The sequence below is a fragment of the Harpia harpyja genome, chromosome 3 (genome assembly GCF_026419915.1).
Source record: "Harpia harpyja isolate bHarHar1 chromosome 3, bHarHar1 primary haplotype, whole genome shotgun sequence".
Lineage (NCBI taxonomy): Eukaryota > Metazoa > Chordata > Aves > Accipitriformes > Accipitridae > Harpia > Harpia harpyja.
This window is the reverse complement of record NC_068942.1, coordinates 51,646,769-51,718,857: the sequence shown is the minus strand read 5'-3', so window position 1 is coordinate 51,718,857 and position 72,089 is coordinate 51,646,769. Positions and strand designations below refer to the sequence as shown.

The following is a 72,089-nucleotide window of genomic DNA, read 5'->3' as shown; positions in this document are numbered from 1 at the left end:
ACAAGAGTAAAGATACAAAGCTGAAATGCTTTAGAGTCTAATTATGAAACTGTGTAAAATGTGTACAGCCAGGACAATAGGATGATCCTGAATTCTGTGAATGTATTTTCCACAGAAGTTGGAAGTAGATACAACCAAAACAACAACAAAAAACTAGTGAGAATGTTGTGGTTCTGACACTTACTCACAAACTAGAATTATTTCTCCTTCTTGACATGGTTTCTTCATATTGCATTTTGATAAGAATAGGTTTTTTTCCTCATTCATCAAATATTATCGCTTTAATTGACATATCAATACATGATTTAGGGTATAATTCTAAAAGCTTTCTTATGGTTTAGAAACCTGGAATCTGTGGAAGCTGTCCTATGGGGGAAAACCATCAGTGTGGAACACAGTTATAATAAAAATTCACACGATACACAGAGTGTTTTAGAACATGAAGTGTAGTTGGAGTTCAGGTACTGAAAATATACATGTCTGTGGTCCAGTCTTACTCTAAATGGATGCTAGTTCCTGCTCCAGGCTGCAAGTTTTCTGCAGTCAGCTGCAGATGTGATAGACTTGCTTCTACATAATCATTTTTTCCTATCTGTAAGCATCCCTCACTTGGACAACCTGAGACGCTTTAAGGGTGTGTGCAGATGAATAAGTTACCCTCTGAACTTATGTTTCTCATACTCTGCAAGAATTGCCTGCAACACACTTTTACGCTGCATTGTACCACCCAGAAAGAATACAAATATGGAGTAGATGACAAGAACAAAGGTCTTAACACCTTACCCTTCTGATAAGGTGTTTTTCATCTTTCCATAGCTAAGGTTTCCTGCTATCCCCTTCTTAAGACCACTTCCTCTTACTCTGTTGTGGTTTGTTAGTTGCAAAGCAAAAAAGAAACTTTTTTCCTTGCTTATAATGAGGAAAATATTTCACCAAGTTTATCAATGGAACTTCTTTTTTCATGCCTCTACAGTCCTGCAATACAATCTTTGTCAACTAACAAATCCAACGTTATCTATAGGTATATATAGATATAGAGAGAAATTTCTAAAATACTGATTCATTGTTTTTCCTATACTACATTTTTTCCTTCTTTCCTAATCTTCCTTTTTATTGTTTCAGAAATAACATTTTATCTACCTAATCTTCACCTTTACAACTGTACAATTATAAAAAAGTTACCCTTGCGCTGAGCTACCCTTGCCCAGCTAGTCAAGTTAAAATCACCATTCTGTTCGAGGTTACAGAGAAAAAAAAGAGAGCATGTTGGAGAGTATTAAATCATGCTGTTTAGAAGATTGATACACACAATTAAACAATTCCGGTCATAAGTGTTCATGACTATCTTGTTGACAGTAAGCTACCACCCAGAAATTTATGGGAATATTTGCATCATCTCCAACTAACTATAAAAAATTGCTGGGTGATGGCCTTGATTATCTCCTGTCCAGACTACAGCCATGCAATATGCATATGTTCAAAAGAAATGAATTTTATCATTTTTATTAATGTGTTAAGCTTCAGTACATGTCTCTCTCAATACCCTGAGATGGTCAGATTTGTCCTCTGGCCCTGCACTGGTTTCTTAGAAGGTGCTGCAGTCATACACATCAACAACTCCATTCTCTCACTTGTTGCCTAAGTTACTACTACTTTCTCCTTACTGGAGTCACACATTTGCTGGGTTTTTACTGACACAGACTGGAGTGACTCAACTCCTATAACAGAGGTAACTACTCATGTTTGATACTGTGGTGTGTTGACCGTGGCTGGGTGCCAGGTGCCCACCAAAGCTGCTCTTTCACTCCCCTGCCTCAGATGGACAGGGGAGAGAAAATATAATGAAAAGCTCATGGGTTGAGACAAGGACAGGGAGATCACTCACTAGTTACCATCATGGGCAAAACAGACTCGACTTGGGAAGAAAATTAATTTAATTTATTACCAATAAAATCAGAGTAGGATAATGAGAAATAAAACCAAATCTTAAAAACACCTTCCCCTCCCGTCCGCTCCCTTCTTCCTGGGCTTAACTTTACGCCCAATTTTCCCTACCTCTTCCCTGCAAGTGGCACAGAGGGACGGGGAATGGGGGTTGCGGTCAGTTCATCACATGCTGTCTCTGCCGCTCCTTCCTCCTCAGGGGCAGGACTCATCACTCTTCCCCTGCTCCAGTGTGGGGTCCCACCCACGGGAGACAGTCCTCCACAAACTTCTCCAGTGTGAGTCCTTCCCACGGGCTGCAGTTCTTCACAAACTGCTCCAGCATGGGTCCCTTCCACAGGCTGCAGTCCTTCAGGAACAGACTGCTCCAGTGTGGGTCCCTCGCGGGGTCACAAGTCCTGCCAGAAAACCTGCTCCAGCGTGGGCTTCCCACGGGGTCACAGCCTCCTTTGGACACCCACCTGCTCCTGTGTAGGGTCCTCCACGGGCTGCAGGTGGATATCTGCTCCACCGTGGACCTCCCTGGGCTGCAGGGGGACAGCCTGCCTCACCATGGTCTTCCCCATGGGCTACAGGGGAATCTCTGCTCCGGCGCCTGGAGCACCTCCTCCCCCTCCTTCTTCACCATCCTGGGGGGCTGCAGGGTTGTTTCTCTCACATATTCTCAGTCCTCTCTCAGGCTGCAATTGCACGGGGTTTTTTCCCCCTTCTTAAATATGTTGTCCCAGAGGCACTACCACCGTCACTGATTGGCTCAGCCTTGGCCAGCAGCAGGTCTGTCTTGGAGCCGGCTCTATGGTACATGGGGGAAGCTTCTAGCAACTTCTCACAGAAGCCACTCTCGTAACCCCTCAGCTACCAAAACCTTGCCACACAAACCCAATATAGATATCTGTTGTGGTTTAACCCAGCAGGCAGCTAAATCACACAGCCATTTGCTCACTCCCTCCCAGTGGGATTGGGGAGAGAATCGGAAAAAAGGTAAAACTCGTGGGTTGAGATAAAGGCAGTTTAATAGGACAGAAAGGGAAGGGAAAATAATAACGATGATAAAAGAAAATACAAAACAAGTGATGCACAATGCAATTTCTCCCCACCTGCTGACCAATGCCCAGCCAGTCCCTGAGCAGAGGGCCGCCACCACCCCCGGCCAATTCCCCTCAGTTTCATTATTCAGCATGACGTCATATGGTCTGGAATATCCCTTTTGCCAGTTGGGGTCAGCTGCCCTGGCTGTGTCCCCTCCCAGCTTCTTGTGCACCCCCAGCCTCCACGCTGGCAGGGCAGTATGAGAAGCTGAAAAGTCCTTGACTTAGTGTAAGCAAGGCTCAGCAACAACTAAAACATCCCTGCATTATCAGCATTATTCTCATCCAAAATCCAAAATGTGGCACTATAACAGCTACTAGGAAGAAAATTAACTCTATCGCAGCCAAAACCAGGACAATATCCACCCCTTATTCTATACCATCTCTGTCATGCCCAGGTCCCACGCTTTCCAGTACAGCCCAATTAATCACCACCACCTTTCCTGTCTTTTGATATATATACACAGATATCATTCCCTTAGTCTATGGGCCATCCCTCTAAAATGTCCCTTGAGTTCATTTAGTCCATGACTTTGGGCTCCATCTGTCATAACAGTCCTCCTGGGCAAGAGAGATGGTGCATGGTGTTGGATTGTTGCATGCTGAAGCCAGTTTGGGTTCCATCATTTCTGCACTTGTCCAGTTCTATCATTGCTGCACTTTCTTGGTTTCATCAGAATTTATTCTTCATTAATCTGGGTAACTCTTGCTGTAATACCATTGATATAGCGTATAGCAACCATAGTAGTGATGGCATACAGTATTACATAGCAATTAACATCACATAATTCAAATCATTGGCTATTATCACCCAAAATCAAATCCCCTGGAGGTACGCATTGAACTTACCCATCCTTCTGCATTACCCACCAAATGCACCCAGGTCCTTGAGTAAAAGCAATCCCAAGGATGGGTTTGTCTTTGTCCGACGCAGGAATAAACCAGACTGTCTTCCCCAGCATATTTTTTATGTGCACTATAGGGGCTTCATCCCCTTCAACAGTACATAAAAGTTTTGATTTGACAAGGCCAACTCGATTGGCAGATCCCCTAGTGTTAACTAACTAGGTGCCTTTTGCTAAATGTGTATCCCAATGTTTGAAGGTGCCACCCCGCCTTGCTCTCAGTGTAGTCTTTAACAGCCCATTGTATCACTCGATTTTCCCGGAGGCTGGTGCACGATAGGGGATGTGATATACCCACTCAATGCCATGCTCTTTGGCCCAGGTGTCTATGAGGTTGTTTCGGAAATGAGTCCCGTTGTCTGACTCAATTCTTTCTGGGGTGCCATGTCACCATAAGACTTGTTTTTCAAGGTCCAGGATAGTGTTCCAGGTGGTGGTACAGGACACAGGATATGTTTCCAGCCATCCAGTAAGCACATGGCGCTTGCCTTGGCGGGTTTGTGGGAGTGTGATGCAGCCAATCTGCCAGACCTCCCCATATTTATACTTCAGCCACCGTCCTCCATACCACAGAGGTTTTAACTGCTTGGCTTGCTTGATGACAGAGCATGTTTCACATTCACGGATAACCTGTGCAATAGTGTCCACGGTCAGGTCCACCCCTCAGACACGAGCCCATCTGTATGTTGCATCTCTTCCCTGATGGCCTGAGGTTTCATGGGCCCACTGAGCTATAAATAATTCACCCTTATGTTGCCAATCCACATCTACCTGAGCCACTTTAACCTTAACAGCCTGAGCCACCTGCTTGTTGTTTTGACGTTCGTCAGTGGTCTGACTCTTGGGTACATGAGCATCTACATGATGTACTTTTACTACCAGATTCTTTAGCCAGGACACAATATCTTGCCACAATGGGGCAGCCCAGATGGGTTTGCCTCTGCGCTGCCAGTTACTCTGCTTCCATTGCTGTAACCACTCCCACAGGGCATTTGCCACCATCCATGAGTCAGTACAGAGATAAAGTATTGGCCACTTTTCTCCATCAGCAATGTCTAAAGCCAGCTGGACGACCCTCACCTCTGCAAACTGACTTGATTCACCTTCTCCTTCAGCAGTTTCTGCAACTTGTCATATAGGACTCCATACAGCAGCCTGCCACCTCTGATGCTTTCCTACAATGTGACAGGACCCATCAGTGAACAGGGCATATTGCTTCTCATTTTCTGACAGTTTATTATACAGTGGGGCCTCTTCAGCATGTGTTACCTCCTCCTCTGGCAACATTCTGAAATCTTTGCCTTCTGGCCAGTCCGTGATCACTTCTAGAATTCCTGGGCGACTGGGGTTTCCTATTCAAGCCCGTTGTGTGATCAGTGAGACCTGCTTATTCTATGTAGCATCAGTTGCGTGATGTGTAGAAGGGACCTTCCCTTTGAACATCCAGCCCAGCACCAGCAGTCAGGGTGTTAAGAGGAGCTGTGTTTCGGCACCAACCACTTCTGAGGCATCTTGAACTCCTTCATATGCTGCCAATATCTCTTTTTCAGCTGGAGTGTAGCGGGCCTCAGATCCTCTGTATCCCCGACTCCAAACCCGCAGGGGCTGACCTTGGGTCTCCCCCGGTGCTTTCTGCCACAGGCTCCACATAGGGCCGTTCTTCCCTGCTGCAGTATAAAGCACATTTTTTACATCTTGTTTTACATCTGCCCAGACTGGCCCAAGGGTTACTGCATGAACTATCTCCCGCTTAATTTGTTCAAAGGCTTGTTGTTGCTCAGGGCCCCATTTAAAATTGTTCTTCTTCCAAGTCACTTGATAGAGAAGGCTTACAATCAGACTGTAATTTGGAACATGCGTTTTCCAAAAACCCACAACATCTAACAAAGTTTGCGTTTCCTTTTTGCTAGTTGGTGAAGACATAGTTGTTATTTTGCTGATCACATCCATTGGGATCTGATGATGTCCATTGTGCCATTTTATTCCTAAAAACTGGATCTGCTGTGCAGGTCCCTTGACCTTTCTTTATTTTATGGCAAAACCAGCTTTCAGAAGTATTTGGACTATTTTCTTCCCTTTCTCAAAAACTTCTTCTGCTGTGTTGCCCCACACAATGATGTCATTGTTGCAGGTGTTCTGGAGCTTCACTCTTTTCCAGTACAGTCTGGATTAGTCCGTGGCAAATGTTAGGACTGTGCTTCCACCCCTGGGGCAGTCGATTCCAAGTGTACTGGACGCCCCTCCAAGTGAAAGAAAACTGTGGCTGGCACTCTGCTGCCAAAGGGATTGAGAAAAATGCATTAGCGATATCAGTTGTGGCATACCACTTGGCTGCCTTTGACTCCAATTCATATTGGAGTTCTAGCACATCTGACACAGCAGCACTCAATGGCGGCGTGACTTTATTCAGGCCACGATAGTCTACTGTTAGTCTCCACCCTCCATTAGACTTTCACACTGGCCATATGGTGCTGTTAAAAGGTGAGCAAGTCTTGCTGATTACTCCTTGGCTCTCCAGTCAACGAATCAGCTTATGGATGGGAATCAAGGAGTCTCAGTTGGTGCAATATTGCTGCTAGTGCACCGTTGTGGTAGCAATTGACACCCATTGTTCTTCGACCCTCAGCAACCTCACAACAGAAGGGTCCTCAGAGAGACTAGGAAGGGTAGACAGCTGTTTATTTTCCTCCATCTCCATGGCAGCTATACCAAAAGGCCACCAGTACCCTTTTGGGTCCTTGAAATACTGTCCTCTGAGATAACCTATGCCAAGGATGCACAAAGCCTCTGGGCCAGTCACAATGGGGTGTTTCTGCCATTCATTCCCAGTTAGGCTCACTTTGTCCTCTAATATAGTTAGCTGTTGGATCCTCCTGTTACTCCAGAAATACAGATGCCCCTTTATAGCTTGATGGCACTAGGGTACACTGCTCACCAGTGTACACTTAAGCCTTATACTACTCTGGATCTGATGTGCCAGGCCATCGAATCCACACAGTTCAATAAACTCAGTTGTCCCCTTCCTCCACCTGGCTGGAGGTAGGGCCCCTCTATTCCCGGTCATAGTATTCGTTACTCACTTGTAAATACAAATCAGAAGTCCCTTTGTTAAGATCAGAAGTAAGGTCAGCCCTTCTACTCTGTCTGGAGACCTGGCCACTGGAAACCAGAGCAGCAATTTTTCCAGAAGAACCCCCTTTTGTGATTGTTTTTCCTTGCAACTCACGTACCTGTGCCTCTAGGGTCAAGGTAGATTTTACATCCCATTTCCTCATGTCCTCTCCATGGTCATGCAGGTAAAACCATAGGGTGGCTCGTGGTGTGTACCCACTCTATCCTCTCTCTTGAGCAGAGGAACACTTACCCCTAATAGCTGAGATACTGGTCCATACAGGTGGGGAATGGGACATATACTCTTTGAATTGCTGGAACTCCCAGGACAATTTCTCCACAGCCAAGATGCAGGCCCATAGGAAAGAATAGAGACTTTCTTCCTATTGCCAAAGTTGGCCAGCCAATTCATCCACCATTTGTCCCTCTCTATCTTTCCAGGTCATTACTGCCAATGAGTTGGCATACAACAATGGTGTGCTCTGTACAAACTTCTGCCACGTGGGTTGTGTATACTTGACTTCGTCTGGATCTTTGGATAACTGCTCATTGTCTAGGTCATCATAAATCACCTCCAGCATGACTAATTCCCTCAGGTACTGGATACCTTTCTCCATGGTGGTCCACTTGCCTGGGTGACATATAACATCTTCCTTGAAGGGATACCCTTCCTTCACACCTGACAGGAGTCACCCTCAGACGCTGAGGGCTTCTGCCCATTTTCCAATCACTTTATCAATGCCCCCTTCCCTAGAAAGGGATTCCAGCTGCTTGGCTTCCCTACCCTCTAATTCCAGGCTACTGGCCCCATTATCCCAGCATTGGAGCAGCCAGGTGACAATGTGCTCGTCTGGACAATGGCTGAAATCTCTTTGCCTAACTTGCAGCTCACTCAGGGGTAGGAATCTGGTGGTTACAGCCTCGTTTATGAGTTCTGCCTCTTCCTCCTCCTCTTCTCATGATGGCCCTGCTTTGGAGCAGCCTGCCTCATCTACTTCTTCCTCCTTCCCCTTCTAAATAGGAGTTTCTTCCATTACTAAACAAGCTGATTTTCACATCCAACATTTCTTCTTGTGTGTAGGAGTGACTGATACTGGCACAGGTTGGTTCTCTGGTTCAGCTGCAGTGCCTGTCGCGGGAGTTGGAGTAGCCACGGTGCCTCTTGCAGGGGTTGGAGTGGCCACAGTGCCTGTCATTTTGTTGTCAGATCCAGAGACCTTCTGTTCCCCTTGAGTGTACTGCATAGTGTTGAACAGGGCTCGGTAGGCATGGGCCAGGCTCCAGCACATTGCAGTGATTTGGGTCTCTCTGGAATTGCCAGGGTGACAGCATACTTCTTCCAAATACTTTACTACTTCTTTCAGATTCTGCACTTGTTCAGGGTTGAAGTTCCAAAACACTGGAGGTGCCCAATGTCCTAGGTATTTGCCCATACTACCCCACACACCCTGCCACTCATAATTATCCAGCCTCAGGGCAGATCTCTGAGTGATCTTCTGAAATAGTTGTTTAACCTTAAACAAGATCTGAAACACATTCAGGACACATAACAATAGGAATATGCTGGCTTGAATATCCCAAGGATATTCAAGATTTTCAAGAGCTATTGTAACTAGCCTGGAGGAGAAGAGGAAGGTGAAGGAGTGAGGGAAAGTGTCCCCCCTTGTCTCCCTGGTAGATTGGCTCTCTGAGGAGAAAAAGTAAAGAGTGTAATTATTAATAGTTTCTGAGAGATGGTTCCCAAAGTACGGAGATGATGGCAAGGCTGAGTACAAAAACCAGATTAGTCTCATGACCAGTAATTTTACCATATCATAAGCCAGTGTTACACAGTACAGCAAAATGATAACTATAATCCAGCCCCCAGAGGTGATAAACAGCATAACAGGGAACATATACAGCAAGTAAGGCATTGCATAACACAACTCTGAGAGCAAGCACAACTCTGAGAGCAAATTAATCAACATTGTGACCAAAGACTATTAAACTAACATAATGAATGCTTATAACAAATTTGTATTAACATGCTCTGGTCAGATCTGTTGTTATCTCAACTCTTCATGCCCCACGTTGGGCACCAAAAAGGACTGTCATGGTTTAACCCGGCAGGCAGCAAAACACCAGACAGCTGTTCGCTCACTCCCCCGCAGTGGGTTGGGGGAGAGAATCGGAAAAAAGGTAAAACCTGTGGGTTGAGATAAAGGCAGTCTAATAGGACAGAACAGGAAGGGAAAATAATGATAATAATGACAATAATAATAAAAAGAAGATACAAAACAAGTGATGCACAATGCAATTGCTCACCACCCGCTGACCGATGCCCAGCCAGTCCCCGAGCAGAGGGCCACCAGCCCCCGGCCAACTCCCCTCAGTTTCATTTTTCAGCATGACATCATATGGTCTGGAATACCCCTTGGGTCAGTTGGGGCCAGCTGTCCCGGCTGTGTCCCCTCCCAGCTCCTTGTGCACCCCCAGCCTCCTCGCTGGTGGGGTGGGGTGAGGAGCAGAAAAGGCCTTGGCTCTGGGTAAGCACTGCTCAGCAGTAAGAAAACATCCCTGTGTTATCAACATTATTCTCATCCAAAATCCAAAACATAACACTATACCAGCTACTAGGACTCTATCCCAGCCGAAACCAGGAAAATACCTCATAGCCAATGCTGTACATTGGCTTGAGCATTAGTGAGGCTTAAAACTTCTAGAGTGCAAAGAAAATCTGGTTTCAAGTGTTAAAAAGTCTTTCTTTTTATTCAGGACTAAACCTACAAACTTTTATGGCAGTGAGAGCTGCCATACTGTAGGAATAACTCTTTTTTATTCCTTGTTTACTCCAGAAGCAGAGGAAGGCATGGTCTGGGGAAAAATAGTAATAATAGTTAAATCTATGCTAAATTAGTTTTCATTTTTAGTAGTAACTTTATATGTCTGACCAGGTATTTTGGCATTTTAGAATGTCCTGAAAATAAGTATGTGCCTTTTTAAGTCATTTTTTGAAAGCAGAACTGAACTTTGACTGTTTCTTCTTTTTGTCACATTTATTAATCATTAAAGATTCTGACATGTTTTCTTATTATTGTTTAATACTAGCATCAGTGCTAAACCATAATATAGGTGTATACATCTGTTGTTTACTCTGAGATGACTAACTACCATATATAAAAATTCATATAAAAATAAATTATAACATACCAATGCAATGATGATTTTTAAAAGCCCTCTCTCTTTGAAATATATTGATATCTTTAAATAAGAAAAGAGATCACAGTTCCATATCCCACCATTGACACACATAGAAATAAATAAAACTAAGTTGGAGAACAGACCTGCATAACATACGGCTCAGGGACTTCATGCAGCCCGCAAAGCAGCTTCTCTAGCATGCCAGCTATTTAACAGCAATGTGTACTGTTATAAAAAGCAGGGTGTGCATCCTGGCTGGGCTTTTAACCAACCTCTCAGCTGAAAGCAGCTGATGAAATGTGTATCTCCTGGCCAGACATATGGGTGGGTGGGAGGACATTATTTATAGTAAGAAGAGAAAGGCAAGAGACACTGGACAGTCAAGGCAAGAAGGTAAACTCAGTGGTAGCAAGGGAGGGTCATCACTGCAGCACGGAAGTAAGAATGGACCTAGTATTAATATAACAGATTCTAATGGCTTATGTATTTATAGGGGGCATCCCTGTTTAATAATTTCATCATTACATCCATTCTTACCTCCATAGTACAACATCTGGATTGAGTCTAGCAAACTCTTGAGGCAAATGAATGCTTCTGTCTGCATGCTACAATTTTAGACCAGCAAGGAAAAAATATATGATACAATGTAAGTGTTGCGTGCCTAAGTTTAATGTAAGATTTCAGGGCACATAAAATCCCTTGCACCCACAATTTGCTAATGGTTTTTCCTGTCACCTTTGGTTCTATTATTACATATTACATTTTACTGAATTATTCATTGTTATAGTTGTGGTACTTCATAAAAAATTAAAACTCACTGGAATTGTGGTAGGACTTCAAAAAGCAGATGAACTGTAAGAGCAAATATGTTTTTCCCAAATGTGGCTATCTCAGGGCGATAAGGGTTAAGATTACCATCCCAAAGGCAGCTACCTTGACATAACAGATTACTGCTGCCAAAAGGAAAAAGCAGTATTTTTCCTTTCCTCACATACGTCTCTCCCTCTTTCTGCTACTTTTAGTGGTGGTGAGCAGTTAAATACCATGTCCCACAAGAACTGAGCCTGAGAACATGAATATACCTCTGAAGGTGGCTCCTTGGGAGTGCTCCTGAAAGTGTTCTCTGATGGCAGTCTCAGACAGCAGCTTTCGCACAGAGAAGTTTCTCTCCCCATGGCCCTGAATGCCACATTTTCAAGAAGAACATGAAATCAGCTGGGTAAGTGAAAGAGACCAAAAGAGAGGGACAGAGCAATGTGTGTCATGTATCCTTAGTGTAAGCAGATGAAGTATGCTTTCTTCCTTCCATTTAGCATCTTGGTCTTCTATAAACTTTTACATGTTTTCTGCTTTGGGTGTCGTGAATAAGTGGTTGCATTTGCACTTGACCATAACAAGTTATTTGTGAATTAAGTTATTCTACACACACGATGATGGCAAATGCTTAAACTGGAAGGTTGGACTATATTAATTTCTCAGCCCTCCTTTTTCAACTGCACAGGCCAGGTGAAGAGCTAGCCCCAGTAAGGCCAGGAGGGACAGAGCTTATCACGAGAAAACGAGCTCCCTGCTCTGCAATAAGATATTAGGAAGTACACTTAAGCCTTGAACGTCACAAGAAACTCATCGCAGTGTGAAGGTACAGTATGCTCATTATTAAAATGGAAGAAAAGTAAGCTGCCTCCAATTAAATTATTTTTCTTTAAAAAAAAGGCTTCTCACATGAAAATAATTAGAATAATACAAAAATGTATTTAGATTAAGTCTGAGGTTGGTTATGCCAACAAAATGAGTGCTCCTTCAGGGAGAGATATGGGCAGAACACAAAATTGCTGAAATGAAACAAGAGATTGTAACTGTAACTGAGTGTTATATGTTCTGCATATGGCAGAAATAAAAATCAAAATAAGCTATTTCCATCCTTCAGCATTGAAACAAAGAGCCTACAGTGACTGAACTTGGTGTTTTTCTGCCTATGTGATTTTACATGAGTTTTTCCTTCTAGCTTTCTAGTACTTGATTGTTCCCTTGTTAGTATTTTACTAACTCACTGTCATCTTGACTAATAATGAAAGCACTGGATTAATAAAAACACTTTTTAATCCCTTCTTTTTCTCTTCTTTTGTATTGCAATCTCACTTTTAAGCTTTTTTGCTTTTTTCATAAAATATTTCACAAGAACAAAAATATCATAATTGCGGATACATACATATATCCTAAAAGCTTCCTGTACAATATATAGCACTGATATTCTATTTGCATTTTAAATTGTTTGAAAAATTCTCTACAGTTACCTTGCAATACTTCATACCTTACGTGTTATTAGTTTAACACTGTTAACTCATTTGAACTAAGACAAGTAGATACTTTCAGATCCTAGACTGGTGAAAATAACTTCAGTGGTATCAGCTGAGTGCTTTTTATAAGCACTTTTTCCAAGCAAAATTTGTGTTGATATATATCTAAGAAAGTAAAAATTATATATCTGATTCAGAAGACAGGCCTATAACATTCAAATATGCATGAGATGTTTGCCTTTTTATCTTATTTGCATATATCTCATAAATATGCCTAGAAAATATTACTGATTTACATTCAGCCTGTTACTTATGTATAAAGGGTGCAGCCTCCAAAAAGGACATGTTTTCTTCAGTGTAACAGTATATATTTGTTTATTTCTGCACAGTGTTTGTGCCACTGCAGTTAGATTTGCAGCCCACATTTTGAGGATATACCACTCAGTTTGAAGTTATGATGATGATTTTCATATCCATGTTTTTCCCCTTCAAGCAAGATGAAAAATGTTCCAGCAAAAGCATAAGAAAGCTATTTTAAGACCTTCAAAGAAAAATTAATATGTTGCGATGATGATATTTCATCTTAATCTGGCATCGCCCAGGCTTGTCTCTTTCAAGGAAGGGAGGACATCTGGGAATGAGTGAAAGCCACAATAAAATAAGATCTTTTTACTGAAACTGAAATATGATGGCATAGTTGTTTCTTGACAGTTATATATTCAATAAGTAGGAATAAGTGGCATGATAAAGGTGCATGATTTATTGTTATATGCAATTACATAAGCTGCACAATATTGAAATTTTACAGGGAACTGAACTGATATTTTAGAAATAAAAATATGCAATAGAACATAGCTATACTTATGGATATTCATAACATAAAAGCAAAAAATATGCCTCCAAGTAGCTAGAGAGAATTTCAGAGAACAGGGATCCCACTGTAAATTAGAATGTTTTCTTTGGTGTGCTTCTGTTTCCCATACCTAATGCCTGGAATAAATGAAGGGAAGAAGGGATATTGGTTTGATATTTGAGTTTCATATTCTCTATCACCCAATGTAAGACATGAGTCTGACCTCACTCCCACTGGTTTCATATTTGTGCAGTGCAATTAGTATGAATATGTATGTATATATACATGTAAAAACTCATGTGAAATACATTTAAAATTCTGGACACCAATATTCAGAAAAGGTGAACTCAAACTGAAGAGGAGCAAGGAGAGGCTAATAGGATGAACAGATGATTGGTGAGCCAATCATGTCTAAAGAGTGTTGAAAAACCTTGCTGGTTTGTCTAATCTATCAGATTGAAAGTTAAAGGGAGGATAATTGTTATCAGTAAATTCTTCAGCCAGGTATCAGGAGAAAGGATGAACTATTTATGCCATGTTAGCAAAAGAGCATTCAGATATAAACTAGCCATGAGTAAATTCAGGCTAGAAATTAAAATAAGATTTCTAACCCTTACTGAATTGAGGTTCTGGACATCCAAGGATGTCATGACTGAATAAAGTGAAAAATAGGAATTAATAGTCTAAAATAACATATTAAATGTTTCTGGTGTGAATTTCATGCATCAGCCTTTTCTGCAATGATTGAAGCCAAGTTTTCAGTGTTTTTTTTCAGAACAGTGTTATTTAACTTGGCTCTCAATCCCATATCCAGAGCTATGGATATGAGTTTGAAACACCCCTCTGCAACTTTTACAGAGCATTGTCTTTCTTTATTCCAAATTGTTTTAATTCTCTCCTACATCTTCCTGATTTTAGGTTACTATTTGCCTTAAATGCCAACTGCTAGAATGTAACACCTTTTTGCAATCATACAGATGAGATCCGTTGCCTGCATAAAATATTAACTAATCGATTTAGAATCAGATAAAATATTCTGCTGCTTAATATTGGAAAAGTGACATCCTAATCAATAAAAACAACTGAGTTACATTTCAAGCTGCATTTGCTTATATACGGTATCAGTCATCTCCACCTGTTGCCTAAGATTTAGTTATCAGAAACGCATATTCTGAGAACACTCCCCCCCCCCCCCCCCCCCCGCCCAGGTCTCCTCTGCAAAAGTTGCAAATTCTTCAGAAAAGGATTTTGTAGGAGTCTCAATCACACTTTCATGCTGCGAAAAGGAAAGTGGTGGAAAGAAGGGAAGCCTCAGCTTGAGTGGCACCATCTAAAATCTGTGTCAAGAAAGAGACCAGGGTGAAGAACTGGTGTTAGGGGTGCACTGCCACGGCCGCTCTCTCGGGTGCTAAGAGGCAGAGAAGGGAGGAGAACCACCAGTGCAGGTCATGGAGCATGTGGCTGCAAAATTGTGCTGAATACAGTTTCTCAGTGTAATTGCTGAAATACTTTGCAGAGTATCTGGTCTCAACATGCCTGTCTCATTGACTGCTGATCCTTGGCTGACAGAGGTAAATGAAACCACACAGATGTTAACAGGCCCAGTTTCTTGTTACACCTATGACTGCACTGTTTTGCTGAATCTCTGAGGCAATTGATGTCATCCCTACTTCATTTTGATCTGCACTAGTTTTAAAAGTAAACTATATGTGATTCATTATTGCTATACATAGTTTTTTCATTCAACATTTAACTGAAAATTCCTGCCTTTAATATTAATTGTATTATCTTGATAATATCTCCAGCACAGTTAGTATTAAAACTCAAACTGCATCTATGGTATTTGCATTATTATCTTTACCTCTCCATCCCTAACTGTATACTATGCCACTAGAACTCCATCGACAACTTCTCTCTTCATATCAAACATCAAGCAGAAGTCAAGAACATGGTCATTAGAGCATAGTGTCTCTTCAACCCAGTCAGATGGAGAGAAAATACATTTTCACCCTAATCAAGCTTTGAAAAGGAAAATCATGTATTTTTCAGAAACAAAACCAAACCCCAAATACTTGCCTCTGATTAGGAAATACATAATTAAACTATTTTTTTTAAAATTATTTCATTTGTTGTAACTATTTGTTCAAACTGGGTTTTGTATTAGTTTAATTTTACTATTAACAGATTGTCTTATGGAATCTATTTTATGTTCATGTCTTTCGGATTAGCTAAATGCCTCAAAAGCTTGTACTTCCCTCTGAAAAGATCTTAGTGATCTACTGTGGGTATATGCTCAAATACAGGACTCTGGCTGAACCTCAGGGGAAAGAATTGGGATGTTATATGGAAAAAAAAAAAAATCTGTTATTACCAGAGTAAATTGAAGTGGAATGTTTCTGATTATCTCAGATTGAAATGGCAATGCATAAATAATCCATTCAAGAGAAAATTTCAAAATGAATCCTACAGAAAATGTTGATATTCCAGCTTTTTTTTCTAATAGTGAATTATTTACATTTCCATTACCATAGGAATTCGATAACGTGTTCTACAATCCACACCTCTGTGAATACAGGATTTGGGGTGTATATTTCTAAGTGTTTAGGCAGGCTTTTTCTAGCTGTTCCTCAGGCCTCTTCATATTTTGATATTTGCTCACAGACTTCTTGCAGAATTTTAATAATTCTTTGCTATCTGTGCTAGTGCATTATTATGCTCAGATCTATGCAAGGCTTCAACCTAGCTCTACTTTCCCTCTGTATATTCTACCCACAGATCTATCTACCTTAACACCCTACTATGCAAATTCTCCCAAGTGCCTCATAAGTCTCCTGAATACCAGTCAAAGTTAATTCTCCTTTACCTTCATTCCATTTCCACTGCCGTCTCTGTCAGAGAGCAGATACCTAACAGTAGCACCAGCTTCATGTTAGGAATTAAACACACAGGATTCTACCACTTTCCTATGGGAGACTTCTGAGTGATGCAATAGATCTCAGTGTTGGGAAGATTTTCTTTAATAATCTGCATTGCTTGTTGTTCTATTTGATAGCTGTTAATTAAATACCCCTTTCAACCTCCATATAAATGTCTTTTCCTCTTCAGTTTCTGTCCCTGAATAACTATAAACAGTTACTAACTCCTTGATTTTTCTTCCAGTTCAAGTGGTGAATTCTTTCTTGCCAAAAAGGCAATAAATGCTATGGAAGGTGGTGAAAAGTGAAAAAGAGGGTTGTTCCCTACTGAAAAAGACAAGTTATTTTAAATTGCAAGGAAAACATAATTACAAATAATTACCACAGATTACATTTTCTACATACATGCACTAATTAAATCACCTATTAGATGATTATATTTTTTTATAGATTTTTTACTTTTTATTTGGCATTATGTATGATAAATCAAATACACAATAAATGAAAAATGACAGCATCTATCAAAATTACCCTCAGAAACATTTAATTCTTGATAAACACAAGAAGAAAATTTCCAGAGTATTGAGAGAGAAAAGTAGTAGTCTTTTATCTACCTCCAGCCAACTGTGAAGCTAACTCAATAAACACAGAAGTTTTAGTTCCAAATATATTCTATTATTTGCTACTAAAACCTTGTGGCCAATAGAAACCAGTTCTTATAGTTCCCATGTCAGTCTAGGTCAGCTCTTAATCATTGCACAAAGCATGTATGAAAGGGTAAAAAATAGAGAAGAAAACAATACAAGTTTTGTCTATCATGTATGGGATTACTCTTATTTATTTAAAAGGTATAAGAGCCATAGAAACAATGTTTAGAGTGTATTATATACCAAATTAGCAAACCTACAGGGAACACAGTATTGTATCTTTTACAGACTTTCATGGTGTGTGCCCAGGGATGCACAAAAGATCAATGTCTCATACACTCCCCTCTCAATTTTTACTAAATCTACTGGCATGTAATGGCTGAATTAAATATTCTAAACTATCAGAGGTTTCTTGAGATAAACATTCTCCTTATATGTCAACATCCCATCACAGGTGCACATTTTTAATTCTCTCCTTTGACTTGCTTGGTGATCAGCTTGGTGGTTTAAAACAATGGTGCTTACTTTTGTAGGCAACTTGGGAAAGAAAAATAATTAATTCTATTCATCTAGCAACACTTTCTTATCGAAACAACACTTCTTAAAACAAAAAGAAATAACCAACCTTCTCTTCTTCCCTTCCTTCATGATGTTCCAAAACTTCCCTAATATTTCAGCTTGTTTTGATTGAATCTGCAAAATAATTGGTGTCACTCTGATACTTTGTACTTTAAGTTCCTTTCTACGTGCTGATCACAATAGTATCTTTCAGGCTCCAGTTGGTTTTGGATTAAATCCCTAATTTCTCACTTCAGAAAGTAATAGTAATGATTTCTCCTATCTGGCTAATGACAATTTAGCACTGTCACCATGTGAGATATCGCATCCTTGTTGTCCCGTTTCTGCCAAAAATTTTATCATAATAAATGCAATAGAATAAGGGTTTTCTTTTTATGTTGGCGTACCTAACAGCTGTTTATTTTGATCATGGAATTGATTCCTCAAAGCCTCCAACTTTTTTGCAAACAGCAATCTGGTTTTAATTAAAATGTTTGCAGAGAAATTTGCTATAATAATAACTGAGTGTCCCGTTAAATCCGACATTTTGAATTTTTCGGTCATGATGTTCACTCAGGTTCCTAGGTCTAGATCCTGAGGTACTTTGGAGGTACACGTAGTGTAGCTTAATGAAACCAGGAAAAGATACATATATCACTTGGAGGTGGAAACTGAAAGTTCTGCAGTTACATTGCAAATATGCTGGACCTGGTACTTCTCCTAGGAAATTGTTTCCTGCCTGCATAGTGCTGAGTCCCAGAATTTGGATCCAGACACCAGTCTGTACTGTGGTATAAATTCTAGCACTCAAAAATGAGATTCAGCAAGTTAGACATACGTTCTGGGGTAGCAGGGGTAAGTAAGGACTGGTGATCCCGTGTCAGCTTGTATTGGCAACTCTTCTCATTTGTTTTAACACCTCCAATTTAGCTGGATTAGATTGTAGCAACTCTAGTTCCTCCTTTACTGAGCGCTGGATGAAAGGAGCAGTGGCCTCCACTTAGCAGTGCCTCTGGTACAAGTCTGGCATCGAGGCCACATGATCGCTTTCTTTTGCCCAGAAGCTGTGAGGTAAAGGGACGGCAGCGAAGATGCCCAGCCTGCACTAGTGAAGTGGAAGCCAAGAAGAAAGTCTCACAGTAAACAGCAACTTTGCCTAGTTGTGGGTAAACCCTGGTAGTCACTGCTGGGAATAGCATCCCTAATGTCTACTACTCTGTAAGTCCTTTCAGTCCTAATAACAACTCAGCCATTTCTGCCTGCAGAGCATTTTAAATCCAGTGTCACCCCTGCCACCTTGTATTTCAACTCAACACAGTCCTATTTCGTCCCCAGCATAGACCAAAATTTCAGTATCATTTTAGGCTTTATTTTACACACAGCTATGACTACTTCAGTGTCAACCCAGTCCCAGAATACCATTATTCAATATCGTCATAATTTGTTTCTCCAGATTCCTTCCATAAGGACTACGTGGGGGGAGAAAAATCTCTCGCTAGCAGGCATAATTAATTTTGTGTTTGTTTTTAAAATAATCAGCTAATTAGTGGTGTGACATAGTTCATTTGTGACTTTAAAAATATTTATGATCCTTTATGATTCGATTCTATGCTTTGGAGGAAAATAATCTTACAGTGTTTAAAGTGTAGAACATTGCCAATTTTCTTAAAAAGATTTGGACTGCTGGACCAAACCTGCCCTACTAGCTGGCAGTCCGTGATCCAGATCAGTCTTATGCATAGGAAGAGTCAGAGAATGGAGTTATCTTAGCTGCATTTTCTTCTTCTGGATATGCTTGGTAAGTTTGGAAAGCATTATAATGTGTCTTTTGAGAACTCCCTATCTCCTTGCACCACTGCAGCAGTAAGTGAAGCAGAAACCAAATTTGGGCTTTGAAAATGAAACTCTTCAGATATAGTCATGAAGGTCCAGGTGTTTTATGAGTTATTTCTAATATTAGATAATATTGATCACCAAAATAATCCTCCTATGCCTCCTATATACCAAAAACATAGCAACATAAAAATTACATTAAAAAATAGACAGCCCCCAACAGTTTCCCTCTACAGCCACATTATAAGTACTTAATCCAACATGGATGGCAACATAAAGCAACTCTAATTTCTATCCCTGTGAAGCTGCTCCTCCTCAATAAGATGAATACCACTTTCAAAGAAAATAAAAAAACCAAACCAAAACCAAAAAACCCTACTGTCATTACAATACCTGCAGAGTGATACCACTAACAGACCTGGCTGTTTGTTTCTACGGAAGAACAGCTGTGCAACAGACTGTCTCAACAGTCCCTATTACAGAATGCAGCATGGATCACTGACACAAAGGAAGCACTACACCAGCTGGCTTTCTGTCTTAGAACATTTCTATTCCTAGATGATTTACCTGTTCTCAGTCCTGTCACCTTAGCACTTCTACTACCCAATTAAAAAATGATGTTGCTGGATTCTCTCTGCTGTAAATTAGATATGTTATTTTTCAGATCAAACTGGATATTTTTTTTTAAAACTTTGCAATACATGACTTATTTTTAAACTTATAAAAGCTGCTTGATTATTTATTTGTGGTCTATTTTGTTCTCTTGTAGAGTTTAGATCAGAAAAATTCTTTTCTAATGTATTCATATGCAGTGATCTACATTTCCTAATCATAATCATGTCAGCAAAAGTGGAGCTGCTCTTAGGATAACATTTTAGTCTAGAAAATGATTTCCCTTTAAAATGGATTCAATGGACATGATGATATAAAAAGAAGATGCAAAATTACACACAACAGTTTGCATAATCAAAACAGATATGTTTTGTATTCAGGCAAGATTTCTTTTTGCTACATTAAATGGAAGAAAATAGACCTTTTGGAATTCTGCAAGCGTGCTATGGCTGTAAATGCAGTAGCAGTGGAATTCCAGTAGGATTATGAAGAGGGTGTAGAGAACTTAAAAAAAGGATTCAGCCAAGATAGAGAGGAACAAGATGAAAGGATAAATTGATTTTTTTTTTTAACTAATAGTCCATTTTTTTCAAATTGGAACTATATTTTCTACTTTGTAACCAAAGTTAAATATATTAAAGCTTGAAATATGGAGGTGTATCCTTTTGTGTAGGAAATTTACTGGTCCCCTTTTAAATAAACCTGAGTTCAAATGAGATGTAATGAGTGTAGAACTTCATTCAGTAAATAATACCCAAGGTATATGCATGCCTAAATTCAGAACAAAACTTGCACACGTTACGGAATAATATTTGAAGTACTCTGCAGGTGTCTCCTAGAGACACTGTTGCTCAGAAGCAGACAGACTTCAAATTAGCATTTCTCTTCCCTAATGAACAATAATCTTGATTCAACACATCAAAATAACATACTACAAATGGCTACAGAAAGTACTGTTTGTTTTCAAGGATGATGTGAGGATAATGCTGTGACAATCATGTGAAAGTTATTGAAAGAAAAACTAACCCCTTAATATTTAATGATTTGAATTAATTGGTGTTAAAGCTAGCCATAAATTTTTTTTTCTGCCTCATGAAATTTTACAAGATTTCAGTTATTTTTCTTGTTGTGCCTCAGGAACAAGTCAGAACTTTTGCAAAGTAACTATGAAAAGGAAGAAAGAGAATAGCTGGTAGGCTGCATGTGAGGCAACCCAATTGTTATACAGGCGACCCAGGTTCAAGTTCCTTTTCTACCAGTCTTCCAGTACTTGGCCAGCCTAGACAAATTTTAAGTGTCTCTTAAGAAGAAGGGTTACAGGATTCAATTGAAAATGGTAATTAACAGAGGAGTAAACAATGGCAGTAAGAGGAGAAAATGGATTCTCAAACTTTACAACCAAACACAGACCTCGTGTCTCTGGACTCCTGAGAAACTCCTGAGAGTTCCTGACTACCACACACATTTTCTGTATTCTTTTCAGTATTACAATCAAACCTGCATTTTCCTTGGATGAAGATGACACTGACTTTTACTCCTCAGCAAAAATAACTGGGACAACAGAGGAAATTTTTACTTAATAGGAACTTTTCCTCTTAAGTGACATCTTTGTATAGGTGGAAATTATTTCTTGTGCACTCACAAGTCAATTTTTGAGCATTGATTTAATAATGAGAAGTAGCACACTGTCTAGCAGTAAATGTTTAATATATATCTATCATCTATGCACAAATGCCTTCACTCATGAGTCATAGGAAGAGTGATCATTAGAAGATAATCACAAAGGCTCAAAGAAAGGCTGTATTAACACAGCCTCCTTACCACAGCATGAAAACAGCTGTTGCTCAGACCTGAAAGGGATCAACTATTTTAAATGCACACAGGTTTGATTTATGAAGCCACGAAGCAAAACTAACTTATTTCTTTTATTCACTAATCACTAAAAGATATAACCTTATTTTTGTTGCTTCCAAATACCAGTGATTAAGAATTTACGCAAGGTATCTGACCTCAGTTGTAATGATTACTGTCTGCTTCACAGTGGTTACTGCATTTAAATTCATAGTGCATTTGTGAGATAAAAAAGTGCAATTGTTCATACAAATGAAGATTTTAAGATGAAAGACAAAATTCTAAAAATTATTTAGATGTCATTTAGAATCCTACTGATTTCAAGGAGTTGAAATTTATCTTTCAAGGGTATGTGTGAGGAGTGATGGGCAGGATTCATCTCACTTAACTTTAAACTAAGCAATTTGTCAGCTCTCCCTCTACAGAAATGCAGGGCTACAGACCTCTAGAGAACAATTCATTCTTTCTCCATGCAGGATCTAAGCCAGAAGAATGAATTATTCTTTGGAATAATTTTATTCTCCATTGATTACAGAAAGAGCCTAAATGGCTGGCATAAAATGCCCATTGAACATAGTCAAAGGGAAGTGAAACAAATCCTGCCTGGTGGATACCAGAGAAGTTTTAGGCCACTTTAATGTCCACTCCAAATTAACAGGAGGGATCTTCAGCCATTGTAACCTGTTTCTACTGTACCTAAATTGAAAAAGTCATACTGGCAGGGAGACTACTGAGCCACAGAAATGGGATGTACTTCTCCTCCCACTAGAAGTCAAAAAAGAAGAAATTGTCATAATAAGCCTCAGAGGACTTACAAGATTTAGGGTTATCTAGGTCTTCCCTTGAGATTTCTGAAACCCATGTGTCTAGCCACCTTGCAACTTGAAGTTCCTAAAGTAAAGCTGCCCAAGCTCTGTTGGAGTAGCCTACATTCCTCCTTGTTTGCAGTGGGAGTTAATTTCTCAGTTACAAAATTTTCAAGTAATTGAAACCCTTTAATTCTCATGTAAATTTTAAAATCCTTTCCCTCAAGGTTTTTACCCCTGGACAACCATTAGCAGACATATGTAAAATGAGTACTTTTTGTTTCAGTCCTGTTTTAATGCTGGGTGTTTGCAAAATTAAAAAGATATCATTATAATAGATAATGACTGTTGTAATTGCTTGTAGTCTCAACAGAGACTTTTATTGGGAAAAATATGTCTTACCCTTATGTTAGTAGATTTTGCCTCTAGCACACAATCATGACAGGATAGGAAAATCAGACACATGGTGCAACCATTCTGCGAATAAATAGAGGACTTCAGTTTCCAGGCCTCACATACCTGACAGTCTGTACTCTAAAGAAACCTGAGAAAATAAAGGACCATAATGCTATTGGCAACAACATCTACTGCTTACTAAAGGGCTGTGTAGATTCATAAAATGGAAGGGTTTTCCTTCTAACAACAACAACAAAAAAGAATCTATATTTCATTACAGTTGCACACTGTGGTGTCACTGATTGGTTGTTGCAGAGCTAATAAAAAGATGACTACTTGCAGCTGATAGCATATCCTATTTCCATCTAATTTGATGGTTTTCTGCTGGGCTGATGGGAACCTGTAATCACAAAACATTGAAGATTCAGCTATTTCAAAGACTGGGTGCAATTTCTACTGTTTTCTGACTATTTAGCCTTACTTCTTAGAAATCCAACCTCTTACTATTTGTTATGAAGATAGTCATTAAAGTGTACACTAACACTTTCTATCTTATTTAAAATTCACTCTCTCCAGCCAAATATATGAGAATAAATACTCTTTTTATGCCAGAGATAATTATAATTTTTAATTCTTGTTATTGGTGCCTAATGACTCTAAGCAATTCACTATTAATAAAAAAAAAAAAAAAAGTCACAGTCGTCACAGTCTCTGCCTTAAAGGACTTCCAAATACCAGCTGAAGGTAGAAAATCAAAGAAAATGAGGGCAATTGTTGCACAATGGCAGAATTGTCACAGACCACTTGGGCAAAGCATTTATACATTGAAACCTTACTTCTTTTTTAGTCTATTTTTAATACAGAACCTGGGACTAGGTTCTGTAAATCCATGGTAGACACAGTTTTAAAAGCCAATGTGTTAAACTAACATTTACTTGGAAATGCAGTGGGCCCAAAGTTTCTGATGGCTAAATGTAGCCAGATATTCCCCAGTTAGTTACACAAATACAATAGATATCAGCAGACCCTAATGGCTGCCTATACAGCTGTTGTCAGATGGCAGTGAGGTGGTAACAACAAAGCCAAATCAATGCTATTTTAATTTTTCCTTTTATGCCAATTAAAGTATGGTCTTGAAACATAATAAATAAATATTTCTAGATTTTTTTTTTTCTTCTGGCCCTGAAAACAGACAGGAGAACTTTCCATCAAGCCATAGAAATCATTACGTCTGTACACATTCTCAAAATGCCAAAGCTAAGTATATGATTGTGTTCCTGAACTGGTCTTATATTAGTTGCATGCTTTTTCACTTTCTTAGTTTAAAATATCACTGGCAAAGTTATCTTCATGACTTCACAGCCACTAAGATCTAGCACAGATCTTGTTTTCAGTTACACCTTTATATACATACAAACATAATAGAACATGTATGTGTATATAAGCTATTATGCTTCAGCAGCCAACAACTACCAGGTTCAGAAAGTTAAGATAGTTTGAATGAGCTCTTGCAAACTTTTCTCTCAAAATGAGTCACATATTTGAACTAGTAGTCTACCAAACACGGGAGTCTTTTATTAAAGTTAGGCCCATTAAAAAGTGATGTACAAAATACATTGAAAATATGTGGTAATTCTGAAATTACAAACAGAAACAATACCTATGTTAGTGGATTAGTGTTCTTCTTTTGTATTAGTTAAGTTGTTATGGTTATTTTGTTGTACCTAAATTCTCACATCTTAAAACAGAAGAGGAGGGCAACAAAGCTGGTGAAAGGCCTGGAAGGCATGTCCTCTGAGGTGCAGCTAAGGACTTTGGGTTTGTCTAGTTTGGAGAAAAGGAGGCTGAGGGGGGACCTGATTGCTCTCTGTAGCTTCCTGAGGAGGGGAAGAGGAGAGGGAGATGCTGACCTCTTCTCCCCGGGATCCAGCAACAGGATGCATGGGAATGGTGCTAAGCTGCACCAGGGGAGGTTTTGACTGGATGTTAGGAAGCACTTTTTTACCGAAAGGGTGGTCAGACACTGGAACAGGCTTCCTAAAGAGGTGGTTGATGCCTCATTCCTGTCAGTGCCTTAAAAAGAGGCATTTGGACAATGCCCTTAACATGCTCTAACTTTTGGTCAGCCCTGAAGTGGTCAGGCAGTTGGACTAGATGATTGGTGTAGGTCCCTTCCAACTGAAGTACTCTGTTCTGTTCTGTTCCTAAGACTAAACCAGAAGATTTTACAATAGCAGCCTCCATAGGTTACTTAAATAAATAATAGAAAATATCATAATGTTTCTGCCTATTTTCAAAAAAAATCTTTATGTCCCTCTGTCTTTCTTTATAATCTATAATGTAACAGCAGAGAGATTACCAACAGCTTGACTTTACAGCTGTCTATAACTGGCTTCTGAAAACTAGTTTTAGTCTGTCTTGCTCCAGTGGTTGACTGAAATGAATACGTTTCTATATTCAAAACTTGGGAGAATGCATTGTTTCTAGATTGGATACTTTCCTTTTACAGGAATCGTTTCCCTACTTAAATTTTGAAAATATTCCCATTTTTTTTCTGTGAATATGCAGAACTTGGGCACTGAAACCAATGAAGCTTCCTTTCTAATTGTTGGCCTTTCTCCTTGCTATTTGAAAAGTCAAACATACTTGAACTGAACTTAAATTACAGGTAATCAAAACCAACAAAACCAAAATCATTCATACACTTCCCTCTTTAATATACACTGTGTTACTGCCTCAGCACAGGAAACAATTATATTTGCGTAATTGGATTTGCTCAACGCAGCTCTGCCTTAATGGTTTCTCTATAGAATTTACTCATTTCCAAAGGAGTTACAGCAAGAGACATAAATGGGTGTGGTTTTAATTTATTCATAAGTACTAAAGAGAAACGGAATGAGAGGACATCATAATGGTATTTCAGGGATATCAAATACTGAGATTTTGTGGAAGTTTAGTGGAAAACTATTACCATCCAAAGATACAAAGAAACTATAACTTTATTTGCACTTAGGTAGTATAGGCAGCAGTTAAGAGGTACCAGATTGGGTATCAAAACTGTAAAATGCTTTTCTGTAAACAGAACACAGTGTTAGTAAGGATGACTCATATTATTACCAGAATTCCCTTGTGCAAAACTAGACTTATTTCTTCTGAAATGTTCCATTGCATATGACTATCAGTTAACGAAGTATGAAATAAGACATTTCTTGGGTAGTTTTTCCTGTGGCCTTGAATAATGAAGCTGTGGCTTGTAATTATTTAAAAAAAAAACCCTACTACAACTTTACAACGTATATTTTCATGTTCCAAATGGTACCTAAAAGTCCCCCATTATCCATCCATAAATCCTCTACCAGCATGTCAAATACTGGGGACAGTTTATACTGTTGATGTGTGATTAACTCAATCTAGTAAGTAATTATGAGTATGTGTAATGTTCTGAAGTGAGAAGGTGACTGGACCGTGATGGACCAGCCTCAAGCCAGCTGTTCAGCCATGGTTAGCTACTGAGACCTTACTGTCTTGAGCAGAAGGCCATACTAGACAGGATTACACACTTCTGGATCAAAGATGACTTGTACCTTGGCAGGGGGAAGCATAGGAAACTTTCTGCCAGCATAAATGCACATAGACATGTAATTTGACAACTACTATTTATCTTGAAATTTTTACACAGTCATATCTGTAACGAGGAAATGGGAATTGTTTCTCTACTTCCACATCTAGGTATATGACCCAGGAAAGTCTGACCACCGTGTCAGGACAAGGCATTGAAATTAACTACACCTCTCTACACCCAGCTTTGCACAATTTCTCTCTTGCATGAATAATTGTTTTGTGTCCCCATTCTGAGACTGCAATGGAATCTGCAGTCACTGGCTTCTTCAAGAAACAGAATTAAATGGCGGGGTGAAGCAAGGTTTTATAAAACCAAGTGCTATGAAGTTTAAAATGGGGCATTTCAGCAAAAGTGAAAGGAGAAATTACAGTTTAATTACATGACCGGATCTATGTAATGGCTTGCCAATAACATTCACTCCAGCCACATACTCTTGTCACTGCCCCTACACTGGCTTGCATGCTTGCCTAACCACTTGGTAAGGCAATTAAATTTGCTAACCCAGCAGAAAACTAATCTGGGGTGGGAAGGCAGGGGGAGGAAATAGCGGGAACAGGACCATCCCTTTCAGTGGTAACAAGCTGTTAGATTGGCTCAATTGCATCATATAACCACACCACGATTTTTGTGCTTGGCAAAGTATTTAGATTCTTGTTCATCAAAGCAATTAAAAGTGTGTCTAAATTGAAGCATATGAGCAATCTTACCCATATTCAGTAGAACATTTACCTTTACACCTAGGTTTTATATGCCTTCCCATTTATGGAAGTGTTTTTGTAACCGGCTGGCATTGTTCACGTGCTGGAAATTAAGCACTTCTTTAAGAGCAGTGCTGAATTAGAGTTAACAGAGTTTGGAACTTCATTCTCTGGTGCTATACATCGAGTTACTCAGAGGTTTTGCTCATTTGTAGTCAATTCAACTATATGCCAGCTTCTAATTCCTCAAAAGTCCATTGTAAAAACTTACCCTTGTCATTCATAACTATTGCATGCCATTTTCATGGTGTTGAAGAAGTGCAGCATCTATAGGGTATGACGCACACCCCTTTTGACTGGTATGCATTTGGCAGTTTTACATGAAAAATTATTTTGATATCCATGTAGTTACAGGAGCTTTATTCTCTTTCTGCGTGTTAAAAAGCCAATGAACAATGGAAATTAAATGAATATAAAACTTTGCAGAGAAATCACTCAATTTTGTAAGTGAAACAGCTTTTAGCATAAAAAGCCTGGATCTTCAAAATGATTGAGTAAGATTTTCCCTGTTTATTTTGCAGATGGGTTTTCAGAGGTAGAAAAATGTAATTATAGGAAAAGCAGTAAAATGTGAGCTGGTCAAGGCATAAAGTGCAGCACTTAGAATAAGACAATTGCCTAAATTCCCTGATTGACAGATGGATGTCACATTAGATGAAAATGATAACAGATTTAGTGGACTGAAGAATAACTTCCTCTTGACAGTGCCCTGACCCTTAACCTACAACCTGACTCCTGTTAGCTTCACTAACACAGGGTAATTGTCACAGGTGCAGGATAAAAGAAACCCCTACAGCAGCTACCAGTGGTCAGAGGCTTATTTCTTTTGATGACCAGAAATGCACTGTTGAGATATAGTCAAGAAGTCCTGACCTCTGTTGACCTTTCAGGGCATTAAAATTTACCCCTGGGAAAAGGAAACTATATAAAAGGAAAATACTCTGTTCTGACTAATGCAAAGCAATATTTTAACTGTGTAATAATTAAGTTGACAAACAAAGCAGAGTGATGGTAAAGTAATTTATTTTCATCAACACAAAAGCTTGTTTCTCACACAATTGTAACATGGTTTCAATAAAGACCAGTACTATACACTCAACAGAGTTCATGGGTTTTATAATTATGAGTAAATTCTTTACCGTGTCATACTCTGGATATGTGTACTATTCCAAAATGATTCTGCTGTATTTATATGCTAATAGTATCCTTTCAATAGAAGCCAGTTCTTTGAATTGTATTTAAATTTAGGAAGGTAGAGGATTGTAACAGTATTTATAAATGACGTGGTGACAACTGTGAGACTTCACAAAAGTTTATACCTCCTTCTGTTAGAAAATAGAGTACATTTTATTCTTTTTTTCCTCAGCAATATGAATGGGGAATTCAGAAACACAGAGCAACACAATGAGCTATGCAAATATATTTTATAATAGAAGAAAGAATATTATAGAAGAAAACAAAATGACTGTGTCTCCCATTAGAGTGAAGTCAATGCAGTAACCTGCCCATGTTGTTTTCTTTATGCATAGAAGAATGAATATTACATAGGGGAAAAGAAAAAGAGAAATGACTGCACATCTCATTAAAGTGAAGTCAATGCAGTAAGGAAGCCTGCCTGTGTTTTCAAAATGTTTCATCTTAGAAAATGAAACAAAAAAAAGAAAACCAAAAAAACCCCCACAATCAACTTCTTAAACACCTGACAACAATGAATTGGTGTATTCAATTATTGTGTTTATTGGTGCTTAATACCAGAACCATCCAAATATTTATTCACTAAATATGAAGGAACAAACCCAATGTTCTAAATACAATAGACTTACTGGGATCAAGTTTCTGCTCAGAACAGTAGAGCTCTAAAAGACCCCTATGCAAAAGGCACAAATTACTCTAAAATTCGTTGAAGGTTCTTATTAAGGTCATAGGTCTTGCCCTGTGGTTATTATTCATCCACAAAATGCTCTGATAAGTAATATGACACTAAATTAGTATACACAAGCTTTGGGATAATTGCGTAAAGGAAATAAAAAGATTAAGTTACTCCAAAAGGAGTACTATATAGGTAGACAACTTCAGTCCAGTGTGAAAGGTGCAGTAGAATCTGTTTTTATTCTGACAAATGTTATTAAATGATAAAAAAATATAAGGACTATTCTGATGTAACTTATTATCATGAACACTTGCAACAATAATGCCTTCCTTCAGATTACCATCTTTTCAAATGTGATGAGATCATCAGGTAACAGTGTAAGATATGAAGGCTTAGCACGCTGTGTTGTTAGCACATTAAAAAAAGAAATTGCTGGGATAATTAACAACTACCTATTTGTCTGTAGGCTGCATTCATTATGCCTGCACAAATTGGAGGTCTCCAAAATCTGTGCAGTAAAATTTACTCTTTGTTCAGGAAGTTCCCCTTGGATTTGGGTAAAATTCTGGTTTGCTGTGTCTATTGTAATTGTGACAGGCAGTTGACATGTCTCATAGTCTAAATGTAGTGGCAAGCAGGGGGTGGTACAATGATGAAAAAAACTGCCATTCATTCTTGTGCAAAGGAAAGGTGTTTCTTAGCATATTCCAACCTATGTTCAGTCTAGAGTTGGGTCTCTGAGGTTGAAGGTCAAATCTGTGAGGTCAAAGCTATTTCTTGTCAATCTTCGTTCACTAATGACACATGAATTGGAAATTAGAACAAAGTAAGTAAAACGAATAGCCAGAAGGTGAGTGTCTGTTTTATTACTCAGAAGAGCTGGGAAATCTGGCCAATTGTTGCCCTATGTGGCTTGAATGACAGTTGTTAAGTTGAAAAAGGGACAGTGTGATGGGAATGCCACTTTAAATCTCAATTACCTCCTCCACTCCAATCAGCTTGGTAGAGCTTTAATGAAGTGCAATTCTCTGTCCTTTTCCTCATACTTCTATCTCCAGAATAAGCCTCACATTCAAGTTTGACAGCAGTACAATCAGTTTTCCATTCATCACTGGCCCTGTTTTAACCCTGCTGAAAAAGGGCCTAATGTACGTGGCAGTGATGGCAATTAGGCAGAAAAGTAATATTAGAAACAGACAAAAGCCTGAGTCTTTTAGCATTACAGGTGTTGGTTTTTTTTTTTTTAATATAGTCCTTTCTAGACATAAAGGAATAGGCAGTGTTGTTAAGTTCCCTTCTTCAGTCTTCTCTTAAGCTGAAAGTCCAACGATTTCAAGATTCAATTAATTAGAGACATGGAGAGCCAAAGAACAAGGTAAAAGCTACGTTCCTTCTAACTGAAGACACACTTAGTAATTGGCCTCTTATTAAAATGGATATCTTCTGGGTGTATGTTTAATAAGGTTGATAAAAGTCGTCATTTCCTCATTAAGACAGTGGATGAATATACTCTGAGTGCTAGTGTTTAGAAAAGAAGGGAACAAATATAAAAATAGTGCTCTTCTAAAATGTAGGAATGTAAAATACTAAAACGGAGAAGCCTGGGACTGAAACTCTGGGGTAGGAAGAGAGGAAATTATAGCGTGTGTGTGTGTGTCTGTGCATACAAAAACACAGGAAAAGCAAAGGGAAAGGACTTTACCGGGTGCTCACTTTCTCGTTTCATCGGAACAGGCAACATATAGAAAGCCTTTGAGCTCCATGACATGGGCTGCCACTGGCTTGTTAACATGACATTTTGTCTGGAGGAACAAGGTAGGAGAAGCAGGTTACGAAAGCCTTCTCTTTTAATAGGCAGTTTACACCTACCGTTTCTCCGCTTAATCATTTTCTCTTTATGTCATATGAGAATCGTGTGCATGCTGACGTATGCAATCTGAAGCACACGTACTCTGGATTAGAGTGCCTGGGTTTTTCTTTGTTTTGGTGTTTTTCTTTTTTTTTTTTTTATTTCTCCTTTTTTTTAGGTTTTCGGTGGGTTATAGAAGTTTCCGTAACAGTTCTTTTTATGCCAATTTTTTAAAATGTCAGCAAGGTTGGGGTGGGTTTTTTGTTTTGTTTTGTTTGATAGATTCCAGAGGAACATGTGGCACTGGTGCAAGGATCTTGTTTAAGAGAATGGGCGTTTGGAGGTTAAAAAAAACCCACGCAGCAATTAGGCGGCTCTTGCCGCTCATTGGGGATGTGACACAAGTGGGTGATAGTGGCTTTCACCTCTCGCACTCCCTTCTCTCCTGCCTGATTCCTAGAACAATCCCTGTCAGAAACACTCTTTGAAAAAGGCTGCATTAGACAATGGCTCTTCACCCTTATTTTACGCTTTAAGTAGTGGAGCAGAATGCTGTAAGGGGCTGAAAACAAGGCGTAATCTGAGAAAGACGCGCAGGCATTGTTATAACTGTGAAAACCAGAAGAACCCCTTTCAGAGCCATGACTGAAAGTGCTATGAAGACCTTTAGTCCTTTGCACTCTCCCAATCACCAATTAGACAAACATTAACATCAATTAAGCTGTTATACGGCACAGGTTCCATATAATTACCTTAATGGGTTGACGCTTTCTTTAGCAGCAATTTCTTAAACAAACTTCATCTTTTGTGCAACAGGCTAAGAAAATTTTCAGCAGGGAGCATTTCCTTTTGTCAAGTTTTCTAAAGAGACAGCTGAATTGTTCTATTTAACAACAAACACCTTCACTAAGGACCCTCGTCTTGTCCCCGTTCCCACCACATTTGACTACTAGGCTCAAAGCTTATTAACCACCAGAGACAAAAAAACTGACTGGCCAGGGGAGCACAGACACATGCAGGGAGGGCAGTACACAAAGAGCCTGTGAGCCTGGCACTGGTTTGCAAGCAGACCCTAGGAGAAAGCACCAATTGAATTAGTTGCCTATTTAGTATCCAAAGAACCAGATCTGTCCTTACCAAAAGCACAAAGAAAACGAAATAGAAAAACAGGATCTTGCTCATAAAACAAGACAAATCTGTCTAATTTATTTTCTACCAGTAAGTGCTAATTAAATGCAAGCTACTCAGAGTCTTCCTGTTCCTGCATCACCTAATTCTCTTAGAATCATGACAATGCTAGTCTGATTTTTCCCCCTGTTTAACAAACATTCATTTGAAATGTACTCAAATACAGCTATAAAATGCAACCCTTATATCACTTCTATTTTTATTTTATATTATATCCTGGTGGTTTTACTTTGCTGTGAAAATACTTGGGGAGGGCGAAAAGGGGGGGGGGGCAGAGGGATGAAAAGAACTTGGCAGAAACAAGTCCTTAAACTATCCTTCTCCATGATGAACAAATGACTTGAGGTGCCTACGGTGACCTATAATTGTTTCCTGAGAGCCAGTGTATGTAATCAAATTTTATTGCAATTGATTGAAAGTAAAAAAAAAAACCTATTTGAATAAAAATAATAATAATAATAAAAGTACAAAGGGAAACCCTGCAATAGAAAAGGAAGCTGTTAGGGACACGAGTGCTTATAAAATGTGGTTCACCTTTTTTGCTGCTCATTCTACTCAGGAGATACTATCTGGTCATAACAATATGATAGCTGGTAGCCAATTCATTTTACATATTTAAGGTCAGGGTCTGAGTGTTATGTACAAATGCTTGGTCCATTTAATCTCAATCTAGTGAACACCAAACACCACATTGGGTCAAAGGCTCAAGGCCACAAAATTAAAAGGCAACTATGAGCTTACATGTACTCTTTAACCTCAGACCAGAGGTAGCAATGGCCAAAGTCACAGAGGAATAGTCATTTGAAAGGATTGAAGATATACATTGAAATATAGTTACATAGTTAAAGTTATGCTTATACAGTGATACAATTAAAGTTATGCTTGATCTGTTGGGGTTAGTACCTTAAAAAAAAAAATAGGGCGAGCACCAGAGACATAAATTACGCATACATAAATACATATTACATATACATGAATTGCACTAGTTTTGTAATGTTCATAAAAATGTAACTTTGATAGGTTATTTTTTATTAGTTTCTTCAGAAAACTGGCAAAGAAATAAACAACAGGTATATATGCATAGATAAGAACTGCTGCCATGATCAGATGGCACTACGAACAAAATCCTCACATGCATTTCTGCACTTATTCCACTGAAGAGCTGAACTAGTAAACTGCAACTCACAAAATTTACAGTTTATGCTTTCAGTACCAGGACAACACTGTCTCAACATGAAGTACAGTTACTGGTATGTCTCCACTGATTTTGAATCTTTTACTCTAGGGTAAAGCTTCCTCATGGTGTTTCCTATGCTTTGCCATTTAATTAATTTCTTCCCGTACGTGGAGAGTCACACTAATTGACTTCATAGACAAAAATGTGTCTAATTGTCCTTTAAGATGTAATCATGAACTTTAGCCCCTGATCTTGGTGTGTAGCTTTGCTTTCTGTCATATGTACAATCTTCCACTGGTAGTTAAGTAAACAACGCAATCCTCCCATCCCTTCTTAGTAGAAAATGTTGCATATATTGTGATCAGAACAGGGACAATGAAGGGACAGAGAAGACATGCCTTCTGGATTAGCTAGTCCTTTACTGATAACCAGAAGACATGTGTGAGCAGATAAAGGATGAGAAGAGCAAATTGTTTCCCTTCTCCTAATTTTTATTTCCCTGTTTGCTGATTGCTTCCAGAAGCCAATTCACTCTTATTTCCCTGCTGAGAGCCTTTTGAAACTGCACCAGCAGGCTTGATGCCCCAGGCTCTCACCATATAGACTAAAGAATGTTAGAATTGCATCTCTGTTGACTGCAGGTCTGACCGGACTATGGGTGTTACTTAGGAGTTGCATGGTATTTACTTTGGATGAACCTGGCAAACAGTTGAGTAAGGATTTTCAGTTTCTTCACAATCTTTTAGATATAAGGCATAGGGATTACTAATGGGAAAAATTAGTGATAATTTAACCATTGGTACCAGGAGATGATAGATTAACTTCACATAGAAGGTTTACACTACCCACTACTCTAGTATTTAGCGAATGATACTTACTTTTCTCATCTTTTCCTAAGCTCCTTGGGCAGAAATAAAGAGGGGGAGGGAATGGAAGTGGGTCCTTTAGTGATGATTCAGAGCAGGAGTCTAACTTCTATATCCTGAAACACCATCTGAAGGAGTCTGTCACTCTCCACTGACCACAGTGGGAACATCATGAGTGGTCTGCTAACATCATGAAGTTGGATAAAGTGAATGCCCAGCTCCCTCCAGTGCCTGGATGGTGACAAGAGATCTTGCCTCCATGTAGGTGTCAATGGCCAGAACTAAAAATGTAGATTTACACAGCTTCAACTATATTCTCTTCCTGCATGAGGAAGGTGTTGCAATTAAAATTGTATGATTAAAAGGCAGGGTTCAGCACTGATTTCTGCTTATTTCTGAGGACTTATGGTGTCTGCTAAAATTTGAAGTGTTGGTGACTGGGAAAGCAGTATTAACTGGCTTCCTGCATATATGCTGATGAAATTGTGGTCTCTCACTTTTATTGTGTCTGTCTCTCTCTCCCGTGTGTCCCAACCAAGTCTCATGAGCGCAGGAAACACACTCTATTAGCAAAATAAAACAGAAGTTCTACCATCTAAGAAACTAATTATTCTTTAGGAATTTCTGGTGTCCCTAATAAGAAACACATTAAATTTATCTCAGAAAATGAAAAACAGTATAACCAAGATTGTTATGCATCTTATTTGGCAGAGTAATATTCCTATCCTTGAATATGCTAAGCAAAGACAGTAAACCAAGTAGAGCTTGTGACTGCTTTTAGACTCACAAGCTAAGAAATCACTACCTGATAGACTGCAATAGGTTAGGTGGGAAAATTAAACAAAACAAAGAAGCTTAGTGGTATATAAAGGGATTTTTTCCAGTGAGCATGGCAGATGTTGTAATGGGTGACATGAATATAGCTAACATGAACATTGACAGCTCTCTGAGAGGGGAAACAACTCCATCAAATATCTGACTGGATATCATTAATACATTACACAGCCTTGAAGAAAAGATTCTTTGCTTACCTATCAAATTGAAATCCAACTCACTTCATCACATACACCACTCTGGAAAGTCTGTTTCAAGAGAGGTCTGTTCCTGCCTTTTTTTCCCCCCCCCCCAAATATGAATGCATTATTAGATTGTACAAACAGGGAAGAAGCATTTCGCTTTCAATATGCCTGAGACTGCAACAGCTTCCAGTTTGAATACTGAGAAGAAAACCAGGAGTATGCATAATTAAGCCAATGCCCTCCTCACCTCAACCATCAAATTCTTCCCTTGGTTTTCAGGAATCATAGACCTTTGCCTTGAAAGTTTATATAAATGCTGAAAAACAAGACTTTTCAGCTTTGACATCAATATTTCAAATTAAGATTTTTGTATGACTTGGTATAACTTTGTATTATCTGAATTCCTACATATTCTTACATAACTTGCATTTATTGCATCTGCTAATTTCAACTTCATCCAAAATGCTTGATATATAAGATTTTCATGAAGTAAAAGTTGTTTTGCACTGGAAATTATAAACAAACATAGATCATGCCTGGTACTAATGCCAAGGAGATGCAGATCAACCTATAACGTAGATCAGAAAAGCACAGGATCAAGACTAGTTTAATGTGATACTTTGAGTTGTGAGCTACAGGGGCTGAAGAACTCATCCACATTTGCTTTCACTGTCATTTGCACTAATACAGTGGAAAAGTTCAGAAGACAATTGAGCTGGTAGGTATCAGGATTCTGAGCTCCCAATTCAGTTCTCTACCAGAAAGTAAGAAACTTTCTAAGTAGCAAAAAATGCAGAGCAGGATGTCATGATTTTCTTCTAAATCACAGTGGAAGTTCTCATTGTTCTCAAGCTCTTCTTCAGTAATTTTGAGCATAGCGTGTGCCAGTACACAAAGTTGAAAACAGGCACAATTAATTTTACACAGACTTATATAAAAACAGATTGACTGAATGTGTGTGTAAGGAATAGCACCTGCACATCACTTAGATTTTCCTCACCCTGTGATGTATCTGCCATGTACAGGAGAGGGAGCAGGAGTTAGAAGTACTACAGTAAACTTTAAAGAGAGTGTATTCCTATATCCTGGACAATTTGCTATCACATAAAGGTACTGCTTCAGTTTGGTACTAATAGAAGTAGGTACCTTACCTACAGCATAGTTGTGAAGTTAGGCTATTATGATCAGTAATACGTTAGGTACTATTAAAATGCTCTTTAGTCTTTAATTTTTACTCTAACTATAGCTGCAGCCTAAAAGGTAAATGCAACTTTGTTTGCAGCCATATTTCCTCCACCTGTGTTCTCTTGGCAATATACCAGCTAACACTGGTGGCCTTTCCCAGAATATTAATCCTACCAGGGAATGACACATAGCTTCTGTTGACTCTGGGGGTCAGGTGGCTTCTTTTCTCAGCTGATTATGAAAGTGTGTCCTAGGATGAAAAGATTTAAGTATCAATACACATTCTAGAGGAAGTAGTCAAGCTATACATACTACATATCCAAACCAAATTCTTTAAAATCTTCTTAATTATTTATTGAATTCTCTCCCAATAAAGTTGTAATCCATCCACAATAGAGTCATATCTCAAATAAAAAGCTGACAGAGTTTGAGGGCTGATTGAATTACAAACTCCAACATTGTGTAAATTGCTAGGAAATCCTCTAGTGAATTAATATGAAGGGAAATCTTAAAATATTAAATGTATTTTTAAAATCTTAAAACATTCATATGAAGGTTGTCCAGAGAGGTTGTGGGGTTTCCATCTTTGTAGATATTTAAAAGCCATCAGGACATGTGCCTGGGCAATGAGGTCTAGGTGACCCTGCTTCTGCAGGGGGGTTGGACAAGCAACCTCCGGAGGTCCCTTCCAACCTACACCATTCTGTGATTCTGTGAAACAAGAGAAAGATAAATGAATGTTCATAACATTTTGCCTGAACTACAGACATACTTCTACTCCCTTCTTCACTCCTTCATTCTACTCTTTTACTAGCCGATGATTGCTCTCTGATAAACATTTCTTTCAAAGTATTTTGAATTTAAGTGAGATAAAAATCTGTAACTACTAATTCTGGCAAAAAAGGAGAAAGGTATTTAAACGTACATAGGTTCTTAAAACATTCTCACTGTCATTGATAATGTTATCACAGTATTTTCCATCCCTTACTGTGGATTAATGAAATAAAATGAATAAAACAACTTACATTTATATTCTTGGATAATAGATTAGAATGACGTGAAGGAAAATGGGTTATAACCTTTTAGAACAGTTGTTGCACTTCTTTTCTTAGTACAATGACACAAAGGGGTCTTAAAAACAGAGTAACTTTCTATAGTAGGAAAAAAATGAAATAATTGAAATCTATTTTTCTGATAATATCCCAGTATGGGCCCAGTCCTGTAACTGTACTTGTGTTTTTTCTCACTGGAGTCAGACAGTTTGTTTTGAGAATAATGTTTACAAAACTTTAGGTCTTAATCACTTTCCTCCAATTCCTTGTGCCATCATGGATGTGCAACCCACTCAATGTTACATACATCCATGTGTGATGGTTCACACAGAATATGAGGTTTTTAGAGCCCTCAGTGGCTGAGCCTGTTTTTACTGCTCAAGCTTCATGAGCCTTGCAATTATTTATGGAGGTTTCAGTGTATGTATTTTCCACAAACTAGATCATAAAGCTTACGTCAGTTTCAGACTTTTCCTACAGAAGTGCTTATAATGGGATATCTGTAATAAATGACCTTTTCATAGTAGTTACACAGAGAAACAGTGGCAATTCCTGATGCTGCTCATATTTCTTATTTATCATTTTCTTATTTATCCAACCCCCCAAATACCTAAAACTGCCTTTTAGTGTTTCGAAAGTTCTTATTAAGAGCTTGGGACAAGACTTCCTATAATGTTACCTCAGTGAAAATTTTGAGGAGTAATTCATTTTTCTTCCTGCACTGCTATACGAGCAAAAAAAAATTGTGCAACGTTGATGTATTGCACTTACTCAAACAGCATCTCTCAATATTAGGATCTGAAATATTCCAATGATAATTATTTCTCCAATGAACATGTGAGAGATTTTATCTAAAATAACAGAGACATCATAAATACATTATTAGCCTATACTAAAATCAATGACTCTTCAAATATAGTCTCATTCAAAAGCACTTTTGTTTATGCCAGGCTTCCATACTTTTGGGTTTTAATTCAATTAACACTACTTAATAGCAGGACTTTTGAGGGTTTCTCCAGAATTCCAAAGCTTTTGAGAGACGTAAGTGCATATAAAAAAAATACAGTTTCCAAATATTGGTACATAATATTTATTGATTTCCGTTCTAGAACACTAGTTGTTAAGGAATGACTGAACAGGTAAGGAGAAATGGAAGTTGAAATTGTTTGTTCAATACTATGCATATGTGTATGTGGTATTAAAAGGCATGCAAGTGTAAAATAATTCACTGAAGGTATTAGAAATATATACACCAAGCAAGGTGGAGTACTTTTCAAAAATAATTATAATCTCATTGAGTAGCTGATATCAAATAACTTTTCCCATGCACATGCATCTCTTCTTACCTTGGCACAGTCTTTTTAATGTCTTATACTGTAATTTTCTGAAACAAATACTGTGTATCTGGATGTTCCCTGGCATAAGACTACCTCTAGCTGGGACTAGGTAGCAATACAAATCATTAAAATAACAACACATGTTGAGATTCAGATTTCCCATTATGCACTTTTATTTTTTGCCTCTCTTTAGGCTCCACATATCATGTACTGTGCAAAAGCCTGTAATGAAGAAGTCTAATGGCAGCCTCTTTAAATAGAATGCTTGTGTCCTAATATCTTGTGAGGGTAGGTATCTCCACCTGAAAAAAACAGTAATTGGATTTTAATATTTCTTTAATTTTTATTGAGAACTTTGGAGTTGAAGCCCTTCCTCAACAGTTTTGGAAGAGTTTTTAACTGTTTGAATAAATATCTGGTCTTACAGCAAGGTAACCTGTTCCTGCTGTTGAAATGACAATAATACTTGGTAGCGCAATAAACATGTGGATCTGTTAAAATTTGGAAATTAAAGGATTCTGCTTGGTCTCCCATAATCAGTCATTTTGTGAATTATATACTCCATCAGCTCTATATCCAGTAGGTTATTGTGTTACTCTGAGATAGGCTTTTAAACTTTTCTGTTTAAAACTTGGTTAAATCTGATTGTAAAAACAACAAATCTAATCTACTCCTTAAATATATTTGATGTTAATCTTCAGAGCTCTAGAGTATCCCTGTCCATATCCACTCTGGCTTTTTAGATTGCTGACTTTTTGGAACAGGGCTTGTCTATTGAGTTAATTAGCATTGAGGTTTTCTTTTGGTCACTTTTGTAGTAAACACCATAAATAATAAAACATTTAGTGTCAATAAAACACTATAAATATTTCATTGCAATATTCTGTACATGATGATTTGATAAAGCACTTAGAGCACCTACATAAAACCTGTGAGAGAAAAAAATTTATTATAACGTCCAACTTCAAGTAGACTTGTTTTCCCCAAAACAACTAAAATAATTCAGTGTGGTTTGAGTTGCAAAAACAAACACACCAAAGCCTTCAAAAGGATCCACATGGATAGGTCATTAGGACCGCATGGCCTCATATAGTTTGTTAAAATTCTCAGAGGTTAGTTTATGTCTTGATACTTTAATAAACAGTTTCAGCTTTGGTGAAAGCTGGAAAGTTTAATCCATTAAGAGCCATTCAGAACCAAAACAAACAAACAAAGTTTTAACCACTTCAGTGACAACAGCACAGAACAAACAAGCAGTCTCCTTCGAAAATCCCAGCAATTTTAGGATCAATAGTCTCACTCTGTGCTTCTAAGTGATGAAAGCTAGAAAATCTCTGCTGTCGGCTCCTTTCAAAAATGTTTCTGGCAAAGATATAGTTGCAAATTTGATGAGTTTAGTTTAGTAATACCCATGTAGTCTAGAAGGCTGACTTAAGTACTATCACCGGTCACAATGAAAACAAACTAACTCAAACATCACTTTTAGTTGAAATTTCCTCTCTGTACCCTTAATTTACAATGTTAAAATACCTTTCAACATCTCTTCCAAGTCCTTATACTTAGAGTTCTTTGATTATTTTTCTAATTACCAGCAGTAGGATTTTTTTTCTTTTTACATTGGGAATTAAAAAAAAAAATTAGAAACATTTTTGTGAACGTAAAACCAGTACAGTGACATAATCTACTAAAGAATGTAAGACTGTTTCAAAGTCCGTTTAACCTGATCTGCCAATATGGATAATCAAATCAGCAAATACATCTATATACACTGAAAGAACAAAAATAAACATTTTTTCCTTTATAAGATTAAAAGCCTGTTAGGCCCTTTTAAAACACTGCCATTGTATATTGACTTTCATGAAAATAGCATTTACTTCCTTCTACTTAGTCTAGACTTACATCATTCAGCAGAGCTTTTATATAATAGATCTGTTATCATTCCAAAGAATTTTAAATTGTTCCTCCATCTTTATACAAATATTGATGGCTTTGTTTCCTGTTTTTAAATACAATAACTTATATATTTGTTATTTTGGTTTTTATTTAAATTTCATATTTACCCTTAATTATAAACTCAGAAGTAAAATAGGAGGAGTATTTATTTTTTAGCCAGCAGTGTCAGCTAGCTTGTATTTTACCCACAAATTATCTAGAAGCTTTAAATTATATACTTTCTTAGGTAGTCAAAAGACACTGTAGGGATTGCCTGTATATGTCTACAAGCTAATTTATCTACTAAGAGTTGTTGGGGTTTTTGTAATCAGCAGACTTTACTAATTGTATTTTTAAAATTAAATCAATAACATAGAATGCTGTCAATATGAGAAATATAAGCAGTAAAACAGAACCTGTCCCTGAATTCTTGTTTACAGATCATACAGTCTACCCAAATTTTTCACCGGAAAGGCATAAAGTCAGAATAACATTTAAAATATGTGGCTTTACACAGGGACACTGTGTTGCTTAGTCCTGATTCATTAAGATGCTTGATGCGTGAGTTGTCAAACGATATGTGGGTGGCTGTAATGGCAGCATGTAGGTTTGTATGGAAAACAAGTATGGCACTGTGAAGATTTTTTCTCTCTTTCATCGTATAGGTACTCACATGTAACACTTGCGAGGGGTCTGCTAAGAACCTTGCTGTCAAACGAACTAATTCACCAGAAAGACATGCAAGTTTAAAACAAAGTTCTCCAAAGGCAGAAAAAAAAAATCAAACCACCTAGACTTTCTGTAGCCTAACCAAGTGACAGACACATAGACAACTTCATTGCTGCCAGAACAACACTCTGCACAGCCCACCAGCAAGCTATTTGTCACTGCTACAAGAATATCCTCCGCAACTTGGCATCAGGGTCCCTGGGTAGCCAACTGTGCTTGCATAGTGCTGGAAGTGCTATCCAATAATAGGGAGGAAAATGATCAGAGGATCTCATTATTATTACAAAATGTGTTATTGTATGAAAAACATATCTTTATGGCCATAAACATGAAAAAGTTTATAGGAAAATATCGATTTACAGAATACCAGAAAATTGTATTCTATATGAGTTTATGGAAAGACTGTGTTTAACTCCACTTCCTTTTCCCTCTCTCCAGTCCTCCTGTCCATTAAAAATGAGACTGTGTGCGCCATTCATTTGGTATAATACGGTAGGCTTTTCATGATTGTTCATAGAAATAAGGGGTTAAAATAATCTCTAGCATTATGCCATTATACATGATCCGAGTTGAACATGACTGAGTAACTTTGCATGTATAATGTTTAATTTTAACGTTTTCATGTAAAAAGGTGGAAAAGCACATTCTACTTGTAGCAGATCTTCAGACCCTGCTAGTTTTGATGCAAAACACAGTCACATACTGCTATTTATGGCACAAAGGTCAAGTCCTTTCATTCTGCATTGTGTTGTGCGATATAATTCATTACAAGCCCAAAGCAGTACCTCCTTTGATATAACCTCGGCCTATGCAGAAAAATTCCCTTTAGTGTTGCTTTAGGTCCTGCATATTGCATTGGATCCTACATACTTACAAATGTATTAATGCTGGCTGCGTTGTTGCAATTGTCTAATTATCATCCTCAGCCAATTGCTTTTATTGAGCAGAGTGGTACAAAAAAAAGGAAAGCAGTCCATTTCCAATGGTTCTAGGAAAGTGAGATAGGACAATGAAAATTACTATGAAGAACAGTAAAAATAGTTTGCTAAGAGAAACAGAGCGGAAATAATGTAGCAGGAATGATGAGCTCTGATCTTTTAAAAAATAAATAAAACAAAAGCATATCAAATAACCAAGCAAGAATCAAAGATAAGAAGAGGAGAGGGAAAAATTCCATTTCATAGGAAAAAGCCCACAGGGACTAGTTCAGTAAGCAATTAAATTAATAAACCAGTCTGAATTTTTCAAAGTTTGCGTTAACCTGGTCATTCCTTTTAACTGACCAAGTGTCTTATCATTAGAACATGATGTAACTTAAAAGGCACGTGTGGATGTTCAGGAAAGATGACCATTCATTTATTTTGTAATTCTGTCTTGATGCAAGGACCATCACGTAAAGAGCCCTCCCTTTACAGGCAGGTGGACATCCAAGGTACAGTGTGGGTATAGAGCCAATGTAATGCCATATGGCATATGTGCAAAAAACATGGAATGGAACATTCACAACCTGAGAGTACCACAGTGCTGATTACCATAGCATATATTGTATCCATTTTGTGCAAACTCATGAGCTTTATTCTTTGAAAAATATATTGGTAGCTGCACAAGATTACTCTCTTAATGTATGGGGTAGAAACGTAACTGAAGACCCTAAAATCTCATTATTCAAATAAGGCACTGAACAAGCTCATGGGAAAGCTAGGTATCATCTTTCTCATCCATGACCTTGGCAAGAGTCTGTTTTGTAATTAGAACAGTGCATTCAGAGCTCCTTACAAAAGGGGAGGAGACCATGAGGCTCTTATCACTCAATCAATATCCTTCTCGATGTTGTCATGTTATAAGCATGAGAACATGGGCTCTGTACTGTCTTGACTTTTTAAAGTCTCTCTTCTTCTCTTACATCTAGTTCCTCCCTTATGGAGAATAACTGGAGCTACTGGTAGGCTTCCCTTTTAGGTCATGGAGATAAACCAAATGATGAAAGAGCAAGAAGTATCCATAGAATAATACTTCATTGGAAGTGGTAGCGTTTTAGACTGTAAACTCATCATCAGAGGCAGATAGACTTGCGAGAGGGGAAAAGACGACGACAAAATGGGGAAATGACAAAATGAAAGATTACAAAACCATACTATAATACTATTATAGATTCCTGTTTCACACTCAGATGCTGTAAATTAGAGTACAGCAAAACCCACAACTGGTTTGTTCTCATTCTTACCTAGTAAGCTGTCCATTTAGACCAGATCATGTATCCTTAAAATAGATATTGCAAGATTTTTGTACACCAATTAAATTCATATTGAACAGGGTACACAAGTCTTTTCTTTATCTTTACAATTTCAATTTTGTTGATCATACCTGTGGCTAATAGTGCTTTGTGTTGTTAAGCGTGGTAGTAAGCCATTTTTTTTTCTAAAAAAATTTTAAATAACTGATCATAACTCAGGTAATTACTTAAGCTGCATGAACAAACTGACAACTATCAAATTCTTTCAGGAAATGTGGTGATATAAATTAATATTCTTCTTTTCTCTCTCTCGTCATATAACTTATAAACGTGGTGACTATTTGGAACCATTTTTATAATTTATATAATATATCATATTGAAATTTCAAGTATCATTTCATTCCTGCCCCCCTGCCCCTAGAGGCAGACGGGCATTTATATTAGTGCATTTGGAAAAGACCTAACAAAGAGTTATTCCTTTTTGTCTCCTAAACTACTGAGATCTCTGTTCTGTTAATGCACAGTGTGTAAAGCAATGGGCAAGCCTTATTAACATTAAGAGCATTTAAACACCCCAGATCTCTTCCTACTAAGTTTCTTTGAGGAGTTAAATTGGTTTTTAAAAAGAGTTTGTTCTTCACATATTGACACAAGGATGTCATTGGGTTTTATCCTGGTGCTATTGAAGTTACTGACATTTGACTGCTGAATTCAACCTGGAGAGAATCAGGTCTAATGGAAATACACAACTACTCTTGGAGACTTACTCATTAATCCTTCTCTAGAACAGAACTTTTTAAACATTCAAAAATTTTCAAAGTATTTGAAATTATACTACAATGAAAAAAATGTAGCAACATTTGCTACTGACATGGGTGCTCAAGCAGCTTTTATACTTGGGGCTTCAGATGCTATACTTCAAAGGCTTCGTCATCAAACTCTGCCTTGCTGCCTGCCAAGAAAAGGAAGTCTTACTTTAGACCACAATAGACTGATTGGTCTGGTGCAAAAGGTCAACAAACACTACCCATGCCTGGTTGGGACTAAAGCTTGAAAGGGAAATCCTACCAAGCAGGATTAAGGTGTCTATTCTTTCTTCAGTATGAGTGCATTGTCAAGGGGAGTAAAACATGCGTATTAAAAGAAGAAAAAAATGTAATGGGATAAAAAAATCTAGCAAGTCAGGTATCTTGCAAGATGGATGAAAACACTCCTATGTACACAAGGAGAAATTTAAAAAGAACATAGAAGAGAAGTTATGATTTCAGGTCATCTGAATCAAGAAAATGATTGTAAATCCATAGTAGCATAAAAATTCCTGCAGTGTGTGGTTTGCCTGTATGGAGACACTGCATGGTAATCACATTTTTACTTCGAGAGGTACCATGAGTGATATATTCATGCATTCAGTTAAAGAATGAGATTGACAAATATGTGGCTTGGGACAATAGAAAATATAGTTAATTGTACTCAGGAACAGAAGCGTGCTGATTCACACCAAAACACCTTCTCCAGACCAGACTTGCACAAAAATGGGTTACGATATACTTCAGTTCTGCCTGTTACAGAGAGGCGGACAGTTATATCCCTGTTTCTGTTTTATCTAGACCTTCATTCTTTTGGTCCACCCCACTTACTTAACATATGTAAGGATAAGAATTAGACTGCTTGCTTATTGCAACAGTGTGGGTGTTTCCATGACTAAAACATAAACATGTCTTTGGTACTTCCCATTCGCCAGTCACGGAACTGCCTGGAGGTAGCCCGTAAGGAAAGTTAAGCACAATGAGAAATGAGAGACAAAGAAAACCAAACCTCTCTACTGTGTAGGAACCTCACTGCAAGTGGCCTGCTTCCACTTATTTGGGTGACCTCTAACTACAGAAGTTTCTCCTGAGGCAGGGCTGCTAAGGGGACTCAATCTTTTTAAAGTGTGTGTTGAAAGGGAGGAAATGTTACCTGCCTTTTCTACACTAACATAATGTTTGGAACACTTAGTTGGGAAATGGGTTGTCATCCATGGCTCCATTGCCTTAGGAGAGGACTTTAGTCACAGGGCTGTGCGTGTCTGGGGAGTCTAGCTCGGACTCTGAGCTCTGTTTCTTAATATCATACAATACTTGCTCTTTGCAATTGTCCCTAGACTTTCAGAGGATATTTTCTAGTTCTAGATCATGTCTCAACCCTAAAGAATAGGCATCCTGTAGGAATAAAGGGGACTTTTGCTTATTCCTTGCAACTTCCAGCTAATTTATGACAGATTGGGAGACTCGGCAGGAGAATCATATGCATTATGGCTGCAACTGGTATCAGCCACAAGCTAAGCTGATATTTGTGAACAAGAAAAAGGAGTGAACCCCCTCATCTTTTACTTTTGACTTTTTGCATTAGCTCAACTGTAACTATCTAAAGCTGCCACAGTTTTAAACAGAAGCCAAGAGCAAAAAGAATAATATACATCTTGACTATTAAAAAAGTAATATATCAGACACTATTTTTTTTAACAAAAAATACAATCGTACATACTCAGAATAGGAAAGGTTTCTCTTTGGGAGAAGGTTGCACAAGTCTGAGATACAAGAAGATTTGGACAAAGATCAAAAGTAATAAATCTCAAGCTATTCTTATGGATAATATTTGAGAGTTGTGTACAATTTCCGCAATAATGTATAGAAACACTTGTTGTTGGACTAGAAAATTAAGAATCAGGATGCTAAACCCTATCTAGGTGTAGTTTGTGAGAAGAAATAGGAAAATCAGCAGATTTGATGGGAGTAATATTCTTCTGCCAGTGCCCCTTCAACAAGGTAGAGGCAGGGTAACAGAGGAGGGAGATTTCCTGGAACTGTGCCAAATAACAAGCTGTTAATTAATATTCAACCCAACATCCAAAAACTTTGTTGGTTTATATTGAAGACTGCTTAAATGAAAAATTAGTGCTCCTAATCAGTGCAACACAAGGAAGTCTCCTGTAAAGGTGATGTTTTATTCTGTGTATTCTCACACCACATGTCACATCAGACTATTGCTCTCACAGATTCTGCAGCTCCACAAGGCATTCCTTGTCACTTCCGATATTCTATGAAAAAGCCCTCTAGATTCTTCAGAATTATATCTATCAGTCTAAAATATTACTGGGGTAAGCGGGGAGGAAGCACATAAACATTTCCAAAACCTCTGTGGCAAAAGAGGAAGTGAAATAACTTACAGGAGAGAAAAAAGAAGTTTAAGTCATTCCGAAGTGACCTTGACCTACAGTTATTGTTTCTTTAGAAGTGGAAGGTTTTTTGTGTATGTGTTTTGGTTTGGTTCAAGGAGGTAAGAGTTAACTGCTGAAGTGAAGGAATGTGTGAAGTGGGCATAGTGCTGAAAGGTTGAAGTTTGGTTTCAAGCTTATCTGAAGGGTGAGGAGCAATTGAAGAGAGAATGTGCCAAGATCTAAGCAGATAGGGAAAATGCAGCCTCCCTCTTAGATTCCTTCCTTGCTTTCTGATTGTTGAATATCAACACTACCTATAGATTTTTGAAGGGTGAACCTGGAAAGAAGTCTACATTTAATTCTGTAGATAATCTTAAATTAAATATTTTCTAAACATAGAGAGCATATCCTAATCCATATATTTTTATATCATGACTTTAAATCATATGAAGTTATTCTTATTTGAGGATACTCCAAAAGAAACAGCATATTTTGTCAATTTATATTGGGTTTTTAGTTTTTGTTTCAAATTCATCAAATCATTTTGCATGTTTATAACTAACTCTATTCCAGAAAACATTTATAAATACATATAAATATACTACTCATGCTGTGGAAATAATGCTAAGTATAAGCTCAGTGTTTTGATGAATCTAGGCCTAAGAACAGAAATGACTGTAAACACTCTGAAAACATCTTAAGAGGAAATGTTGTAGTGTATGAAGTGCAAAAGCAACTAGCATGTTATTCTTGGAATGCAATTATAGAGATAACATTATTGATCTGCTTATTAAATTCCAGAATCGAGAACAAGATAATTAAATTGCAATTCTTGCTCTGCTTTCTCACTTGTTAGTTGAAGTTAGGCAACACTTTTATTCAGTAAGTCTGTCATGGTTTAACCCCAGCTGGCAACTAAGCACCACGCAGCCACTCACTCACTCCCCTTGGGTGGGATGGGGGAGAGAATCAGAAGGGTAAAAGTGAGAAAACTCATGGGCTGAGATAAAGACAGTTTAATAGGCAAAGCAAAAGCCACACACGCAAGCAAAGCAAAACAAGGAATCCATTCACCACTTCCCATGGGCAGGCAGGTGTTCAGCCATCTCCAGGAAAGCAGGGCTCCATCACATGTAACGGTCACTTGGGAAGACAAACGCCATCACTCCAAACGTCCCCCCCTTCCTTCTTCTTTCCCCAGCTTTATATACTGAACATGACATCATATGGTCTGGAATACCCCTTGGGTCAGCTGGGGTCAGCTGTCCCGGCTGTGTCCCCTCCCAACTCCTTGTGCACCCCCAGCCTGCTCGCTGGTGGGGTGGGGTGAGGAGCAGAAAAGGCCTTGGCTCTGGGTAAGCACTGCTCAGCAGTAAGAAAACATCCCTGTGTTAACACTGTTTTCAGCACAAATGCAAAACATAGCCCAATACTAGCTACTATGAAGAGAATTAACTCTACCCCAGCCAAAACCAGCACAAAGTCTTAACTACTATCAAATATATTTATTTTTTCACTTAAAATTTGTTATTATATTTTATATTTACCTAGGTATCCCTGTACTGTATTTGTCTTTACTCTATGCTGATACACAAATACTTGGTCAACTCTCAGCTCATCACCACCACTGGGAAAGGATAGCAGTTGAATATATGCTGTAACCTTGTGGTTCCTGGTCCACTGCTTTAAGAGAAGAAATAAATTTTCATAAAGTGAGTTTTGAGTGCATCACCATTTGTGTGTATTGCACTAAAATGAGATGGAGGTAGAGAAGTTCACTTATACTTGGTAGCACTAAATAATTCCTTACTCATTTAAAATAAGATTTCAGTGGTTTAGAGATTATTTTTTAAACATCATAGGCCTAAAAACTATTATTTCTTATATTGCCTTTCTTTTATAAACTGGGCTTTCCTCCTAGCTGCGATATTGCATATGTTTAAAGCATATTTTTAAAACTTTTATCAAAAGGAAAAGTGAATAAATGTAGAATAATTTTCCCGTAGCTCTAGTAAGCAGCTGGCCAAAATTACTGTTACCAGATCCAATAAGCAGCTGACCGATAGTGCTATTACCAGACAAACGGGTAAAGAACATATCCCTGAACTGTGAAGATATTGAGAATCGGATTGTGGCCTATACACTACTAAAGATATATCTTACTCATCTGTTAACAGTTAGCTATATGTGCAGTTACATTTGTAAAAATCATGATCTTGTCTAGGTGATGTGTGATGCTCTTTTCCACTTGCTGTAATGAGGACATAATCAATATGAAGGTCAGCTGAGAAGAATGCATAGCAAGGGGGATACCCCAGCCTTTCTATCTTAATTCAAAGTTCACGTGTGATTTCCATGAAACTTGTAGTAAATACATAATATATTTCCAGATAGGAATTGGAGATAGTCCTCAGTATTTAATTACACAATATGCACCCATTACAGTCATTAGATATAGTCTTATAGAAATATACCATATATTTAGTACTTTAGACTTCAGGGTATGAAATATTTTCTTTAATAGGGACATACTGAAACAATGACTTGCATCAAAAGAAGGTAGGTTTTTTCCTAAATCCCCTCTCAAACAAGTAGATTTCCAGTAACACCCAAATATGGACTATAATCATGGTAAAGCTATTCTGTTGACTAAAAATGAGATTTACAATGGCATTGAGCACCTGCATCTCTTAGTAAAGACAGAGCGCCTCAGATATTCAACACCTCGATAGCATATTGTAATTTAGATAGATACAAAATGCAACACATTCCAGTAAACACAAGGCTGATTTGATCTCGTCTCTGTTCACTTTATTGATTTAGTTGGAATACTGCTGAGTTTACAGTGCTGCATACTAATTCCTGCCAGATTCTGCCTTCACTGCTAACACTGAGCATTATTTTACTCTCAGGGTAGTCCCATGGAGCTCAATGGGACACCACCATGTGAGGCAGAGGAGCAGAATGTGGTTCTGGTAGCAGACAGTTGTATACTGTTTCTTATAGTAATCATACTTTACTGTTCTAAAAAAAAAAAGGGGGAGAAAAAGAGGAGGTCTATGTAAATCCTTTATTTGCATTTCCACACACTGTAGAAACGTTTACACATTCAAGTTTTAATTTTGCAGTGATGAGTATTACCTGTTGGAACTGGTGAGAATCTTTCAAGGGCTTAAAGAATTATTACTATTTTAAAGGGAATATTTGCTTTTGCAAACAGGAATAATGTACATACAGACGTCTTTTCTGTGAGAGCCCCTTTTTCTTGGTGCTTTGAGTTTAAGGAAGGAGTTTTCTAACAATGCTACAAAATTTAAAAAAATCTTGAACTTCATGTGATATGCTGCTGAGAATAGATCCTGTGAGTCTTCCTTACTTCTTATGGAGTAACTACAGGGTGATGTAGCCCACACTGAACTGCTGTTCTTGTGTCTTTTATAATATCAAACCAGATAGTAGCATGAGAGCATCAACATAATTCTTATTAATTATACTTTCCTCGTTCTTCTGTGACTTTCATCATTATTTTTGTTGTTTTTTAATATAACTACCCTTGCACTTATGTCATAAAAAATTCTGCCTTTTTCTCTTTTTTAATATTTGTATTCAAGACAAACAACAGGAGGTTGAAATCAGGCCATTTAAAAGAAACATCTGCTGACATTTATTCATATGCTACATGTTCCACTTTCATCATTGAATGTAATGATAAACACACATTCCAGTCAATAATGGCAATTCCCAGCCAAGCTTTACAAATGGTCTCTTTAACACCTAAATTGACAGCTCGGGAGAATTTGAGATAGAAGCTAAATATGGTACATTTGGACACTATTTCCCTAAGCCTAGAATGACTGGAAGGCTTTAACAAGCACATACACTGTGGGTATATGGGTATAGACTTGACTAATACAGGTAAATATCTCATTAGACTTTTGTGTTTTGTAAAGAACTCCTGAGAAAAGAAATTTTTTTTGAGACATGACATTGTATTCTTCCTTGAAAAAGAAATCTAATTATATTTCCTTTATGCAGGAGAACTAACCTTAATGGAAGCTGAAATTTGAAATAAGTTTGCTTTTTAAAAGAGAAATGTTTTGTCTGCTTTGGCTTATTATTTCTTATATCAAGCTTGCTAATTGCTATTGCATTAAAATAATTTCTATAAATTTGCTTTTAAAGCACTATTGTCAAGAGCTGGGTGGATTCCTTTTTTAATTCATATGGTTTTGTGTAAGAATGTCTTAGGAGCTGCCATATTGCAAAACAGGGTCTCGTTTGAAAGCAGTGTTCCTCAGTTATGGGTAACCAAAGATGGCAAGTATAAAACTATGAGAGGTTTCATGATAGGAACAAACAGAAAATGTCTCATCACTTCGTATGCATATAAATATATTATTCAATAATGATCTCTTTTTACATTTCTATGTATATTCTTTTCCATTTTAGTTCAGATTGATTAACCTTCTTATAACTGAATCATAAACTGATTTTAAGTCAAGCAGAAAATCACAGCTTTTCCAAACTCCTTCATGTGTGAATAGTTTCTCCTTTCAAAACTCTTGTATAGTTCAAAACAGGTCATTCATTATTTAGCAAGAGGGGGGAAATTCTCCACACTCTAAAATAATGAATGTAAAAATAATTATAGGATCACAAAGTTATCTTGTATAGCATAATGAAAAGTGTTAGACAGAAGATAATGCTGTAACTCTTGGTTGAAAGAAATTATTTTTCTGAAATCCGTTCAGTTTTGTTTATCATGTTAGAATTGGTCCCATTTATCCTTATGAAGAACTGCAAATATTGAGGTTCATTCAGCCGTCTTTTGATCAACAGATAATTCCCTTGGAGTAGAGTAGCAGGAGTCACTGTTGGCAAAAGTTACACACTTCGTGTCTGTCTATGGACTCAGCTCTGCAGATTTGTGGTCTTGGATGTAGGAGCCAGTTGATCTACCTTTGCCCTAAATGTATGTTCTTAGCTACCATTATCTGTGTTTACATTTCCTTTACTTTTTACTAACACAAAATGATTACTTGAAGCCTAAAGCAATATTAACAGTCTATGCCTTTTAGCATGAAAATCAATGAATTCAGTATCTGATAGTGTTTGCAGCACTACAACATAAATACACAAAAAAATTCATGGACATGTTCAGTGCAAAGGTAATAACATATCCTGGGATGAGTTTTCACAGGCCAGTGTAGAAAAACTGTTACAAATAAAGTATTAAAATCCCAATCATAATCTTTCTGTTGTTATTTAAGTGTCTTTAAATTATGCCACTGGACTGGAGGTTTGAGGATTTTTTTCTTTTTGTTGAGATGTTGTTGTGCAAAATAAGTTTGTTACTTTTATTAATCTGAATGAATCTTTACCTTGAAACAAAACAAAATTACAATAGGACTTTTGACTTCTAAATTAATGGAATAGACAAATTCAGTAAAACTAGTTCAGTATCATTTAAATCTGCAGGACTGCATGTTGTATTGAAATACAAATCTGTATACCACTGCAAAACAAATCCAAACCTTGTACCAGCTACAGCAATAGAAATAATGTGCTAATATTGTGTAAAAGTTAAATGATCTGCAAGTAGACCAGTAGGCAGTCTGTGCATGAATCCATTTAAAGCTGGAATCTTTGATAAAGTTTGGGAAGGAATACCAGCTATTAAACATAAAACTGTGTGCATTTCCTAAGTATTTCCTACCCAATTGCACATGGTGCAAAAGGCAACTGTAGCCACAGGTTTTGCAATCATCTAATTGTGGTTAGAAACAAGCTACAATATGGCCTATAAGAAGATGGATCCTTTTGATTCTGTTAAATGATGAAAGTCTCCACTAAAGTATCCAACCAAGTCATCTGGACTTTATATTTATGAGGAGTTACCCCCAGATACATCAGAACAAATTCCATATCTCAGTGTTCTCTATTAGAAAATGGTTGCTGTTCCTTAGTTTTCTATATTAGCAATCATTTCTCTTCTTCACAAAATGTAGTATTAGTATATGTACCCAATTATCATGAATATTTAACTAGTTATGTAACGATTGCTACAGTAAAGCAAGCAGTTCCAGAATCAGGATTCAGGCACCATCATTCTACGACAAAAAGATAAACTTTGACAGCATCCATTTCTCCATACATGGAGAAAAAGAGTAAAGACATAACAATAATATTTGTTTGTTTACTAAAAAGGAACTAAGATTGTAATATAGTAACCATGAAAACCATAAATATTAGACTTTATATTACTGGAAATGTTGTCTTGCTTTCATAGGAGTGGTCTAGACCACATGTACAGAGACAAAATCTTATTCATGTTGCAAGGAAGTCTTCTAAATCAAATTCAGAGATGACTTCTGAATGAGTAGCTGCTTTGTTGAAAGCTGATCTTTACTGATCCATGGTAAAAACAGAATAAAAAAAAGAATCAAACAAGATTTCTAGAAAGACAGAAAACATTAACTGTTGGGCCTTTTCCTTGGTCTTCGCACTGTCCAAGTTAGAAGGTTTAAATCCAAATAAGTGTTTCAATGTTTTAACGAAATCTCGAAGCTTTGCTAGAAGCTTCCAACATCTGGCTTGTCATTGAGAATCCAAGCAAAAGGATGTGACGGCCTTTCTAACTTAGAAAATGTCTGCTCTTTACATCATGTATGTTCCTCCAAAACATGCTTGTGAAAGCTCTGTGCTGATCAAATTGTGTGTTCTAGACTAGAATAACTCAACTCTCTTCAGTTGAAAGATGTTCTGGTTAAAATCCAGGGACCCTCTTTTAGTTCCCCAGTGTTCAGAACTGGTAAGCGAACATTTATATAGAAGCAGCCCGATCATTTTGCAAAATCATAATTTTATTCTTATATTTAAAAAACATTTTATTTAGGCTCTGAAAACAATTGAGAACTGGCTGCTACTTTGCCAACGTATGGCCACTAACATACCCAGAAACAACAGAGGACTGTTTATTTGTGCATTTTGCTTGGGTTTTTGCAGTTATTTCAAGGACTTTCAGAAGTTCTCAGGACCACTGCTGCCCACTTGGCTAAGATTGCTCTGATGTCAAGAAAATATTGAACATTAATGAACTGTCAATGAGCTCACAGTGCTACCTCTGCTTGACACAGAACACAGTGCCTATGTGAGGGCAAGACAGGGACAGAAATCTGCACAATTGTCACTGTTTATTCATTTCAGAGACTATTCTCCACATACAATTTTTCTTTTTAAACCCATTTCAATGGTAGATGACATAAACCTGCAGGTTAGCCAAAGCTGTAGTCATTTATGGGTGAGTTTCCCCTCTTCTGGCTTTTTTTTTTAAGATAGAAAGGAAACATATGGACCCAAGTTTTTAAATGCTGTTATTAGGCCAATATATAAGCACAGTTGTAATTATGTGGGTTCTTCTCTGAAGAAAACCCCACAAACAAATACTAAAATTCAGGTAAATTAACTTTGATTACCATGTTAATAAAAATGCTTATATTAAACACATAAAGATTTCTCTGCCTTAATAACAAAAAAAAAAAAAAGAAAGAACAAATTCTGCCAATGAATGTTTCATGACTTCTAAATGGATACATTTTCCAGTGTGCACTAGAAAGTTAATATGTTCTCAGAAGATTTCTTTAATTTAGTTGTTGCTAATTTATTCACACTAATACAGGAAAAAAATACTGCAAAATTTTTCATAACAAAAAACTGTGCATATCTCTGTGTTTTAGCTGGCATGTGGTTCTACACAGATGGTTTGGGGCTTTCTTTGCTGCAAAACAGATGGGCCTCCACTGTCCCTTACCAATCAAAAGAGAACTTGAAAATATAGGAATATCTTTACTTCCATTGTGTCCTGTAATTCAAGAAATTAAATGCCTAAATATATAAATATGACTTCCTGTGTAAAATGATGGAATATCATATGTTTAATTTAAACTATTTGTCTATATTTAATGTGAAAACTGTTGGGTGGTAGTGGTTTTCTTCCAAACAATAACTAAATATTACAAAAAGTATTGACTAGAATGAGAGCTATTGCTGTTAATCTTAGCTGTGTGATATTGTTGTATTTGTACTTTGCTGATACTGTTTAAATTTATTTTAGATGTGATACGATGTCATTCAAAATAATTACCAACTTAAGAGAGCAGCTTGTTGACAGATCATCTTTTATTATTTTGTTCACATACTGCACTGTATGACAGTAGCACAGACATTTATAGCGTGAATATCAACTAACTTTGTTTTGTTCTATCAGCATTTGCAATGGGAAGAAGAGTGTATTTAGGGCATTTTTTTCCTATTAACACACCATTTCCTGCCTCATTTTGGAGAACTGAGATGAGGCATCAAAAAATACTCCTGTAGCTATAATTAAAACTCCCAGAGAATAGAGAGGGAATTAGTCTGAGGGACTGATTCACCTTGAAATCCAAACACTGCCAGTGCCAGAGGAATATATTTACTGATCATAGTATTACAAATGATGCAGACCACGTGAGTTTGGGCCTGAGTCTTCAATACAGCTGCCACTTATCCCACAATTCCTGCCACCATTGCAGTGTTTATCAATTTTTGGCTAAATGTTCTGAGGAAATACTCACTGAAAAATGCTTTGTGATAAACCTTGTAATATGTTTTACACCATACCTCAAAACTTCCACAAAACTATATGAGGCTGCACATAGGCTCAGAAATCTTCTCACTTAGATGTGGCTGCAGTGGTCAGCTGAAATGCATAGAGACTATAATGTTAAAATATATTATATCAGTTTAATAAAATCCTATTCCCTTACATTTTAGCATATGGCCATACAATGCTTTTGAGCACATTGGACATTCACTTTTAATGATGTTATGTCATCTCAGTGATAGGCAGAGAAAAGTTCCCAAGTTATATACTTGGAAACATTCTTAGGTGACTTTTCTTTTAGAAAATGAAGATAGTCATTTCAGAGCATTAAATTAAGGTAATATATCTATTATAATGGTCCATGAATTATAACAGCGTACCATTTTTATGTGTGCCTTGAAAATTACAAACCTAGTGCCACTTAACTTCATTAATGATGTACATTTTTATGATCTAGTAGCCTTGTGTGGGAAGGAGTCACATCTTGCTGTGTCTAACTTAAAGGAAAAAGGGACAAGTCATCCAACTCATTTTAAAGTATGCTGATTTTGTTGAATGCATGGAACACTAAGCAACAGAACATCTTTTCTTTTCCTCTCCAATCTTCATTAATATTTATAGTTTAACTTTTATTTGGTACATATTGTGAAGAATATATTTTAACAGCAGACTTAGAGCTGGCTGCAATACACCATCTTCTCTTGTGTAGGTGCAGAAAAACTTCTAATTGCAGGTGATAGTTGTTCTTTTTATGTCAATCTGCTGGAGTTATTTTTTTAATTATCATTTAAAAGGGGAAAAGGAACAAATTAAATAGTCGTATCACAATGTCAGAATAGCTCTTTGAGATCCTATACATATTAACATTTTTTAAGCAATTATACCCATGAAGCTATAAAAATTCATTTGGTCATGCCAGGCATTCAGATTCAGGAATGATGTACTCCAGTTCATGGCTGAGGGTAAGAGGTATTTTGATACAGAGGAAATGCAAATTGCTATGGATCTTACAGTCCACCCTTCAAGTGAACTCTACAGTGACACTGAGAATAGTCTTGAGACTCTTTCCATAGCGTTTGTGAACGCAAACATTGTATTCAGGATGAATGTAGTAGACTACATGAATGGAAAAGAACTGTAGAGTGGGACAAGCAGGAAGGATGAGGATCCCATAGGCAGCATCCCTACATCCCTACAGTCGTAAACCAGCAAGGTTATTATACGTGTAGTACGGTGTGCATCACTCTTGGATGGGACTTTATCATTCTTCAGCAACTTTTTCTGATGACTAGAGGAAGACCATTGATGGCTACCAAAAGGAATTTGTCTAGTCTTCCTTGCAGAAAAGCTAATCAAGAACAGGGATTTGAGGAAGGCTGGCGTCAAAGGCCACGTGGCTTGTGGAAATTTGGGGGATAAAGAAAAGGAACTGCCTTTTCTTGTCAACTCATTAGGTAAAAGCAACATATAGTCCATTTAACCTGTCCTACTTTTTAATATACATGTGCTAATAATCCCCTTGATACTAATTAGGAATGGTTTCATTCCTCAAAAGTAGATTTTTTTAAAGAAGTAGAAATGCTTAAACTGTGCTCACTGAATATGCAGTAATCAAATTCATGAAAGTCTTCATGCGGTACACAACGGTATTAATTATATACAAGTGAGTGGAACACAGCTGAACTACTGACTTTTTTAGGACTCGCCTTGACATTTGGGGTTTGATGCTTTTTAGACTAAAATTGTTTGGCTCAGTTCATAAGTTAGAAAGGTAGCATATTTTTTTCTCTAAATCACAGCAAGAAATGAAGAAATGTACTGAATATTTTAGAAAATAAGTAGAATTACTATAATTTTTTATACCAACCTTTAGGAATATATTTCAAATTACAAATGGCAGGGAAATTTCATATAAAAAAATTCAAATACAATTAAAGCAATTGTCATTTTCCCCCATTTGTACTTTATTTGCCTTTCATAAAACCCTGTAAAGAAACATTTTGTCAACTAATAATTTAAAAAATTTGACTTGTGATTCAAAGTGTTAAAACAAAGGATGTTTCTTCAGCACATGTAACACAAGAGGTTTTTGCAGCAGTTTCAGAACTCTTTCTTGGTAAGAAACCTTATCTAATCCTGTTTCATCCTTTAAAACTGCCTACACACTAATCTCAAGGGACAAATTTAATACTTTGCAACAAAGGGAATATAGCCCTTTCAGCTTGAATAGAGGAATTGTTAGGACACCACGTGAGGTATGAATAACATTATAATGCTGCCTTTTACTTGGCAAAGGAAAAAAAGTCTTCTCTTGCAACGAAAAGATTAGACCTTCTTCCTTGGGTTAAATTTTTTGACCCGTGCTATATCCCAAGACACCTATTTTACTGTTGTATTTGGGTCCTCTACCTCTTGTGAAGTAAACACTGAGCAAATATAAGTAAACAGTTTGTTTTAACTGAAGATAGAAAGGCACTATTTAATTGAGTTTTGATGATAGATGTGCTCCAAATGGTGCAAACATCTTTGACATGGTAAAATAATATTGTCTTATGGCATGTGTAACACTACATAAAGAATATTAGTTTAGCGCTTTCTGAGTTTACAGTGTTTAAGTGAGAAATGACAAAAGAAAGCCAAATGATCTAATGTGGAGAAGAACAAATAAAATTGGATAACTTAGTTCTTTAGTAATAAGGATAAATAGTAATTTTCCTTATCAATTTTTTAAGACTAGCATTTGAATTTGTACTCAAATAACCTTTTTCTTATCTTATTTTCACATCTTAGAGTTGTGTATAGTTATTTCTTTTTATAATCTTGTCCAATATGTTGCTTCTACATTTTAGATTGCTCCATCTTTTTCAAAAAATACATATTTGTGAACTTATAAGATATATTTGCTAAAGATAAGGCTTTTCTTATTATGATGTAGATATAATTTAACATTCTCTCTAATTTAACATTCTCTCTAATTTAAGGTACATATTCTCTTCATACACTATATAGAGTTTGTACCTAATATGCTGTATTAATTGTAAATATATTATTGCAGTTATACTTGGTTATGATAAAACATAGGATAATGTAGTAAATAGAGCTGTAAACTATTTTTTTTTCCCACATGCAATACTCTAGCAATGGAGTTTTGGAGAAATAGCAACGGGATTGCCAAGTGGGTCTGTCTCTTTGCTATACTGAAATAATAATTAGTCCTCTCTTCTTGTTTCCTCTTGTCAAGAAAGAATTCCATGAACTAATATGTGGTCAATGGCGAATGTTATTTGTTGCTGGTGAGAAGATAGGATATTAAACTCTGAGATCGCATGTAACTGGACTTAAAAATAAAGCTAATATTCTCTTCCCATTTGCCATAACATTAGATTTTTTTATCTCTTATTATTAAAGCAATGGAACAATTTCCTTAAAAACAATTTGAAATCAAATGCCAATCCTAAACTCATCATTAAGGGTATCCAGTTCCTACAGGTTTCACCTGGATGGTCTGGATTGTCTTGCCACCATGTTGCCAAAACAAATTGTATTTTTCCAGTTCTTTTGATTCAGTTTACATTTAAAAGCAGAAGAAAAACTTCAAGATGATTATTTTTTTCTTTACATTGCATTGCAGTAAATTAAAACCTGTGGATATACATAAAAATCTTTCTTATCGGTTGCATTTAAACAAATATTTTCCATAAGACAGAATGTCCTGCTGAGAATTTATCTCACTGTCTTCAATGCTTCACGTGGACATGAGCTGCAAACCCACTCTTGCTGGGATGTATAACAATGAACAAGACACTTAAACTCTTTGTATCCTAATGTTTCCCATTAAAGACACTCATTTCGTACCCAAGGATAAGAAGCCCTACATAAACACAATGTTGTTTTCTTTAAAACAGAACATGAACTCTGGTGGTACTGGGTGTTCAGTTTGCTTATATATCTTAAGCACTGCCTTCTCTATAAAGATTCATCTGTTTTCTGTTTAAGACAACTTATTCTTGACTGGGCCAAGAATTGTGATCAATTGGGAAGCCAGCCTGGTTTCACTTCTTTTAAAGATAAAAGGTCCAGTAAAAATGAACAGGTCTGATTATTTCCTGCCTTGCTGCTTGTGGAGTTGTCATATTCCTATAGAGTGTATAAAAAATGCTACCGTTCTGATTTGTTGCATTTTGTACACACTTTATCCTTACCTAGTGGATTTTTTAAAACAAAAACAGAACCACGGTTGTTACAGATAGAGTAATATGGTCTCATTTATTTCAAAGCAATTACGTGCATACTAAGCCATGTTAAAAGTGTACTCAGCTTAATTAACCAAAAAAGAGGGAAACACACAAGTACTGACTACAGTCTTTTGTACCAACAAGTGCAAAATACCCTACCATATCAGATTCAAGCCCTAGAAGTCCCAGTCTAAAGCTGGGGAACTACACCTCACTACAGCAATTTCCAGCCTATGGTGACAGAAGAAAATTACTAAAACTTAAACACATTAAATTGTCTCTATTTTCAATGTAAATCACCTATATATCTGCACTTCCCATAAAAAAGGGTAATGTTTAAGACTTTTCACTGTTAATTGAGGTGCTTCTTGCTACTGAATAAACAAGGGGATTTTAAATGTAAAGTGGTAGTCTCCTTTATTTTGCTGATTACTGTCAGTAACATTGAGTATTCCAAAATTTTTGTCACAGAATAGTGCAAAGCCTACATGTAAAATGAATGGTCATCACACTTTTCTTTGTACTTACACAGCTGCATGGACAGCAGTTACAATATTTCTGTCATGATTTTCAAAAACAGACCGAAGCTGAGGTGTTTGCTAAAGATTTGTCTCTTCTCTAGAAGTTTATGGACTATCTCACACCAAATTATATGTGAAAGGACTGAGTCCCTTTATATAGCACTATAACTTTTTTCTGGGAGATGATTATAAGTTATTCTCTGTCAAACATGTTCATAAAGCATTCTTATGTTGTGAACCTTGGTGACATAAAGAAAGTGAATTTGGTTAAATTGGGAGTACCAAGAGCTGGTGGGCAGTCTACATGGCTGGAACGTTATAATCACAGATGTCCAGATGGATTAGAAAAAGGTCTCTAAAGATGTCACTTTATATTAGGCACCATCCACAGACAACAGTTTTGATTAATAACATATATATGTATTCAGGCTTATTCCACAAAGCTGGGATAAATTATGAGGGAGGCTGACTTGAAGGAGAATAACTTTGGCTAATATTTATTATTTGTGCTGACAAATCTATGTTGGTTTATGAATTATCAATAAGAAAGCAAATGGAAAATAAATGGAAGTAAATGCAATTAATGTAAATTATAAGTCAAAAGGTGAAAAAATGTATGAAAGCAGCTGAAGGTATGGAAGATTCCATACCCAATATGGCTTCCTTCAATATGAGGATTAAACAAACACTAGTAAAAAAATAAACTATAGTAATACTGCAAATGTACTACTAGATATTGCTGATTAAAATAGTAAGACCACGGAAAATATTTAAATTAATATTTCTAATGTTTGGAAAGAAACTAGCTGACACATTTTTTTCATAAAGCAATGATGGAGTATTTCTAGTCTGCTGTGCTAGAAATTCACACAAGCAAAAACCTTCAAGGGATAGTATTTGTTTATCAGTGTATACAAATGATTTCCATCGTCTGAGCACATAGCCTCTTACTAAAGCTTACTTTCGACAGAATGGAAATTCAGGAACTGTAGGACTGTTACAACAGTGTGGCAAGAAGAAGTGAAGTAACCCAGACTATAATAGACCACTAACATTTTAATATAAAGAAAGCTTGTGAAAAAGCTCATAGCAAATTCAGTTGTCAAAGAATTAAGATATAATAATTCCAGTCAGCATGAGTCTACAGAAAATACGTGTTTTCAGATAAAAGTAATTTCATTTTTTGATGAGATTTCAAGTTTCATTGTTAGCAGTAATTGTATAAGCATAAGAGACTCCAGATTTGGTTAGATATTAACGAACTGGCCAGCTGACAGATTCAAAAAATGGACGTCAATGGAAAATAATTGTCAAATGGAGCATTTCTAGTGTGCTTCCTTGGGGACTGGAACAAGTCCCAGATCTTTTCATCAGAGATATTTAAGTAATATATCACCTCAATAAAATTTCCAGGTGAAACAAAACTTGGTAGAGTGATAAATAAAGTCAGAGTAATTTGATCCTTTTAGAGGGAAATATAAGGCAGAAAGGGACCACCATGGTCCTCTTCTCTGAACTTTAATGTAGATAGTAACTGCTTTCTCTGAATCTACGTATTTGAACCAAAAGTCTCTCTCAGAAAAATAGCCAAGCATGTGTATGAAGATGCTCCAAATAATCCACTGCACTGCAAAACCCACTGCTATCCTGAGCAAATTGTTCCAGTAGTTACTTATTCTAATTATTTAAATAATTATATCTAAAAAATAATGGGTGCTTTACCTTGAGTCTGAATTTGCCTGGCTTCAGCATGCAACTATGGTCTTGCAGTTATGGTAATGCAGTTTTCAGTGAGCTGACCAGACTTGGGGGTACTTCTCTCTCCCTTTAGCAATACACAGTTCAGGTTATTACTTCCCTACATCGCATAACCTCATGTTAGATGGGATGAGTCTGGGCCTACCTCTCAGGCCCAAAGTTTACCTGAGACTCAGAGTAAGTAATTATCATGGTTAGAAACATGGTAGCTCAGTCATGTTTCTACCGAGATGGGAAAAGACCTGCCCTTTAGTACGATAAGGGCAGCAGAACTTTTCCAAGCACATACTGCTGATCTATGCTGATCTATTTTGGAAAATGACAGTAGGTTTCATGCATCTAATTATCTTTACTTCAGTGTCTGTGCAGAGATACCAGAAATGAAAGCACACGTAAATATACCTGTGCAAATAACAATAGAAATCAAAAGGGGGCATGAAGAACTGTGATCAAACAAACAAAACCCATTAAAAAACAGATAGAGAACTCTTAAGGTTCTGCTTCATGGGAAGCAGATTCCATTCTTTGAAATGTTCAGGGAGATATTGTTAGGCTAGCTAGGGGCACTTTTTTGGTAATTAAGTTTCTAAGCATTAGCTGGTCTTGTTTGATAATGATGATTTTTCACATTAAAAACTGGTTTAGAGAGATTGAGGATTTTCACCCGTTACTAATTTTTGAATGAAAGCAAGAGTATTTAGGTGTTTTCCAGATGGATCAAAATAAAATCAACTGAAACCAAATGTTGAAGAGTATTCACTAGTCACCTGCAAAGAAAAGTGCTGCATTTATGTCTATAACTCTTAATATTTCTCATTAGTTTCCATCCTCAACCCCCCCTGCAAATGTTATTGGAGAATCGCTGGAGCCCATCAGACATGCAGTTGGTATGGATTTCACAAGAAGCTGAGCTCTAAACGCACATGCTTTCACTACTAGGCAAAAAGAGCTAAGTACAAAACAAGACACATTCCGTTCTGGCACATGCTGTCTATGCTTAGGTTCTTGACCAAAACAAAAGATTTATTTTAATCTTTTTGAGAGTTGCAATATCTCAGCTTTCTTAAATGTCATTACGGTTTAAAACTCATCAAGGGAACATTCAGCATCTCAGAGAAAGTTGCAGCTCAGCACATGGCTAAGAACTTTGAATATAAACTAATTTTTATACAGCATTCAAATAATATAATGTCGTGGTTAAACCACGACATATAAAAACAATGATAATCTGACTTTATAAGCATGCGGACCCTCTTTGTAGAACCAGACCTGGCACAAACAACTTTTACATTACTCTTCTATTCTTTATTATTTGCATAGTCACAAAATCTATAACCCAAGATCCCTGTTCCTTATATGAAAATAATTTAAATAAGATTATTCAATTAGGTATAAATTAGCTGCCAACATTTTAATAAAAGATAAACCATTGGATGGTAGGAAACTGAATAGGCACCTGAATCTATAGTTTATTGAAGTAACAAGCCAGCTTCTTCTATGACTACAAAGGGGAATGATGCAGTTCAGTTTTCTTCAATATCTAATTCACTCAAGATGAGAAATTGAGAGGTAAAGAAATTTTTTATGAAAGGCTGAGATCTATGTATTCTAAAATCTTTAAAGAAAAGCTCTCAATTAATTTCACTAACCGTGAATAATTCTTATTTTGTTAAATAAACCAGTTCAGAAGATTCTCAAGGCAAGAAGTAAGCAATTGCCTATGATAGCAGACTGTCAGGGAACACAATGGTGACTACTTTGCTTACTTCGCTTTTACTAGGAGGCTGTTTATTTACACACAAATGATGCTTTCCTGAATAGTTTTCTTTTTTATGCAACACAGCTAATAGTTTTGCTTAAGCAACAAATTTTACCTTCCTAATTTTTGCATTGAACAGTTTTCAAATTTTTGTACAAAATTAACTTCACTCAAATCCAGACTAAAAGATAATCACTAAGTTAGTCACTTTTCTAAGAAATAATGTAAAAATTAAGAACTTGAATAAATATATGTAGGGCAATCTTTAATTTACACAATTAAATTGTGCATTTTCTCTTCTAGCAATAAGAAATACCATATCCAATTACAATACCACATTCTGGTTACGTTACAAATTACAAAGAATTTATAAAGAATAAAGTTTAACCAATAAATTCAAGCCAGTTTAACCTAGAGAAAATCGCTACAAGAACAGCAACAAAGAAGATTAAAAGGTATTTTAAATTATTAATTCAAACATATTTGTATTTCCTTCAGATCTTTAGAAATATTTTTATTAAGAAGTGAGGGATTTATAAAGCCTTATATGAGATTTTTAAAGTCACCAATTATTTACTAAATTAAAATAGTAATTGTCTGATTATCAGGTGCACTAGTACAAGACAAGTTATAGCAGACTAGTTAAACTAAAATAGTAGCAAAAGGGTAAATGAAAGGCAAATGAAACTTTGCTTGTGTTCTCAGTCAGCTCTGCTTATTTTGTAATACAAGTTTCTACTATTTTTTCCTGTTGTCAGCACTGAAGAGAACATGTAGCCACAGAAAAATAAGTTGAATTCTGTTCCAGCTTGCACTTCATCAGCAAAATGGTTTACTAACATCCTATTTCTCAAAGAAGACTTGTATCTTCATAGGGATCCATAAGGCAGATGTCCTTGCAAACTCTGAATGTGTATCTTAGGGTAGTATCTTTATTTTCTATTGCTATGCATGCTGCTACCAGACTTTGATTTCGAAAGCAGAATTTACAATTCTGACTTTTCAAATGGGAGAGAAAAATGAACAGATTTAATCTTGAAAACATGAAGAAATAATATGAAACTTCCCAATAAGAGTTATAGGTAGCTATTTTCCAAGGTGGGACTAAGTGATGGCATTTTAAAATTTGCATAGCACCTGTAATATATCAGTCTGTCCGAGCACCTCCTCCAAAGCAGATAACCATTCTTCTGTTTTTTCCACCTCTACTCCAGCTGCGAGAACCTGCATCCTTTTCATCAACAACTAAACTTTTATCTTCACAAATGACCTGAATATCCTTGTAGCAAAATGGAGCTTTAGGAAGCTTGTAAAAGAAAAAGAAAATCCTGCTGGGTTATAAGGTTGGTTATTCCCTGTCAAGCCTGAGTGGATTCCGTAGAGAATACAAATCAAACCTCCAAGTGAAAGTGATGGACTGAAGGATTTGGGGCTTCCCTGCAATCTGCAGTACTTATGAACCTTGTTTATTTTGCATATCTGAACTTTACAGTTGTTGTCTTGTGGAAATACCCATTAGCTACTTTGTGTGCAGCTAATGTCAGGAAAACTGTCAATTCCTTAATGAAAAAATAGAAGAATAACTCCTTGAAGTAGAACTGTTTCAACTTTTTATAGAAGACATCTCAGAACTGAACCCTAACAGTTTTCCTATGAAAATTCACTGCTAGTGTATAACTATTCTACATTTAAACTCCACAGTTGATTATGAGGAAATATACTCAGCTGTTTTAAAACTTCTGGCTTGAGTAAATTATTAGTCTATACAATTACTTTGCTTAGTGTAGTCACTTCAAGGAAAATTAAATTGCCAGTTCAATATTTGAAATCTAATAAATAATATATTTTCCTACTATATATTTAAAAGCAAGCAACATTGTATCTCCAAGCATTTGTAAAATGCATCAAACAGAAATTTCCTAATAAGAAGGATATTTCATAATCAGGAATGCAATAATATGTATATCACAAATGAATTGCTTACTCCTCTGCTTTTATATAAATTACTTGAAAATTGTGGTTTAGAACTTTTTTTGGCAATTTTTAAATAAACAAGGTGGGAAATTGTTCCTCTGAGGCTTCATTAAGGCTTTATAAATGCTTACAACAATTAGGATAGATAAATCAATATATTTACATTGCTTCATTCAATGGTTCATCATGCTTTACCATATAAACAATGAAATACAATTAATAAATTGTTAGATCATTTTACTTGTTTTATTTGAAAATGTTTCAGCATATTTTAACATTTTTTGAAATAGCAAAATAGTCTAATGTATAACATTAATAAGCGGTGATAGACTTTACTATAAATATTGCCTCTGTTGCCAAGTAAAGTTAGATATAAAGCAGAACATTGCAAACATCCGTTCACTCATTCTATTGGTAATGAAAACATGGATCTTTTGTATTATTATTTATGTAAGTTTTTGCTGTGGCTACATGTTCTATTAAAATACCTATAAAGCAACATTAAAATAGTAATGGCCCCGTCTGGAGTGTGTTTTTTTAATGCCAGCAGATTGTTGGTGCTAGGGTTTTTCCAACATTTTTAGAGCTGCTAAAGTACACCCCTAAAGCTTCACTACACTGTTATTTTACAGGTAGAAATTCTTAGTAAATGAAAGGTAAGCTGAAGTGTTGACCAGGCTGAAATGGCATTCAAAATTGCTCTCTATCCAGTGACTCACTCAGAATCTTTTGATACAAATAGAAATTCTCTCACTGATGTCAGCTTTCATTTAATTACACTTATTAAGGTGGCAGTTTCTCCAAACAGAAGGACTGATAAAAAGTATTGTGAAAGTAAGCTCAGGTGCTCCATTTCTATAGTGAGGCCTACAACCATTTGGTGAAAGCGTAGCACCAGTGAGATTTGTGTGAATCTCATCCTAGTATGTCAGCTTTAGACATGTTCCACTGGTTTAAATCTCTCAGAGCAGGTGCATAAGTAACAAGTTCATTGATCTTATTAAGTATGGTGTAGGCTCCAATTTATAAAACGGAGCTGCAGGTACAGAGGAAATTTATGGTCAGATTGTAGCACCTCTGCAATACAAATTCCTTTACTAGATGAAATTTGAACAGGAATTTCAGGAATACAGCTTTGGAATTAAATATCTAAATTCTTTTAATGTGTGCCACTAAAGGGAATTCATCATGAAGGAGAAAGCGTACATCTGTGAATTTAAAAAAAATGGGTGTAACAAAATGGTTAACCATAAGACAGCAACCAGGCTTTCTCTGCTTGTTCTCACTGCATTTCATTCATAGTGACTGTTGGCAGCACTCAGTGTGTGGGGTTTATATATGTATTTATAGATATATACATATTGCTTATATAGGAAGCATAGACACTTGAAAATAATTTCATTTCCTCAAATCATTCTACAGAGGCCAGCTTGTCCCCTTTAAAGCTGCAGCTCTTGAACTAGAGACATCAGAACTGGGTATGTCTCCAGATTTGTCCAAAGGTGCCTTATAAAAAAAGAGAGTGTAGTTTTCTAAGCAACTTAATTAAATTGAAAAAAATATCCTTCTGTTCTAGCTTTATCCAGACAATGCTACAAAGCTTACTGAGTTGGTCAAATCTGAAGCTCTGAGTGTAACACAACTCACTGTTTTAGAAGTAAAGCTCTTTGGCTCACATTAGTTTTGCAACTCGTGTTATCATAATATTATAAGAAATTGTAATAATATAAGAAAAAGAAGAATTGTTCTGAGCAGTTTAAGCCTTCTTAAGAACTGGATTATGAATGATTAAAATCAGAAGATTAAATTGACTATTGAACCTCTAAACTTCTCACACATCCTCATTTTAGATACTTCTGTGTCTGATGAACTAGACTGACAACAGAATGACACAAAAATCCAATTTAAGTGTCAGTCAATGCAATGCAATTAATTTGGTGTTAAGAGGGAACATTAGTATATTTTGTAGTAGAAGTTAGAACATTTTTGTAGCATCATGACACTTACTACATCTATCTCAATAACTACCACAGCTTTTATAAAGACAAATTCATGTTTAAAACCAAAACAAATCTGCAAACTGAAAAATGAATAGGTCTTTTTATACTAAATTGTCACCAACCAGATTGGATATTAGTGAAAAGAAAAAAAACTTTCCAGCAGCTTCTGTGAACTAGGAGGATCTATATATGTCTAAAACTATGTGTCTGATTCTGGCCACAGAAACTGGAGGCAATATCAGGAACAGTTAATATTTGACATAGAACCTGTGAAAATGAGATCAGAGCTGAACCCTGGTGATTTCAAGATGACTGAGGATGTCTTGTCATTTATAGTACCACAGCTGCATTTTGACAGAAATAAAAAATAAACCAAACTATAGCAGATACTTTAAGAGGAATAACCAAGGTGGTGGTGGGGAACAAATATGTTGTCTCCTGTTCCTTCTTTGTCACAGACTCCAACTACAAATACTAGCCCATGAGATGTTAGACAATGCATAAGAAAAATGTTGGACAGATGGACTGACAATGGCACCTACCAGCATACAGAAAACTCTAGCTAGAATACAGGTGTTCATGCTTAAACTTGCCAGGTAGTCAGGAAACATTTGGGGGAGGCAGTAATCATGCTGAACAGAGGAAGGGGAGAGGAAGAATGATCCTCTTCAGTGCTTCTCCCTTAGACTTCAGCCTCTGTAAATTAGCATGACAGATGTATGATCTGGGAATTTTTCCAGACTAATTTTTAAGAAATTAAAGCATTCAGCACTGGATACACTAGGAATGTTTTGGGTTTACTTTTTTTTTTTTTTTCTTTTTTTGGTCTGTCACAATGCCATGAATACTTACAGATCCATTCTGATCCCACCCTTGATTACTAGAGAACTTGGACAATTAAACCTGGTTACCAGGACTCAAAGAGCAAAACCTGCTTTTCTGATTTTTGTTCCACAAAGACCAAAATCTATTCCACAAGAAAGTGTTCAGATTGATATGTATAAATTAAAAATGTACAGGTGCAGATCTACCACTGGAATCTGGTGAAAGGGGACATGGCTGATTCAAGTGTTTGCAGCTCAGGGCCACAGCATAATTTTAGATAGTTGTTTTGCTAATGCACTCCAAGAAGCTGATATCCATGCACCCAAACAATTATAATCATAGAAAGAAACACACCCCCACACACTTTTATGTGAAGAGGACCACCACTAACAGATTTGGGTGAGCAGGTCACATGGCAGCACTGTTGATGCAGGTACTTAAACCTCTTTAAGACTCTAAAGAAAACTCCTTCATGCTATTTTTATTTGTATTACAGCAAACTTGGAAGTATCAAAAGAGATCAGAGTTCTTTTGCACTAGATGTTGTAAAAAATGGATGTCAAAGTCTAAATAGTCAATGAATATAAACAGTAATTATTTGCATTGTAATGTTGTCTATAGACCACAACCTTCAGGTGCCACAGAAACAGAGCAGAGACATGACCCTAGTTCAAAATAGATTGTAAACTAAGTGAAAGAATACAGTTAGCAAGCAAATGCAACAAACGAGAAACATTATCTCTGTTTTCCTGATGACAAACTAAGCTATGAAAAAATTAATAGCTAAATCTATATTGTGAAGGCTTTGAACAATTATTTTGCATAACTCCTTGAAGAAATAGGCTCACAAAACTGTATACCTGCAAGTGTGTGTTCCTGAGTAAAATGCCCCAGCTTCCTAAATACAAATAGGTGGGAGTATTGTCCTGGTTTCAGCTGGGATAGAGTTAACTGTCTTCCTAGTAGCTGGTACAGTGCTGTGTTTTGAGTTCAGTATGTGAAGAATATTGATAACACTGATGTTTTCAGTTGTTGCTCAGTAGTGTTTAGACTAATGTCAAGGATTTTTCAGCTTCTCATGCCCAGCCAGCGAGAAAGCTGGAGGGGCACAAGAAGTTGGCACAGGACACAGCCAGGGCACCTGACCCAAACTGGCCAATGGTGTATTCCATACCATGTGGCATCCCATTTAGTATAGGAACGGGGAAGTGGGGGCGGGGAATCGCCACTCGGGGACTGGCCGGGTGTCGGTCGGCGGGTGGTGAGCAATTGCACTGTGCATCATTTGTACATTCCAATCCTTTCATTATTACTGTTGTCATTTTATTAGTGTTATCATTATCATTATTAGTTTCTTCTTTTCTGTTCTATTAAACCGTTCTTATCTCAACCCACGGGTTTTGCTTCTTTTCCCGATTTTCTCCCCCATCCCACTGGGTGGGGGGGAGTGAGTGAGCGGCTGCATGGTGTTTAGTTGCTGGCTGGGGTTAAACCACGACAGTATGCACAACTACTTAAGTTCTGAAACTGCAAAGTGGTTAGAGCTGAAGTCTCAGAAAGATTTTCAAAGCAGGCTTTTTCCCATCTGTTTTACCTATAGGATTTAATTCATTTAATCAAATTGAGTCTCATGTGAAGGAATGGAAATAACTCACAATATACTTGGGAATCTTTTCACCTATTGTAGCTGCCTGAAAGGTAGAAATCTAATCTAACCAGCAGTCTAGGCTCCCTGTGTAGTTGAGAGAGATACAAATATTTCAGAGGGTGAGTCATCCATCTTAAAATAGGATGATTGACATTGTAGAATTGCTTTTCCTTCTCTTTTAATTACAGAGGGAACCCTGACCAGCTCAGAATAGATACATATCCTTACATTGAGTAATATTAGGTGAGATGAATAAGAAGACAATTTCATTACATGGCAATAATGAAGGCATGAGTGGAACACTATTTGCAGGGGTTTTTTATAAATTTATTGAAGGAAAAAATTCAGGCAGCAGGTTGAGATACAGAAGCATTCTCCATCCAGATGTAAGCTGCTATATCTGGTTTATTTATCCAAAAGCAGATTAAAAAGGGATTTGTTAAGAGTATAGGAATGTGTAAAATGAAAAAAAATAGGTGATTTGTTACTCTAACAAAACAAAATCCAACATGATTCAGTGTATGAAAAATGAAGAACTAGACAAGACATAAATACCACACTGGATGTGACAACACAACTGGAACAAAGCACTTCTTTATAACTTCAAATTAAATAAAGATGGGATAAATTTTTGAAGAGTATGCTATGATCTGAATAGGTTACTTCAGACAAAATGATTGTAGGCGTCTCATCTAGCTTTAAAATCTCTTCCATCCTGGACACCTGCCTAACTGCAAAATCTTGAATGACAGATATCTTCAGATGACTCAAACTATAACATGATTAACAGGGAAATGGCCTTTGTTACAGATGAGGTCTGACATACATGTAACTTATCCGAACTACTGAGGCATGTGAATTCTCCCAGCAGTAAATGCTTCCCTCTTAAGTCCCGTATCCTTGCTGCTTCTGGAAAAGGCAAACATCTACTTTTTTTCCTAAATTGTTTTCTAGAGTATAATCTTTGCAATAGAGTTTTAATGGTGACTGAGAGTCTCTGAGCTCATTCCCCAGTCAAACCCATCTATTTTGAAACCATGCCAGTTTGAAAGGAACAGTGTCATGCTCTTCTCACAGTGCTACAGGGACTCATAGAAAGAATTGATTTAAGCATGTATTTCCATTTTAAAGGAGTGTTCAAGAAATACTCTAATTTTAACTGATCTTTGCATTGAGCCTCTTCTTCCAAATTTGTCAGTGGTTTTCAATAGAACTAGATTTTCTCTATTTTATTTTTGTCACCTTTCAAAAATTCTGTGCATTTATTTCCCATTGAGTTGGTTTGTTGTGTATAGAGTTTTTGATACCTTATAAGTTTCTATTAAACATTTGGCATTTATGGAAGATGATATATTTTTAATTGCTGTATAGACATTGGGGTCTAGTCATCTCTCACACTGGACACCAGACTGTTAGAAGTCAGCTATGTTCCACAGCCAATACAATTAAAAGTTTTATAAGTAGAATAATTATCTCCTTCCTCCTTCCTGTTCCTCAAATGTTTATTACATATCTACGTTTCACACTATAGATACATTTCAAGGAGCCTATGAGAAAGGCTTGAGACAGCTCAGTTTCAAACTGTCCTGATTATTCCTTTGTAAATTAAAGCATAGATTCTAATGTGTTGTTTATTTTTTTGTTTTGTTTTGGTGGGGTTTTTTGTTTCTTTTTTTAACACAGCTATTGCTGTAATGACACTGGGAAAATATGTCT

The 72,089-nt window shown here is 37.0% G+C and overlaps 1 long non-coding RNA gene across 1 annotated transcript; it reads right to left on the bottom strand.

Annotated features, from left to right (window-relative positions):
• Positions 1-39,074: 39,074 nt before the first annotated feature.
• Positions 39,075-70,438, bottom strand: LOC128140226 (uncharacterized). The gene is made up of 3 exons (XR_008234654.1): positions 70,381-70,438; positions 42,455-42,568; positions 39,075-39,221 (listed from the first exon to the last, which is right to left on the bottom strand). It is a non-coding gene; the product is annotated as an uncharacterized LOC128140226 (long non-coding RNA).
• Positions 70,439-72,089: the final 1,651 nt, after the last annotated feature.